Source organism: Rattus norvegicus, chromosome 3 (assembly GCF_036323735.1).
Source record: "Rattus norvegicus strain BN/NHsdMcwi chromosome 3, GRCr8, whole genome shotgun sequence".
Classification (NCBI taxonomy): domain Eukaryota; kingdom Metazoa; phylum Chordata; class Mammalia; order Rodentia; family Muridae; genus Rattus; species Rattus norvegicus.
In genome coordinates, this window is record NC_086021.1 from 130,293,040 (window position 1) to 130,364,576 (window position 71,537).

Genomic DNA, 71,537 nt, shown 5'->3' on the forward strand with positions numbered 1-71,537 from the left:
CAAGCCTGCAGGACTCCTCTGCCCTTACTTCAGCATCTATGATTTTGACAGGCTCCTGCTTTCCTTTCCACTCTCATTGCTGCTCATTCCTGCTGGTGCCCTTCCTAACCTGGGTCGGCATGACTTCCCAGGGGGTCACAGTCTGTATTTCCTTATCTTCAGATCTTCTTGGATAGGGATTTGTTCCTCCCCACCATGCCCCCTCCCCCACTATGCCCCCTCCCCACCATGCCCCCTCCCCCACTATGCTCCCTCCCCCTGTGCCCCCTCCCCACTATGCCCCCTCCCCACCATGCCCTCTTGCCACCCTTTAATATTTCTCTTTGTTTCCCATCTCACTGTCTGCACACTCACTACTCTGGAAACCACCTATGAACGGGAATCAAGTGTAGGTTCAGACAGCAGCCACCACAGGGCTTACAAGATGGAAAATAACTGGCGGAGGGACGAGTGACTGGGCTGACGAGCTGGGCCAGCAGGTAAGGATGCCTACCTGGTTCTAAGCCTGATGGCCTGGGTCCCTCTGTTGGAGGACAGGATAGACTTTGGGAAGTGACCTCTAACTTCCACAGGTGCCTCGTGGCACACAGGCACACGTACACACAGAATAAGTCAATAAAAAATTATGACAATGGAGGACATCCTCAGCCTCCACGTCTGATGGGCAAGTCACCAGCTCTCACTGGTGGGAAGAAGGGACTTCAGTAGGAGAATAGAATGACACACAGAAGCCCCACAGTGAAGGAACTATTCAGGACAAGGCTATTAACACCATTCTCCAGCCACAGACCTCCAAACACCCTGCAAGGGAACCGCCCTTGATTCCTTCACAGGAACCAGGGCTTCTCGGAGAAGAAGAATAGTGTGAATTGGTTTGGAAATATGTGTGTGTGGAGTTTTATTTTTGTCAAAAATTTGGGCTACAATTGTTGGTCTTTAGAGGGTGGAAATCAAGGTTATGTTCAGTACCATAAACAGTTAACTGTCCTGAGGCCTGAACAATTCTCCCGGTGACCCGCCCCTTGTTTCAACTTTCAAGAATGTGAAACATTTTATTGATAAAATAAATTCAGTTTAGGAGAGAGCGTAGCAAACATTAAGGATTTTTTTTAAAACAGTAGTCTTAAAACGCTGTTTCCAGCGTTTCCATTTGGTTTTGTTTCCAAGGTTGTTTACTAGATTTACCTGTCGCTGCACAAAACCAGAAAGTCACAAGGAGGCAGGGCTGCAGGGCTGCCACCAGGGTTACCATCAAACACATAATTGTTCTAGCTATGTCACCAAGCGATTTTACCACAGATGCTTCAGAGTGAAGGCAGAAGGTTTGAAATTAGAGACTCAGAAACTATTAAAACGCACATATCAAACAAGTGCAAAAGAAACTGTTTTTACACTTAAAAAAAGCATTTGCGTGCCCTCTGAGTTTTTTTTTTTTAAAGATGAGACCTTAGCAACGTTTAGGGACCGTATTTGTTTTAACGAATGGTGCCCCGGTCCCTGTCTTGTGCCTTCAAACTGTCAGTCCACTTTAGAAGGGGCGGAAGGGTGACTTGACAGGTATCCAAAGAACAACCCCCAAGAGCCAGCAGGTTCCAGGGGAAGGTGGCCCTGTCTTCACCCTACGCATAAGAAAAGCGTCTAGGCTGCATCGGGACAGTCGCGGGTCACGGGGACTGCCCCTCGGTTTGTTCCCCGCCCGAGTTCGGTGTTGGGCAGCGCCCGGGGCGGCCTTTCCTGGGCGGGGAGTGGGGGGGGTGGTAGTGGTGGTGGCTGTCCCCGCCCCTGGCCTCCGCCCCTCCGCCCCGGCGGCCAGGCGGGGCTCTGCGAGGCCAGCGCTCCAGCGCCACTGTAGTTTCTGCTGCGCCAGCGCTGGGGCCCACGGTGTCGCTCAGCCGGGTAAGACGCATCCCACAACGTTGTCACCCTTCCACAGCCTCTCGCTGTCACCCGTCCTGTCCCCGCGCTCTCGGCCGCCCCTCTTCCTCTCCAACACATGCAGCTTCGACTGCTTTGGTCTGGGACTCGGTGGACTCTAGAGCTTTCTCTGGAGTGGCCGAGCCTCAGCGATGCCGAGAGGATGGCCCTGGCACCCTCCCCACCCACATAGCTTGGATCTGTGGTCTCGGTGCGTGGGAATTTCAGAAGCGTTAGTTCCACTTGTTGGCTGTCACTCAGCACCTTGCCCTGCCTGCCGGGTGGGTTGAGACTGGCATTGGTCCTAGAGTCTAAGAAGGTGCCCACGGTGCTGGGGGCAGGGAGGGGCGGTCAGTGGAGGAGCACTGGCCGGGTTGATAGGCAATTGGTGCAAGGGAGAAAAGGTTTTTTGGTGGAACTTTTTCAACCATTCTTTGGCTTATGTGAGAGCCACCCCAGCTTCTAGGGCTCACAGACTCGAGCTGAGCCATCCAGTTTGCGCGCGGGGTAAGCTGTAAAGACAGAGTTCTGACCCATTTTTACCTGCAGGTACCTCTGGCAGTTAGTTCTGAGTTTGGGAGAAAAGTAAGGACTCTTTCTCAGGAGATTTTCCTTTCTGCTTTAAACTTTATTATTTTATTTCATGCGTATGGTTATTTCGTTTGCGTGAGAGTTAAATGCTTTCATCTGGGTGCCGAGAACTGAACTCTGTTCCTCAGGAAGTCCTCTGTAAGAGCTCTTAACCACTGAGCCATCGTTCCAGCCCCTCTCAAAAGACTTTTAAAAGCATAAAATTAAAGGTAGACTATGCTGAAAGCAAACAGCTGCTAAAGTAGTAAGAGAATATGTAATTTTAAAAAGCAAATAACTATAATAATTTTTGAAATACCAGAGAACATAGAATTCAAGATATAGGCATTACCTGTAAACTCATTTCTATAGTCACAAATATTGCTAATACTGCTGTGGCCAGCTGCCTACACAGTACTTGAAGACAGCGTTAGGTTTCAAGTACACACCAGTAGAAGGTAAAGGTTTTCCTTTCATTCTGATAGACACCGTGTTAGCAGAACGGGTGTTGCCTTATTTGTTAGGCCACTTAGCTTCTGGGTTTAACACTTCCTTGGGCTACCACTGTGCCCTCTACTCCAACCTTCTTTGGGCATCTACTTCTCCTGAGGAGGAGAAAGAGAAAAGCCCAACATTCCTACCCCGAAACCTAGTACCTTTTTCCCACATGTGAAAAGCATCCGGATTATACTTGATGCAGAGGGATGCAGTAGGTACTCCCCCTCCCCTTTCAATACCTTGTCCAGGACTGGCCATCACATTTCTAAATCTGGTACATAAAAGGTTTGCTGGATGACCTGGAGGTGGTTGCTTGTGATGGCATCCAGGAGACAGCTGGAAGCTTGGGAAATGACTGTTTAAAACGAATTGCTTCTTTTGAATCTGTCAGAGCCAATCTATAACCATGCTGGGATGTGGGAACATGAATACTGGTGAGGGCCCTTGGGTCTGTTGTGAGTCTGGTGCCCCACCATAGCAAAGAATCTGTCTTGAAAGGAAAGTGGGATTCCAGAGATTTCTTTTGCCTGTGTGTATGTTTGTTAATGAGATGTGTTGTAATGCAGGAAATGTCTTGTACAGAATGGAGACAGAACTCAAGAAGAAGCATTTCTAGATAAACATTTCTCTCCCTTTCTCCCTCTCTTTCTCCCTCTTCCTCTCCCTGTCTCTCTCCCCTCCCTCCTTTCCTTCCCCTCCCTCTCCCTCCTCTTCCCCATCCTTCCTCCCTGCCCCTCTGCCATCACACTTTGACTCCAGAGAGTTGATCAATAGGAGAACAGTGGGTAATTTACTAAAACCTGCCCAGACTAGGCCTGCAGCCAACAAAGCCTCCTTTACAGTGAGAACTTCATGGAAGTGTTGGTCTGTATTCTGTGCATATCCATACGACCGGGGAGCTGGATGAAGCTCAGCCTATTCCTCCCCTGTCTAGTTTGGATGATTACCATGAGACTTTCACCAACTCCTCAGATCTAAGCTTATTCTAAATCATAGAGAGAGAAAGGCCTTTAAGTTCAAGAGAATACCACCCCCCCTTATATTCAAATCAAACTTCTACCTTCAAAGTGACCTCACCATGGTCCTATAGTCTTCATTTTCTTGCTTATGAGAGGGAACCAACAATTCCGTGATTGTCATGAGAAATCACATATAGCACACATTACAATAACTCCCACAAATGACCCCTCCCTGCCATGTTTTCTTCTACTTTGGATCATGCATTTAACCGGAGCTGCTTTCCAGAGAGTGCATAATGGTACGGAAATGGGATATCTGGTTTCTATTCTGATTATGTCGCAGGCCTAAGCATTTGATCTGGCTGTTCTTTGCCACAGATATTCTATCTGAGGAGTCAGTAGGCAAATATCGCTATTGGCTGTCTGCTTGAACACCCACCTTTCCTGACCCATCTACTGGAGTCCTTTTTCCTGCTGTGAAGAAAGAAAGAATGGCCCATACTGGTTAAAGATGAGCCCCATTTGGCACGGCCTGTATGAGGACCTGGGTGTGCCTCAGACAGGGCTTCAGTGCAAATGGGTAACTGTGCCATTAGGTTGGACACAGGAAAGATATGAGTTGTTAGGGGACCTGACATACCTGCTACCTGTGTATATCTCCTCGTGTCCTAACCATCAAAGAACTGAATTTGGCGTCTAGGTTCAAACAAGATATATAGTCTGTAATCGAAGAGTCATTTCTCATTGAGACCTTATGGGCTGCATTCCAGGTAATGGCAAGCCAAAGTAATTGACCAGTTTGTTTACCCTCCACCCTTCATAACTTTCTTACATGTACCTTTGAATCCCAGTGTACTTTGGTCTGATGAGTAATTTTATTGTGGTCATTTTAATGATTCAGGAAGCCAGGTGTGGTGGCTCAAACACCTATAATCCTAACATTTGGGAGATGGAAGTGGAAGGATTTGGAGTTCGATATTATCTTTTCTTATGTGTCAAGTTAGAGACTTTGCTGGACTCCATGACAGCCTGCCTCCTCAATCATCTGTCTGTCTGTTCACCCAAATCGTCCGTCCGTCCATCCATCCATCCATCCATCCATCCATCCATCCATCCATCCATCCAAAGAAACAGTTGATTACTCGAGACTTCCATTTCCAGGGAGTCTGTAGCTGGGCTGACACAGGTTTGTAGAGACCTTGACAGGAAAGCTGACTAGGAGCCTACTATGCAGGAGGTAGTAGATGGGAGTCTTTGTTGTTGTTGTTTATAGTGCAGTAGGCTGTCAGGTTCCCCTGGCAATTAGAAAATGTGAGTAAACTTAAAACAAGGCTTGTGTGTGTGTGTGTGTGTGTGTGTGTGAGAGAGAGAGAGAGAGAGAGAGGAGAGAGAGAGAGTGGAGAAAGAGAGAGAGAGAGCCAAAACCCTTACCTTTCAGTTAAAACAATTCAACTCACTCATGTGCAATATCCTTTATTAAAGGCAAAAATCTTTCCTTATGTAAATATAACTTTTGTTTTCTGCTTGGTGAAATAATCAGTTTTATCATTCTAATGCTTGTTTTGATTATAAAAGATTACTAAGTACTTAAGCTTGGAGGGACTGTCTCAGCAGCAAAGGGAGTCACTACTTCTTCTCCACAAAGTCCTCATAGTAATTTTTTTCACTTTTTCTATTTATTTTCCAGATTTTAGTTGCATCACATTCCCATTTCCTTTCCTCCCTCAAGCCCTCCTATATACACCTCAGGACCTCTTTTTGTTACATGCATTGTGTGTGTGTGTGTGTGTGTGTGTGTGTGTGTGTGCGCGCGCTTGTGCATGTGTGTCTGTCTGTTTATGTATATATGTATATGTGTATATATATGAATTCCATATATATATACACACACACATATATATGAATTGTTCAGCTCATGTTTAGGCAGTCAGGTTGATGAGTCTTTATGGACATAGCTTCTGACATTAGTATAGTTTTTGACATTACTAGGGGACACTATCTTACAGCAAACTCCCTAATTCTCTAGTTCTTACAATCTATCCACCCCTCTTCGGAAATGTTCTCTGAACCTTTGTTTCTCTGAGTGTTTTGTAGCTTTGATTGGCTGTGATTTTTCTGTAGAGGTCTCCTTGTGTTGCAAAGAAAAGACTCCTTGATGAAGGGTGAAGACTACACTTATCTGTGGGTGTAAGGACAGTGTTTAGATTATTAGGGATTATGTCATTTTAGTCAAGTAGTGGTTGTACGTTCTCTTTCTAGATGATGTCACTACCCTAGAATAGTTGGTGAAGTTTCCACTCCCAGGCATGGTATCCATCTTTTGAGTAGGTCTTAAATCCAATTACAGGGCTGACGATGGTCACCAACATGTGTGTGCCACTACTGAAGCCTTAGGGTCCTTATGCCATGTTGGATGCTGTTCTGGTTCATAGGTATCATAACTGGGTAGGACTCTTTGCACCTACTAAAAGATAGTTCTTATAGGGCTCCCCGAATAAATTAGGGACCCAGTGGGACTGCAGGCCTTAATAAAAAGCTATATAAATTCATTTCTGCTTCTTGGACAGCTTAGTTTTGGTCTACAACTGGAGTTCTTGCTTCACAGATTAATATTCAAGAAATATTTGTGTCGGTTGGATTTCGAATAGAGAGACCTATCATGACTTGCAGTCCTGAGTGAAGATTGCTTCATTTCCTTTATTTGTTAACAATATAGTAATCCAGTTCCTGAATATGTGGGCAGGCAGGGCCGGGTGCACATTACTCAAGAGGAGCTGAGCCAAAAGCCAGGGTGAGGCCTGTGAGATTCCTTCTGTTTTCAAGGGGCACAGTTTTCTCCTCACACCATACTTTGGGCCATTGTTTCTCTCTGAGTAATCTCATAGGGCTGCTTTTGTCTTCATTACAGCAACTGAAGATGTGGATATAATGTCAAGGTTTGATTCGTCCTTCTTAATCCTCCACATCTGTTTTATTCTCACGTGTCTCACATTCACGTTAGTTCCTTCCTGCCTGTGTTATAAGAGCCACTCAATGGTTCATCATATTCCTGTGTCCGCTGTGAAGGTAGACACATTCTTCTTTTTCATCATTTCTCTGTGCCTAGCACAATGCCTGGCAGAGAGAACACACTGGAAAATGCCCAAGTTAGGCATTCCATTCCATTCTCCCAGATTCTCTGTCTAAATTCCATTCCATTAAGACCTTCCAAGGCTCTAACTTCCATTGGCAGGGCACAGAAGCTGAAATCCAAGCCATGGCACAACAGGTAACTTACATGACTCACCCAGGCTGGGTAGGGCAGTCAATTAGAACCGTTTATAGGGTGGAGATGGCCCTGGCTACACAGCTCTACATAGTGTTTCTATGTGTGACTGTGGGCTTCCTGTGGTAAGACCATAGGATCATTTTTCTAAGGAGATACCTTCAAAATTTTCCACATTGGCAAGTAATCAAAATTTAAGAAGATGCTGTAAGCTAAACAAAACAATCTAGTCTATAAGAGTGGGCTTTGGTTACTGCTTTATGAAATGGGGTGGTTGCTAGTGGTTCTGGATTGAGTTTCTATTAGCCAGGGTTCTCTAGAGTAACAGAACTTACAGAATGGATCTATCTATCTATCTATCTATCTATCTATCTATCTATCTATCTATCTATCTATCTGTATGTATGGTCTTTCACAGAATCACTTACAGGCTAATGTCCAACTAATCCTGCAATGGCTGGCTATGGATGGAAAGTGTAAGAGTCCAGGAGCTGCCGGTCTGTAAGGGTTGCTCTCCCAGCTGGCCTTTAGTAGATTCTGGAATCCCAAAGAAGTAGGCTCTAACGGAAGTGAAGGAATGGGCTTGTTAGTAAGGTGAGAGCAAGCAGGCAAAGAGGAAAAGCTTTCTTTTTCTGTCTAGCAGAAGGTGTGGCTTAGATTAAAGGTGTGTCTTCTTACCTCAAGATCCGGGCCAAAGGTGTGTGACTTGCTGCCTCAGAGGTCCAGACTAGAAGTGAATTCACTCCAAACCAAACAAACAAACAAAAACCTCTCACAGGTGTTCCCCCTATTTCTGGATTATAGTTCATTCCAGATGTAGTCAGGTTGACAACCAAGAATAGCCACCACAGCTTTTGATCCTCTGTGTCAGAAACATAGGTCTACACTCTCTCTCTGTCTGTCTCTGTCTCTGTCTCTGTCTCTGTCTGTCTCTCTCTCTCTCTCTCTCTCTCTCCCTCTCCCCACTGCACCCCTCCAGGGGTGCCCTCCTTTTCACCTACAGCTAGGTGATTTTCATTCCAAGAGAGTCTTCTTTGTGACCCTCAACCTCGCTGGTTCAAAACTAGTTTAGGAGGCCTTGATATACTTGATATAACCTCTCTACTCTAGCTATACAATCATTTCCTCGGCTTCCTTATTTACCTCCAGAGACCATTTCCACTTCTCACCTGCTTACTCCCTCTTTATCTGAGTGTTTATTAGCATTTCAGGTCCTTATCACACACACTCATTAAGTGCAGTAGACTCTGACAGGTTTACAGTACTGTAGCTGGGTTTATTGTTCCCCCTGATTAATTTGCCTCTTCTTGTCTGATATAGAGATATAGTTAGCAAAACTACTCACCAATGAACTCATTGATTTTAACAAATACTTCTGAGCTCCTTCATTGTAACAGAGATTGCCAGTTTCTGGAACGAAAACCATGGGTGTACCACATCAGGCCTAATGGAGTTTATGGGAAGTGGAACATAGTATGTGTCAGCTCTCCCCTCTCTCCCTCAAGACTGTCCCACCTTCCTCAACTGCAGTCTTATTACCTCCCCCAGCCTCTTTGGGACTTGTATTTTTTTTGTTGTTGTTGACATTTTGATGCATCTCTTTTCTCCAGAGGGAGTGAATTTTCTTTGTGGGTTCAGATTCCAGCTTTATGTTCCAGTATGTCAGCACTGATATTATGGAGTATCTGGGCTCTTCTTGCCAATCCCTGAGGCACTCTGGATGGTTAGGTAGACAGGCACAGAATCTGTGTTTTCTACTGAGAGAGTAACATCAAGCTTTTCAGTTATGATTTTAGGAATAGTTGCTAGGAGATGCTGTATCTTTACTTTCAATTTCAAGTGCACTTCCTCTAGACTGGCGGAAAGAGTATTGAGATTAGATTTCTAAAGAATCTAGGTTCGTATCCTATTGTAGATTAACTAGGGAGTCATTTGGCTTCTTTTGAAGCCTAGCATCAATATCTGTAAATGGAAACAACAGCACTTACATCGTGTTGATTTACTATGGAGACAAGATGATGTATGTATTAGTTTTCTGCAGTTGCTGTAACAAACTGCAGACTTTGTGGTTTAATGGTACTGTGATGGCTATTCCTGGTAGTCAACTGGACTACATCTGGAATAAACTACACTCCAGAAATGGCAGGCACACCTGTGGCCTAGATCTTGGGGCTGGAAGACACAAGTTTCTGACCTGGTTCTTGACATGAAGATCTTGAGGCTTAGTGGCCTTGAAAAGCTTTGACCCATGTAAGGTAGTGCATGCCTTTAATCCCAGGAGACTGAGACAAGCAGATCTCTGAGTTCCAGGCCATCCTGGGACAAAGCAAGTTTTAAATCCAGGCACTGTGGTACACATCTTTAATCTGGGCCTACTTCTGGAGGCCTACTTAAGGACATTGGAAGAAGGAAGGCTCACTCTTCTTCACCTGCTTGCACTTGCCAGCACATCTCTTGGACCCTCCTTCTTCAGGATTTCAGCTTATACAGAAGACCAGCTGAAATACCCAACCTTGTGGGACTGAGCAACTACTAGATTCTTGGACTTTCCATTCTCAGCTGCCCATAGTTGGGTTGGACTACCGACTAAGTCATTCCAATAAATTTCCTTAATATGTAGAGATATTCCATACATCCTGTGACTCTAGAGAAACCTGACTAACACAGGCACATAACCTCCTCCCTGTTTTGTGGCACTCTGAATGATAGGTAATTGCTGTGCCAATCAGTTATGGCCTCAACTCCAGCAACAGAATTTATTATCTTACAATGATTGCCTTCAAAGGTCCAGTGCAGATCTTGATAGGCTAAAATCAAGGTTCTGTTTCCTTGTCTTTCCAGCTGCTTTAAATTGTCTCCATCCTTGGTTCATGATCCCTGCCCTACATCTTCAAAGCCAGGGACCTTTCAATTTTATGACCCGTCTCCCATAATCTTAGCTCCCTTACTACTGGGAAAGCCTTCCCATTTTTAAAGGATTTAGGGGGTTAAGTCGTGCAAGTGGGTAATTCAGGGTAGTCTCTTGGTGATGATTTAGATATTTTCTAAGGCAAACTGTGTTCTCTGTCGTTTTCTGAGTCTTCACTAACTGAATTTTCCATTACATTTCTATCATGCTTTGAAGAGTCTTCTAGCCTCTGTCCATTGTCCAGTTTAAAATATGGCCCAGAGAAAGAACAAATCAGGGAAGGAAATCCTATCTCAATTTTGTTTTATTTCCTTTGAGATCCTGTTAACATTCCCCATTAGCCTGATCCAGACAGAAATCAGAGAAGAGTGACCAAGGATGGGGCTTGGAATAGGAGGATAAGAGCTGAATGTTAGAGAGATGGTGTGTGTGTGTGTGTGTGTGTGTGTGTGTGTGTGTGTGTGTGTGTGTGTGTGTATGTGTGTATGTGTGTGTGTAATAACTAGCAAAAGGATAAAAAAGTAGTAAAATCATTGATATCTTATCTGACTTGTGTCTTTTGATGTTTGTTAAGTTATTTCCATCTTGCTAAGAATGACATAAACATTTGCTTCAATTTTCTTCTAGTATGTTTGTAGGTTTACTTTCAACACTTAAAAATTAAACTATCCAACATTAACAAAAGAATGCCTTTCCCCAGGGTTGGGTCCACCTTCTTTTTGGTCTGTATTATCAGCAGCTGCCTACCTCTAACCTTCTTTTAACACCTGAAGCTGATAAATTTGGTGTGGGGCCAGGACTAGAACAAGCAACCGTTCTGCTGCTCAGTCCAGATCCTCACTAACTCTAACGGGTACTCCAGCAACATTCTTGAGTAGTGGAGTAAGCATGACTGCATATTACACATACATCTCCATTTCATCAGGATAACCTTATGCATTTAGCCAAGTAAAATTCACTTAGCGCATATGCTTTTATGCAGGGAATGGATTCTGTAAGTTAGAAAACTGATTATATCATTTCCAGTCTTTCCTACTTGAAAATTCAGCTACTGCGTGATTGAGATGAGTCTAGGATAGGCAAGAGCCGACTTCACCCATCATCTTCCACCTTGCAGAGAGCTCGGTCTTAAACCCCTGTAATGAGCACACCTGGCTGGCGCCACTTAGTTGTCAAGGTTAAATGGATCAAAGAGATGGGAAGAATTTCCTTGGTGGAGGAGACGCCGCTAAGTTACATTCAATAGAGCGGATGCTGGAGTGTGGTGAGGGAAGGCAATACCAGGTGCACAGTATATTCTTTCAGACTAATTATTGCATTAAAAAGTCAAACTGTATCTTATGTTATGGAGCTGCAAAAATTGGCCCAATCACCCAGGTCATTACAACATTCTTCAGTAGTACGCAATTAAATTGCCTTTTAAATGCCACCTGACAGTTTCACACATATATGAGGAGAAGAAACCTAACAAAACTTTGTTCAAAGAATACGCTTTTCATCTGGTGGAGTGATTGGCACATGCATGTTAATATAGGTATATTGAAACATACCCAGAATTTGTTTTTTATCAAGTGCAGAAAGCACCATGGATCACAAAGGGACTGTCGAGAAGGAAGACATTTTTATTCACAGTTCTCAAGAGACCAGCAGCAGGGCATCCGTGTCGGATCTCGTGAGAAGCACCTAGGGCCTGTCGGAAGACAGAAATGGGAAGAAAAAGCCTAAGCAAGAGCCTGTGTTGTGAGGCAGGCAGAAACGCTGCCCCGGGGCAGGACTGAGCAGTGGGGATTCTGTGCACCCTGAGTGTAGAGACTGCTTCTGGTTGTCTGGTGGCTAGTGCCAATGCGATTATACAAATATTATAGAATGATTATTATGTGAATTTCTATAATGATTATATGATTGATTATGTGAATGTAAAAGCCAGGCAGATAAGGTGGCTTATAGGCTTACAAGTGAAAGGTATGAGGGCAGGCCAGACCTTCACTGTCTGATGTTAGCTGGGCCTGAGACAGACAGTCTGTGTAGTAATTAACCAGGCCTCAAATGTCAGTTTCTCATAAGCACAGGAAATAAATATGGTAGCTAATACAGTAGGACTCAGAATATCTCCAGGAAGGGGAAGCAGTCTGTCTGCTGTCTTGTCGGAACCACGTCTATTGCCACGAATACCTACAGTACCTCAGGAGAAATGGGGCCGTGTGAGGGAAGCAGTGCTGGGCAGCTCCTTAGTGCTCCTGCCTGCAGCGCTGTCCTCGGGACAGTGGCATTTCCTTCTTAAGGGTGTTGAATTGGGCCTTCTCTGCCATCACATTTGGTGGCAGTCATTTATATTTGTCAGCTTTACTGAGCCATGCCGTGGGTGCCTAGATGTTTGGTCAAACTGTATTCCGCTGTGATTGTGAAGGTATTTATGGATTAAACGAAGGTTAACGTGGTAACTAGACAACTCAGATTGCCTGCCCTTCCTGTGTGACAGGGGCTCATCCAAACAAAAGGCTGACCCACCTTTGAGCAGGACAGAATTGCTGTCTGAGTGCTATTCTGTGGGACATTGTTCTGCCTGTGAGGCCCATTTAAAACACGGCCTTTTCTTCCTTCCTGGATGGGTCTTTGAATCAGAACTTTGTCATAGGCCAGAGGTGACTCGGTCTTTGGCTGACTAAAGAGCCTGGGGCCTGTAGTGGGTTGAAGGAAAACGTCTCCCACACTCAGGAGTGTGAACCCTCAGTTCACAGGGGGGTGCCACTCTGAGGTATAGGAAGTGTGGTCTTTTTTTTTTTAATTTTTTTTAATCTTTTTTTTTAATTTAGAGAATACTTTATTAGTTTTTGTAATCAAACCCACGTATATAAGACCTTACATATTTAATACAGTGTGTTACCCCTGTACAAATGGAAAAAACTTAAGTTCAACATTTCTAGACCAATATGGCTGTTAATTTCTGTACAGTGCCAACTCAACACAGTAAACGGGGATACTTTTTTCGAAAGTTGACAGCACAGGTAAAGTTTCAAAAAATTCAAATTATATATCTATATATATATTTATATTTATATAAAAAGACCAATAATAGCAGTGTGTTATGCATCAACAGCAGCAACAGCTTTTCCAGGTTCTGCAGTCATCTGAACAAAACTGTAGAGACATCCAGCACACTCCATTAAAAAAAAAAAAAGTAAAAAAACAAAACCCGAGAAAACAGCACAGTTCTGTTACTCTTGTGGTACCTGGCACCATTTTTTTTTTTAAATTAGCTTCTCAATCATCATCTGGAAAGAAAACATTCTGAGCAACATCATTAAAAACAGCTCTGATAAAGCACGGTCACTACTACGTATCATAAAGCAGGTACAAGCTATTTTACATCCACAGAGGTATGATACAGTACTGTCCTACATCTATAATACTAGAGGATACAATTTAAAAGGCATTATTTGAGACTTGATTCTACTTTTCCAGCAGAGGGCCCAAAGGATGGTGTGACACTGCTTTGTAAAGAAACATACTCTAGACAGGATTTCCTTTCACTAGTGGCACACTTCTAAGGATTCATTCTCTCCATGAATGTCAGCTAAAACCGTTATTAAAAAAATGAAATATCCCTAGAACAAAACCGTATAACCACCGGATTCACATGAAGATGACCTAGTGGAGACAAGCTGGACCTCACCTTACCAACAAGCTATCAAATCTGTTATGTTAAAACAGTGAGACCTCCAAGGAAGGAGATGCCAAGTAGTGCTTCAAAGCTTCGGACCACAATCAAACACAGCATCCTTTTCAACAGAAGCAGAAGCTCATCTGAATATGCTCATGGATGCTGACATCAACATTTAATCATCTCCTCACTCATCCAGGAAGAGGGGGAGATCAGTTACTACTGTACTTTATTGTGTTCAACCAAATCACCATGTTACAAAAATAGCAAGCTGCCATAATAAAAAATAAGGCTCCTCTATCCAGCACCAGATAGCATCATTTTACTTTCAAGCCTAGAAATTGCACACTTGTATATAAACCAATCAAAGATGAGGATTGAGAGTTCATCTTGGTGGATTTTTCCTTTGATGAATATGAAGTGTCCTTCCTTATCTTTTTTGATGACTTTTAATTGAAAATTGATTTTATTTGATATTAGAATGGCTACTCCAGCTTGCTTCTTCTGACCATTTGCTTGGAAAGTTGTTTTCCAGCCTTTCACTCTGAGGTAGTGTCTGTCTTTGTCTCTGAGGTGTGTTTCCTGTAGGCAGCAGAATGCAGGGTCCTCATTGCGTATCCAGTTTGTTAATCTATGTCTTTTTATTGGGGAGTTGAGGCCATTGATGTTGAGAGATATTAAGGAATAGTGATTATTGCTTCCTGTTATATTCATATTTGGATGTGAGGTTATGTTTGTGTGCTTTCATTCTCTTTGTTTTGTTGCCAAGACGATTAGTTTCTTGCTTCTTCTAGGGTATAGCTTGCCTCCTTATGTTGGGCTTTACCCTTTATTATCCTTTGTAGTGCTGGATTTGTAGAAAGATATTGTGTAAATTTGGTTTTGTCATGGAATATCTTGGTTTCTCCATCTATGTTAATTGAGAGTTTTGCAGGATACAGTAACCTGGGCTGGCATTTGTGTTCTCTTAGGGTCTGTATGACATCTGTCCAGGATCTTCTGGCCTTCATAGTTTCTGGCGAAAAGTCTGGTGTGATTCTGATAGGTCTGCCTTTATATGTTACTTGACCTTTTTCCCTTACTGCTTTTAATATTCTTTCTTTATTTTGTGCGTTTGGTGTTTTGACAATTATGTGACGGGAGGTGTTTCTTTTCTGGTCCAATCTATTTGGAGTTCTGTAGGCTTCTTGTATGCCTATGGGTATCTCTTTTTTTAGGTTAGGGAAGTTTTCTTCTATGATTTTGTTGAAGATATTTACTGGTCCTTTGAGCTGGGAGTCTTCAGTCTCTTCTATACCTATTATCCTTAGGTTTGATCTTCTCATTGAGTCCTGGATTTCCTGTATGTTTTGGACCAGTAGCTTTTTCTGCTTTACATTATCTTTGACAGTTGAGTCAATGATTTCTATGGAATCTTCTGCTCCCGAGATTCTCTCTTCCATCTCTTGTATTCTGTTGGTGAAGCTTGTATCTACAGCTCCTTGTCTTTTCTTTTGATTTTCTATGTCCAGGGTTGTTTCCATGTGTTCTTTCTTGATTGCTTCTATTTCCATTTTTAATTCCTTCAACTGTTTGATTGTGTTTTCCTGGAATTCTTTCAGGGATTTTTGCGATTTCTCTCTGTAGGCTTCTACTTGTTCTCTAAGGGAGTTCTTTATGTCTTTCTTGAAGTCCTCCAGCATCATGATCAAATATGATTTTGAAACTAGATCTTGCTTTTCTGGTGTGTTTGGATATTCCGTGTTTGCTTTGGTGGGAGAATTGGGCTCCGATGATGCCATGTAGTCTTGGTTTCTGTTGCTTGGGTTCCTGCGCTTGCCTCTCGCCATCAGATTATCTCTAGTGTTACTTTGTTCTGCTATTTCTGACCGTGGCTAGACTGTCCTATAAGCCTGTGTGTCAGGAGTCCTGTAGACCTGTTTTCCTGTTTTCTTTCAGCCAGTTATGGGGACAGAGTGTTCTGCTTTCGGGCGTGTAGTTTTTCCTCTCTACAGGTCTTCAGCTGTTCCTGTGGGCCTGTGTCTTGAGTTCACCAGGCAGGTTTCTTGCAGGGGAAAAGTTGGTCCTACCTGCAGTTCCAAGGCTCAAGTTTGCTCGCGGGGTACTGCCTAAGTCCTCTCCGCGGCGGCAGCAACCGGGAAGATCTGCGCCGCTCTTTCCGGGAGCCTCCGTGCACCAGGGTTCCAGATGGCGTTTGGTGTTTTCCTCTGGCGTCTGGATGTGCACAGAGTGCAGTCTCTTCTGGTTTCCCAGGCGTGTCCGCCTCTCTGAAGGTTTAGCTCTCCCTCCCACGGGATTTGGGTGCAGAGAACTGTTTATCCGGTCTGTTTTCTTCAGGTTCCGGCGGTGTCTCAGGCGCAGGGATCCTGCCGCCCCTGGGCCCTCCCCTACGGGAACCCAGAGGTCTTATACAGTTGCCTCTTGGGCCAGGGATGTGGGCAGGGGTGGGCAGTGTTGGTGGTCTCCTCCGCTCTGCAGCCTCAGGAGTGCCCACCTGATCAGGCGGTGAGGTCTCTCTCCCCGGAAGTGTGGTCTTGATGGAGGACGTGTATCACTGGGGTGGGCTTTGAGAGTGTATAGCCCTCCCTACTTCCAGTTTACTCTCTCTGCTTCATGCTTGTGGTTGAAGACCTGAGTTCTTAGCTTCCTGCTTTGACTTCCATACCTGCCTGCTGCTGTGCCTTCTGCCATGTTGGGCTCTTATCCCCCTGGAATTATAATTCCAGATAAACTCCTTTCCATAAACTTCCTTGGTCATAGCACTTTACAGAGCAACACAAAAGCAATTAACACAGTCATATGAGCTATTTCCCAGAAGCACATGGTAGGGCATGTGGGACAGTTTTGTGCTGGATTCCTCCCTAGCTTTAAAAATCTCCTCCCTATGAATGTTGGTCTGGCTCTGAATTGGCTGTGTGACCTTGAGGATATAACTACTTTCCTTCAGCCTCAATTCTGCCAGCTAGAAAATGGTCCTAGCACCCACCTGAGCATCCAGCAGTGTATCTGGCATGTAGAAGTTGTGTCTATGTCAGTAATGAGATAGTTTTATGTTAAGGATTGTGACCTAGTTTCAGATTGTTCAGGAAAACATTCTATGTATCTGCATGCTGATGGAGGGAGTAGGAAGGGCAAAGGTCAGGACTGGTGTAAAGAGGGGCAGCTTCAGGGAACCTCTGAGCAGCAGTCGAGTAGGGTGTAGTAGAGGAGACTGTGGTCCCTAGAGACAGCTTTGCTGAGAAGTGAGTGAAATCTCTGCTTCAGAGTCTCCACCCTACAGGGCAAGCCAGGGTGCCAGAGAGGGAAAGATGGCCTCCAGCCAGGGAGATCTCTACATATGTATTTCTGAAAAATCACCTAAAAGAGATCTCCAAAGAAAAAGTGCTGGATTTCCAAGGATCTATCTGTGCATTTGTTAGAATTTATTCCCCCATTCAATGTAAATATCAAACATTGAGTCTAAATTTATATTCTAAGTTTTAGATTCCTAAATTATTTCAGTTTCAAGCTTGTCTTAGGGTTTTACTGCTGTGAATAGATACCGTTGCCAAGGCATCTCTTATAAGGACAACATTTAATTGGAGCTGGCTTACAGGTTCAGAGGTTCAGTCCATTATTATCAACGTAGGAACATGGCAGCATCCAGGCAGGGATGATACAGGCAGAGCTGAGAGTTCTACATCTTCATCTGAAGGCTGTTAGCAGAACACTGGCTTCCAGACAGCTAGGATGAAGGTCTTATAGCCCACACCCAAAGTGACACACTTCCTCCAACGAGGCCACACCTACTTCAACAAGGCCACACCCTCTTACAGTGCCACTCCCCGGCCAAGCATATACAAACCATAACAAAGCCCATAAATAGATAATCTGCCCTGCATAAAAGCCTGCCTCTGGCCTGGTGTGGTGGTGCATGCCTTTAGGCTTAGGACTCTAGAGGCAGAGGTGGGTGAATTCTATGAGTTCAAGGCCAGCCTGATCTATTTTGTGAGTTCTAGGCCAGCTAGGGCTACATAAAAGAAACCTTGTCTCAAGAAAACAAGACAAAAATTAAAGGTTTTCTACTTTGTGAGGATATGTGTATGCATATGTGTATCTGGGTATATGTGAGTTTATGAATGTTGTGTTTATGTGTAATGTGTACACATATATGTGTATGAGTATGTGTGCCTATATGTTTGTTTGGTCTGTATGTATGTGTGTATGAGTGTATGTATGCATATATGTGTGTGTGTGTTTTGTGTATGTATGTATATAATTGTGTGTGTATGTGTGGTGTGATTGTATGTGTGTATAATTGCATGTGTGAATATGCCTGTGTATGAATTTAGAATGTGTTACTCTTCTCTGCCAGGGCCTACAGGGTGTGAGTTCTGAGTCCTGAACCTGGAGAAGTTCCAGTCTGGGATGTTTCTCTTTCTGGGTTGGACTGTTGACTTCTGCAGATACCTGCACTGTTGCTGCAGAGGACATTCAGAAAGAATCACTCTTCATAAAGGAATCCATTCTAGATCTGGCCCTACTGCTTACACCACGGGACTAGGAAAAAATACTGCCCTCTCTGAGCCTCCACTTCTACATTAGTTCAATGTTTTTGCAACCCCAGCATCGACTCCGTTGTGGACATTGTGATGAACAGTTTTAAGTTGTGTTGCCAGGACTCATATCAGTATTCTCTTGCAATAACTTCAAATATGCCCAGAGTTTAACTTTTAGTGATAAAAGCCTGCCACCTCCTTGCACAGTTTTGGACTTGACCTGACTAGTTGCCATGAGGGAATGAAGATGTGGCAGACACAGAGAAGCTGGGATTCGATGGGCTTTGCTCATCCTGGTGGAGAAGCCACAACACTCTGAAGCTTTGTGTGCTCATACCCACAACTGAATGTGAAGGTGGGGTATCACACAGATACACAGGCAGGGTTATTATGTATAGTGGAACTAGGAGGCAGGAGTATTATCTGTAGGGGAGCAGTCTTCAGGCTGTAAACATCCGAGGAATAAAGCATTGGTGAACATTTTTTGCACCATCAACATTCACACTCAGATCTGAGGAGGGCTTCGCCATCACTCTGACTGAGCCTCACTTGGGGAGTCCTGTGGGGCCGAGGCATTGGTCTTTGATGCATCCATACTCATGTCAAATCGCTCAGGATGTTACTACTTGATCCCTACAAAAGGCTGATGTCCGCTCTAGCACACCATTTCCTGTTTCTTCATTTACTTATCCATCCGGCTTTTCATTGTTTGCTTCCAAACACATACAAAACCAGACTTATGGTCATAAGGAGCACCCATGCAGATCCCCCAATTAACTTCACATTCTTACCTCATGGGCCTTGCTTTCTCTCCCCTCTCCCATCAAGTCCTATCTACTGCAGTATCTTCAAGGGAATTTCAGGCCATTTCAATCGTAATAAATTCAGTACTATTTCTAAGAGTCAGGGATGCTTAAAAGTTATATTAATATTGTTACTACACTTGATCTTAGCCAAAAGGTCAAGAAGCAATTATATTAATACTGTTATTTCACCTTGTTACAACATCTAAAGCTTAGATTCTTTTTTTTTCAATGCACTTAGTAAGTTAAAATTTCATGTCACAGATCTTTCTTCAGTATTTGGAATACAATCCTGCTGCTTTCTATGAAAATAAAATTCTGCCAGTGGGCATTTTTTAAATCTGAGTTATCGAAGAGTCAGTTTGGATGGCTCCAAGCTAGAAGAGCTGGTGGACCTTACATCAAGAATGCTGTAGATAATACTTGCTGGGGCACCAGCTCTGTGTGAGCTCAGCTAGGCATTCTGGCTGCTCTCATCCCCGTGAGAGGTGTGTCAAGTGACAACTCTGAGGACCTTTGGCCACAGGCAGTCTGTACTGTTTGTTCAGGAAGGGCCAGCTGTAAAAAGGTTGCCAGTAAGAGATGGAAGGAAGGACGTCCAGGCAGCTGTTGGCCAACAACGCCTTGGCCAGCAGGGGCTGTTCTGCGTCCATGTGTCTAGGTCCATCTTTAGAAGGAGGAACTCAGTTGATTTAGGACCAACCGAGGAGGGATGTTTATCTAGCTTAAAAGCATAGTATCATTTAATTGAAAACGATATTGAATGTGCCACTTGCAAATGGAAGTTAAGTGAGTCTTATTTATTGATTTGTTAAAGTGTGTCTCTCACTTTATAAGAATGTAGTGACTCAGTGGCTGCTTCATTCTGTAACATTGATAGCTAAGACATTTAATAACAAGTGCACAGGGTCCAGGCTGTTTTGGGGGGAGATTGAGAAGCTTGTTAGATTTATGTTGTTCTAACTTGTTGACAGGACTGTCCATTTTTTCTCTGCTGGCTTCAGGGCTAAGTTTGGCCTTCCTTTTTTTTTTTTTTTTTTTTTCTTTTCGATCTTCTAGTCAAGATTGTGTTGTCGTCACTTCCTGATGTCCTGATTGTTGCATTTTATTTGGTTTAGGTCAATGTCAGAACTCCATGTGGGCTCCTCAGTGGTGTTTTCTGACATGGCTTCTAATGACAAATGTCTGTTTTTGCTTAGCAACACCAATCCATTCTTTGATAACAATAGAATATTTCAACAATTCAATAAAACATTTATGTCAACATTAAAAGTTCTAGTCTCGCCCCCCCCCCCCATGCCATCTTCACTTTAGATTCCCCTCAACAGACGATGCCCCACCCACTGTTTGGTGGATACAAAAATTGGAACTTCCTGTGATGAACCTGCAGGTTTAATAACTATCTAGAACTTCTCAGAGAGCTCAGGAACCCGCGTGGCTGGCATTTACTGGTTTATTATAAAGGACACAGAGTGCCTGGGTGGAAGGTATTGGGAGCACAGTGCTTCTGTGCCGTCTTTGGACATGCCAGGGTCCCAGAGCTGCTGTGTCTGTAGCCATAGGGAAGTTCTTGGAAGCTTATTCAGGATTTTCACTAGAACCCACTCTCTAGCCTCACTGCTCCTTCCTTCTTGTGGGTCAAAGGGTGGGGCTTGAAATCTCAACCCTGTAATAGCAATCATGTTTGGCTTTTCTGGTCTCGAGTTGAGTCTAGGGGGTCCTACTGTGAATCACCCCGATGTTGCAAAGTCAGAAAATGTTAAGGTTGGAAGGAGCTTTGAATGTGGAATTAAAGTCACACATGCATGCATGTGCACACACCCATGCATTCACACACAGGTGTTCACACATGCTAGTGTACTACAGTTCTAAGATGGGATATTAAATATCATGCTTATGGAAGCCACTGGCTTCTTCCTAGCCTTTGACAATGTTCCAGGCTTCTTCATTTACAATGCTGGATGAAGGTTCTGTTTTTTTTTTTTTAAATTTGATGTTATATAACTAGAGTAAAAAGGGTGTGGAGACTTCAAGTATTTTAGGGCATGAGACATTTACCCTAGTGTATTTGTGGTTTTGGAGTTGTGTATTTTAAGGTAGAATGTGACTCTAACAGCTGGAGCACTCTGCTGTTCATTAATGACGTTGGAAAGAAAAACTAGCTTGGAAGGCATTGTGCTTAGAAACACTGAACCCAGAAATGGGCTATTGGTAAACATTGAAATAAAACAAATGTAGCTTTCTTGGCTGAGCAAGGGATACATGTGCAAGTTTCAAAGAACTGAGGTCAAATAACTCATGCTGGAGTGGCTGAAAACCAGAAATGTAGTTCTGCCTTCTTTTGGGTTGCCTTTAAAAAAAAAAAAAGCAAATGGAATGAAACAAAACTCTTCCAGTGGATCTGAGCTGCACTGTGGGAGCAATAGAAAATGGTTTCCCCTTCTGGGAAATTGTGGGAAATAATTTTTCTCCATTTAACATTATCAATCAGTTCCATCCCTGTGATGAAAACCTCAGACGATCTAACAGCTCACGCTTCCAGGGGTCTCTATCAGTCGTCACTTGGCCTCACTGTGTTAGGTCTGTGCTAAGGCAGAACATCTGCTTGATGGAGGACTGTTCACCTCACGGTAGCAGAGAGACAGGGGTATGTGTGGAGGGTATAGGGATCAGGATCCCAAGGTCCTCTTCAGGTGCACACTTTCTTTTACCTAACTTCCTCCAACAAGGTCTCACCTCCTAAACTACCACCACGTGCCAATAGTGACAACAGATTAAGACCAAGCTTTAGTACTGGGGATTTGGGGACCTTCAGGATCGAACAGGTATGTGCAACGTGCACCCCAGAGACATGCATCCCAGGATAGCTATGAATATGGCCTGACCCATTTGTAGGTGACAAACCACATATCACAATGTGAAAAGCTTGGCTGCTCCTGATAAGCCACGACAGTGCTGATACGTACTTGTCCTGAGGACCACAGATACAGGATAATACAGTGGCTTGAAGAAGAAGTCCAGGAGCTAAGCCACTCTGCCACTTTTGGGAGAGTTACAGAAATATTATTATTATTATTATTATTATTATTATTATTATTATTATTTTATCACCTGTCCATTAGGATAGTATAGACCATTCAGAAGTTAAATGCTGACAGAAAAGACGTCACCAATGTCATTGAAATGAATATGTTATTCTCAAATAGGTAGTTAGTATAACATCTATAAAATACAGAAAACCAGAAAAAAAATCACAATCATTTATTATTCTAAAACTCAGAGAAGTGTTACTTACTTAATGTAACATTTTGACTGTTTTTCTTTTCTTTTTTTTTTTTTTTTGGTTCTTTTTTTCGGAGCTGGGGACCGAACCCAGGGCCTGCCTTGCGCTTCCTAGGTAAGCGCTCTACCACTGAGCTAAATCCCCAGCCCCTGTTTTTCTTTTTATAATACATTTTCCCTTACTTTGTTGGGATAACATATATATTTAATATGCCATGATGTAATATGTTCGCTTGGATCCAAACCATAAACATTTGATAGATTCTTTGAATACATTAGAGGATTTCATCAGTCATTGTTATAAACAGATTTTACCCAAGCTTTCCTTAATATTCAATAATCAGAGCACTGTTTGTCCCCATATAAAACTAAAGTGATCATCAATTAACGTCTGTGGAAACAGTGAAGGGCTAGGACTGCCTCAGCCTGCGCGGAGTCTGATGTTTGTCCTACGATTATCAGTACTGACCCACAAACTGTTAGCAGAGGGCTGGGCATTTTGTGAACAAGCATGCTGCAGACATTTGCAATACTGTCCTCTTCTTCCACAGTAGAGGTTTCTTCCTCAGAAGTGCAGCGGGAGGGGAGGGCAGGGTTGATCCTGGAGAGCAGTCCCATTGCTTTTAGACTGGAGACAGTGATGTGCAGGCCCGCTCTGCTTTCCCTGGCCTTGGATTGGAAAGTGTGAGGTGTGCTCATCTTCACCGAAGCTCTGCAGCTGAGCTAACACTGATTAGACTGGCATCTGCTCCCCTGGCCCACACCGTTTCCTCCTACAAGATCTCCCCTGCTCCTTCTCTGTCCTTTTGTCTCTGTCTGTCTGTCTGTCTGTTGGACTTTTAATATATAAGCTGTCCTTCCAGGCACTCCTGGACCTGGAGGCGTTCTCTCTCTCTCTCTCTCTCTCTCTCTCTCTCTCTCTGTCTCTGTCTCTCTGTCTCTCTGTCTCTGTCTCTTTCTGTCTCTCTCTCTGTCTCTCTGTCTCTCTGTCTCTCTCTCTCTCTCTCTCTCCCTCTCTCTCTGGTATAATTAAGTCAGTGATGTTACTCAGAAGTTAATGATGTTAGTGGCTAGGAATCTTACTCCTCAGGGAGAGTTTGTATTTTAATAGAGGGTTCTTAGACCCCGGTTAAAGTCACAGGGCTGAAACTGATAGGAATATCTGGGGTACCGTGGTACCCAAAGTCTGGACCTCTATGTCATACAAGTCAGTGATGGCCTTCATGCAAGGCCAGTGCTATGCATGGGGGCACAGGGCAGCTCTTTTTTTTTTTTATAAGTAGAAAGGTTTATTTGGGCTCATACTTCGGCAATTTCAGTCTGTGATAATGTCATTCCATACTTCTGACCCAATCGTAAGGCTGCTCACCACGGTAAGAGTGCGTGACGGAGCAACAGGGCTTACTCCATCAGGTAGAAAGTAAAAGCAAAGAGCTAGCCAAGACTGGTGTTTGTCAGCATGTCCCAGTGCCTTAAAGCACTTTCACTAGATTCCAACTCTAAGTGCTTCTTCCACCAGTCTAAAGTCAGTATATAGCTGTTACTGTGGTAATACTTCAAGGAATATTCAAAATCCTAGCCTAGCAATAGTTCATTCTGGAGCATAGTCCCTCCCCACTCCCATTTTTATCAAATTGGGTATTTTTATTTACATTTTAAATGTTATTCCCTTTTCCAGTTTCCTGTCCATCAGCCCCCTAACCCCTCTCTCTCCCCTTCTATATGGGTGTTCCCCTCCCCATCCACTGCCCATTACTGCCCCCTCAACAATCCCCTACATTGGGGGTCCAACCTTGGCAGGACCAAGGGTTTCCACAGGGAAGCTCTCGAGGAGCCTCACTGGTCTCTCCTGAGGAGCTGACTGTTCAGAGTGGCTGTTCCCCCTTCTAAGGGAAAAAGGACCTCTGGGAGAATCCTAAGGAGGAGTTGTTTGTGACATTGATGCAATAAAATACTAGTTGGCAGCATGACCAGATTCTTTACATAGAGTACAACTCTAGGATGCCAGGCAGGGATCCCTTCATGGCTCACATTAATTATCTGCTTGAAATTGCTCTATGCACCGAAGGCCTTTGCTTGTATAGCTAATGAGTTTGATTTAACTGTGCTTCCTTGGGTAAACAGAGCAAGGGCTTTACCTGGGAGCTGAGCCACTGATGGCCATCGTCAGAGGGAACTCAGTGGCAGGAAGCAGGGCTTTTATTCAACTGTTGCTCTTTTAGCGAGGTCACAGGTATTCCTTGTGGCAAGAAGCGTTACTGGTCTCTAGGTGCAGACCTGTCTATCCACTGTAATCAGATTAAAAGCCAAAGAAGCATTTGGATGTGCCCAAGAGAATGGATGACAGTCGGAGAGAAACAATCTGTATCCGAGATGAACAAGGATGGGTAGAGATAAATGATTAGTGAGATTCTAAACAGGGAGGAGGGCTGGAGAGATGGCTAAGCACTCTTTCTGCTTTTCTAGAGGACAGAGTTCAGTTCCAAGTGTCCATATAAAAGCTCATAACCACCCATAAAAGACTGTCAAGATGGCTCAATCGATAAAGGCACTTGCTACCAAGCCTGAGGACCGGAGTTGATCCCCAGCACCCACATAGTGGAAGGAGAGAACGGAGTTGTTCTCCACAAGTTGTTCTCTACCCCTACATGGGCACACGTGGTGCACTAATGAATATAAATACTTCTTTAAACAGTCCTAGATGGCCTGACAGCAGGTGGAAAGGAAAGGAAAGGAAGGGGAAGATCAGCCATTAGGCAGCTATCAACCTATAACTCTCAGGAAGCTGGCTTCCTGGAAGGAAGTCAGACTTTAGCAAAAGACAGTAGGTACCAAATTGAGCTGATCTGATGCCAGCCTCTCTTTCCTAGGGTCACGGAATGATCTTTCCTTGGCACTTATAGTCTCATCTGCTTCCTTTTAGCCTGATCTACCCTGGTGATGGCCCCACTGGTTGCTGTTGTATCCAGTCCACGTGCCCGGCTCTTTGCTTGTTTCCTTAGGCTGGGCACTCAGCAGGCTGGACCCCTCCAATTGCATACGGGAGCCTGCTGCACAGCCAAGAACCACTATGAGGTGCTGGTACTTGGTGGGGGAAGTGGTGGGATCACCATGGCCACTCGCATGAAGAGGAGAGTTGGAGCGGAGAATGTGGCCATTGTTGAACCCAGTGAGGTAAGTGTCCCTTGGTGTATGTGAGAGCATGTGTGTGCATGTGTTAGGCTATGTGGGCACATGGATTTTATGTCTCGTGTTTAATGCTTCCCATGGGCATTAAAAAAGAGGAGGTGGCAAGGTTCTGGGAGGAGTTTGGGGAGGGGAAAGAATATGATGAAAATATATTGCATGAAAAATTCCTTAAAAATAATAATTAAAAAGAGTACTGGAGGAGAATGGAGCATCTCAAGAGCTCTAAGCTTTTGTGTCTTGTATTTCTAGCTCATTAGGGACACCACACAAGTCACTACACCATAGGTGGCTTAAAACAACGAACACATATTCCCTCAGTTTTTTGAGGCTACTGGTTCCAAACTATTGAAGGAATCAAGCTCCTACTCAAGGTCGGGTGCAAAAAATCATAGGGTTTGCTCTGCCTCCCTCCTAGGCTCCAGCAAAGATTGCTCATGGAAGAATCCTTGTTAACCCAGGTTTGCAACATCATCCACATCCATGGTCCTTGTCTTTGAGTGGTACCCTCTAGGTGTTTCTGTGTTGTGGGAATTTTCACCTTGGGGTGGACTACAGTTAGGGAAAGTTTGCTCCACCCCCATAAAGTCCCGACAATAAACCGAAGTTTGACTGCAGAAACCAATGAGTTTAGTAGGGTTACTCACAGAGTGTTGGGGAGGGACTTTGAGCAGGAGCATTGGTAATTCTAAAGCAGCTTCACTGAAAGGTCTGCATTCATCATGGATGAGGATTCCCTGTGTATTACAGAGCCCTCTCTCTAGTCCTTTACACCTGTGTACTCTAACCCCTCCCTGAGATCCCCATGGCCACGTGAAATTAGGGCAGAATTGTGTACAACTAGTTGGGTGGAGTGGCAGATGTTGTATAGTGGCTGACCCACAGTGGGTCTCCCACTGGTGCTTTTCTTTCTCATGTGCATCACTCTTCTGGGAACAGAACAACCATTTCTTTCCTTCAGATACTCATCAGGACGACCAACCCTGCTTAGTTTCCAAGATTAGACAAGATCAGGTGCTTTTTGGATGGTGTGGCTGTAGGCTGGGAAATCTTCTCTGTCCTGCCCTATAAGGAACACTCATGGGACCTTTCTTGAAAGAACTGATCATGTTAAGGCTTTGGATGACTGTTGGGGTTGCCTGATTGCTGGAGCTGATGTTTGTAGACTGAAGAAACTTTTGAGCTGGTGTTTTTGTTCCATTTTCTGTTCAAGATGGACTCAAACTTGATGAGCTCTCAAAGCTGAAGAAGACCTCTGTCCTCCTCTTAAGGGTCATAGTCATTATTGACCCTAGGGAGATCACAGACTATTCTTGTTTCTCCTTTACCATCTTCTGAGTTCTAGGCTGCTCTGGCTAGCCAATCTAACCAAATGCCAGAAACATTTTGGCAATATGGGGAGTTTCGGTTTCTTGGTCCACCCAATGAGTGAATTCTCACAGGCCATTAAATTTAACTACCCTTTGCTCTGAGCCCAGAACAATTAATTACAGTTAATATAGATTTGGGCAGCAATCCAGATGTAAAGTGAATAAATAAATAAATTAATGAAAAAATAGACTATCTGAAGCAAGATCATTGCAGAAAACTTTGAATCTGTGTTTTGTCCTATTGGCTTTGGGGGAAGAACTTCTGAGAAAGAAAGGGCAGATAAACCAGAAGCATCTGCAGTCCTTTGTGGGATCATAGTTTGAAGATAATGAGGTTTTGATAGCCCCTAGAGATACTAGTGAGCTCCCAGACTTTGTATAATCTTCACATTCTTTCAAGGAACCGTGCATTACTTTTAGGCTTAATTTTTCTTACTATCTATATACACAAATTATACACACAAGTCGATATATAAGATCTATCTATTTACATACATGTAACAATGCATAATAAACATTAAGTCAGCTTTCAGCAATAAACAATTGTGGCTAACCCAGTAGTCACTAAAGACAACTTATTATTTTGTTTTGTTGGTCTTGGAATTATTCTTTGTTGGTGACAGTCTTCCAGAGTTAATGTATTAGAAGACCCAAGAGTGAGGATTAACCATCTGCCGACTTTTCTATGTAGTGCTCTAAGGGTCAGGAGGGAATGAGTGAGAGTCTAGTTGAAATAACGTCAACTAAGATGCTTTGGATAAGGCTCAAGTGGAAACAAGCTCCCTTACTATTTTGTTTCTCAGAGGCATTTCTACCAGCCAATCTGGACACTAGTGGGTGCTGGTGCCAAAGAGCTGTCCTCATCGGACCGTTCTACACTGAGTGTGATTCCATCCGGTGTGCAGTGGATTCAAGATAGAGTGGCGGAACTGAACCCAGATCAGAACTGTATCCGCACAGACAATGGCAAGGAGGTAACCATCGGGGCTGCTGGGCTTTCTTCTTATCTGGGGGTAGCATAGCCATTTCCAAGCTCACTCCCTTGGGCTGGAAGATGGTACAGAGGCCCGTGTTTGCGATTACAGCTCTGTATTAAAAGCTGCCTGATATGGAAGCACACAGTATATGGAATAGGCAGGAGGATTGAGAGGTTCTAAATTAATAAACTAAAACAAGTATTTGTTGAGCATTCACTGCGTGAATCAGTGGACCTCGTTGGTTAGTACAGCATCTTGAGACTGAATTTTTCTTGAACAAATGTTATTTCTATGTCTTGAAATAGCAGCTGCGTTTTCCCTTTCCTTTGAAGTAAGCTAGTATTTCTAACTGACATCTGGCTTTCCATAGGAGATGAGTATTAGGAAATATCTACCCTACTCACGGTCCAGGCATTCTTATAGACGGGGGAGTCATGTGACTAAGGCTTGTCCCAGCACTTAGGGAAAGTGATGGTGCCAGAAGTGAGGTTCAGAAATGCTTAACTCTAGTTAGAGATTATCTTCTGCACTAGACCCACAGGGTTTCAATAACGGTGTCCTCCATATTTGATGGATTGGTTGAGAGTGCGATGGTGAGACCACAGGCCCAGTATCAAGCTGCACTTCCATGTTCTCTACCTGCTGCTCAGCCCAGAACTGTGGCTGCCAGTCAGTTCTTCAGGGAACTCACCCTTGCCACAGGCCCCTCCTAGAGCTCCCTTAGCACGGAGCCCATGATGCTTTATGGCAGGGAGCAGGTTGTACAGAAGCCGTACCTTTCCTCATGCCACAGGTCACCCCTGGAGGATGAAGGTTCCATTTTCTCCTTGCAGTCAGTCCTAGAACTAGCCAGGACCCCGGCAAAGCTTGCTCAATGAATGAATCTACAAACACTTTCAGTTGTTTGTGAAAAATAGAGTTATATCCAAGTAGACAGATAATAAAATCCATCCTGACCTGTACTCTGTGCCATCCAGAGTCCATACCTTGACTGTCTTGGTTCTGTAGGGAAGTCAACCATTGAAGATAGAAGGCCTGGGATCTGTGGTGATGTCCTAAAGAGAAAACGCAGGCACACTGTAATGGAAAGATGCTTTGCTCTACACATACCTTGGTGGTTTTATCAAAGTGTAATATTGATTATTTGTAAGGACTGGCCACTAACAAGGGAGGTCACTAAGAAAGAATAAAGCCCAGCTAGAAAGAAAACAACAACAACAACAACAACAACAACAACAACAACAACAAAATCCAACACCCCCCCGCAAAACAACCAAGCAAAAAACAAACAAACAAACAAACAAAAAAACCCAAACAACCCAAAGGCTCAAGCCTTTTTCCAAGCTTGCTAAGCCAAACCCCAAGGAGCCAAACCCCAAGGAACAGCAAAGCTTGTACACTTTTGAGCAGTTCCAGAGAACAACAGAAACCTTGCCAGAAGACCTAATATGGACAAGTATTCTCATTGCATACATGAGGTGGGGGTGGAGACAGGGATCCTGACACTGAGAACCTAGTAAATCAGCAGCCAAACCCTTGCAAAACTCCAGGCTCTCCAACCAAATAACTGTCACATAGTATTTAGAAATAGAAGGGTGACAACAGAAGGTTCAGTGACGACATACCTGCCCTCAGCCAGACCAAGCCGTGCTGGCTCATACTGAACACGCAGTCCATATTTCCCTTTTCAAATGTTCTTTAGAAAACAGTAACAACACTTCCTGAGCTTGTACCTGTGCGAAACAGCACTCTAAGTGCCTTACAGGTTTCCTCTCATTGAGTGCTCAAAGCAGCTCATCAAGGTAGGTACCGTTCCCATTTCACAAATGAAGAAACAGAGACATGGCTTCCTTACAAGTCTTCACTACACACCTTCTCTCTTCTAGATGCTGGTCTGAAGACTGAACTTACAATGAGAGAGTTTATCTCCTCCAGGAACTCAGTCTGATGGGAAAGATAAGGGTTTCAGAGAGTAGCACGAGAGATTACTAAGCCACAGCATGACAAGAACCAATTGGGTTTGTTAGGCTGGGGAAGGCTTGTCTAAAGGAATCCTTTTCTTAGTTAAAGGATGAGTGGGCATTAGTCAGGGTTAGAGGTTAGAGTTACATGCCGATGCCTTGGGGGCACTGGGGAGGAAGCAGAGGCACTGGAGAAAACAAGCCAGTGTGGCTAGAATAGGAGGGATAAGAAGGAAAACATTTAAGTCAGAGAAGAAATAAGGCTTGTGGTCTAGAACACAGACTCCCGAGACAGGGGCATCAGAGACACATTCTATGTCATAGCAGTACCCACAAGTCCACTTTTTTCTTTTGTTTTTTTGTTTTTTGTTTTTTTTTTTTTCCGGAGCTGGGGACCGAACCCAGGGCCTTGCGCTTGCTAAGCAAGCGCTCTACCACTGAGCTAAATCCTCAACCCCACAAGTCCACTTTTTATCTGGTGTCTGTGGCAGGGGACAGGAAACTAAGAATAGAAGGGTTTGGGAAATTGAATCATGTTTGCTAAAGAACACTGATTAATTTATGCAGTCTGAAGAAGGCTCTCTAGGGACATGCTACAAAATTAAAACTTGAACTTAAAGGCTCCCATCTGTGGTGAAAATTGCTAAGTGGGTGACAAGAATCATAAATCCAAAAGACTCAGACAGAGTGGGAGGATGAATTAAAGCCAACAAGATACCTCCTCAGAGATGTGTACTGGTTTCTGATGCCATCAGCGTGTGTAGTGCTATGCTCAGTGAGGTCCTAGAAGAACCCTACCGAACTCACCAACTTCTCTTCCAACCTCAGAACAACACTCTACCATTTCCCCAAGTTTCTGAACCTTAGAAGTCACAAATGATATGTGGTCAGAACACCTACTGGGGCTCTTATTCTTCAGAGATGTAAAAAAAAAGTATAATCCTCAAGATAATGAACCCCATTACAGACAGAGACACTGAGGAATTCCTGGACCTCCAAAAGGTCCACTCAATGAGGCAGGCCTGGTTGCTGTATTATCAGGGAGAGGCCTGCTGACCTATGAGCAATGACTGCTGGGTAAACAAGCCATGATGCTCTGTCTTATGAACAGAGAGTAACGATAAGCAATTTAATCTGGTCTCCTGGAGATATTGAGGAAATGAAGGAGTTCCGAGCTGTCAGTAGAGGAACAACAATATACACCCCTTTAATTTCTCAGGAAAACATATGCACATATATTTACTTACATGTGCTTGGACATATGCCGTTCAGACAAGATTGCGGGCAGCTTCATACTCTTCCAGGGAAGCCTGGCTTAGCAGGGGCCATGGAGGAGGGAGGGAGAGTTGTGAACTGACCTTGAACTCTACGTGAATTGGCACTGTGCTGACATCACTGAAAAAGGCAAACACAGCACCTGACTGTGGGAGAAAACAGTCCTGCTGCTTCTAGGCCATTCTGTTGTGTTCCCATGCCGCCTTCTTGGGTATTTTGTTCATAATAGCATTAACAATCCAAATGGCATTCCAGGTAGAGCTAACACCCAGACTCCTGTTCCCCACGCCCTTCAATGGCTGGTTTTCCTATAGAACCAAGAATGTCAAGGTGTTGACTGTGGACAGACCATAAAGATTTGGGTGGTTCCCCCCCCCACCCCCGTCCCCCAACCCCATTAACCTTGATAAACTTTTTTAAAAATACAACTAAAATTGTACCTTTATATATTTATCCATACAACCAGCATTGTAGGTTCTAGGGCTGCAAGAAGACACAACCTTTATCCTCTGGGAGTGTTCTGTGAGGGAGGGCATGGCCTCTGTATAACATGCTCACTGTCAAAGCATCATGGTCACTCTGCTAAGGGAGCTCTGGCAAAAGTAAGAGGCACAGGGAAGCCTGAACATGCTGGAGTCCAGTCTCCTTTATGGCAAAGTGGGTCCTCTTCAACAACTTCTCCTGCATAGAGTGGAGCATTTTTAGGTCCTGAGCCTACTCTGTTCAGCTGGGGTTTGCTCAGCTTGCTGCCGGTTCTTTTTAGTTTAATCCGAGATCAAGGGGATCCCCATCCATATCTCCTTGTGGGTCTCCTGGGCCTTACCTAATTGCTTTCCGTGTTTAGCTTTTTAAAGGGATGTCCTTACACTCCGCTCTTTGTTTCTCCCCCTCTATCTTCCCCTTGATCCTAACTGCTCATCACCGTATTTGCGGATACCATTGTCTCGGCATGAACAGTCACAATCCCTATTGAATCATCAAACATAAACAATTGTATAACAGACTTTTCAGTGACCTTCGAAGGAAGTTTCCCGATTGTGATATTGGTTCAGTTCATATCATAGATCAGGTTCATAGAAAATGACATATCAGGGAAACAAACATTCTAAAGATGATTGGCTGCCTTTTGACTAGGAAGTTGTTCGCAGTAGGCTCCAAGACCTAATGAGTTTTGAAACAGTGAAATGTGAGGCAACAGAAGGGAAAAAGGGTTGTCAACTGTCTGGAGTATCCACTCCTGCTCACCCTGCCCACCCTGTCCACCCTGTCCACCCTGCCCACCCTGCCTACCACCATCCACCCGAAGACGCGTTGACAGATGGAGGCATGGTGCTGATTTTTTTGAGCATTGGTCTAACACTACATATTTTTGGTGTGTTTTGTAGATCTCCTACAGATATCTTATCATCGCTCTTGGAATCCAGCTGGACTATGAGAAGGTACAGTGTTCAGTTGTTGCTGTGCTATACACTCCAATTTAAGCTAAGACAAAACTAAGATACAGTATTCTCTCCTTGCATTCATTTGCAATTTGGAAATGATAGGGAAATGGTTCTAAGAAACCTACCCATCCCCAAAATCTAACTTATTTCTCAGATCCTTTTCTTTATGATGCACACACACACACACACACACACACACACACACACACACACACACATACACACACACACACACAACCTTCTTTAAGATTCTGTCAATGATAACAATGTGTTTTAGCGTTTAAGTTTCAGTACAGTTCTGTATGTCCATACCCTAATCTTATTTCTGGCAGGAACAAACTCTTTCTGTACTCACAGGAAGCCGGCCTCGTTATGTAGGGCTCAGCTGGCCACATAAAAGAATTTGCTTTCCTTTGCAAACCAGATCTAGCTTGTGAATTCTTAAGCTGACTGTAACAGCAGAAAGTAGACACTAGTTCAGCAGACTCGGAAGCGTGCTTAGGTTTTACTGATACTTGAGTGTCTTGAAGTGACCGATGCAGTGTAAATGATACCTAGAAGTTTCTTAGATATGTTTTCAGCAGGCAGAGGGGCTATAAGTTCCCTGAGAACTGTGAGACTCAAGTTGATTTTCCCCAAATGCTCTAGGGTAATTCATTTGCTTTTGTGATTCCCAGGAGCATGTTGGGGTCTGTAGGCAAATCGTTACAGCACATGGAGCCTAGTGCTGACACAGGCTGCAGACATGTGATCCTACCTCAGCAGAGGTGGCTCAGGGAAGGTCTTTGGGGTGTGTTTATATGTGAAGAATTATGACATGCCTGGGGGAAGGGGAGAAGGTAGTGGAGATGTGTTGCGATATGTTATATGAAGGTTCTCTGAGGCTTTTTTGACTTTATAAATATATTTATTATTATTATTTGGAATAGCAGCAATGATTACATTTGGGATACTTGATGCATATAGGAAACTGACTCTGTTATACGGTGTATGTAAGTATACAATGATCCCAGTGTAGAGCCACTTTATCTTCACGCTCAGTTTTTTTTTTTTATCTTTATTAACTTGAGTATTTCTTATTTACATTTCGATTGCTATTCTCCTTCCCGGTTTCTGGGCCAACATCCCCCTAACCCCTCCCCCTCCTCTTTTATATGGGCTTCCCCTCCCCATTCTCCCCCCATTACCACCCTCCCCCCAACAATCACGTTCACTGGGGGTTCAGTCTTGGCAGGACCAAGGGCTTCCCTTGCCACTGGTGCTCTTACTAGGCTATTCATTGCTACCTATGGGGTCAGAGTCCAGGGTCAGTCCATGTATAGTCTTTGGGTAGTGGCTTAGTCCCTGGAAGCTCTGGTTGCTTGGCATTGTTGTTCATATGGGGTCTCGAGCCCCTTCAAGCTCTTCCAGTTCTTTCTCTGATTCCTTCAACGGGGGTCCTATTCTCAGTTCAGTGGTTTGCTGCTGGCATTCGCCTCTGTATTTGCTGTATTCTGGCTGTGTCTCTCAGGAGCGATCTACATCCGGCTCCTGTCGGTCTGCACTTCTTTGCTTCATCCATCTTGTCTAATTGGATGGCTGTATATGTATGGACCACATTGGGGCAGGCTCTGAATGGGTGTTCCTTCTGTGTCTGTTTTAATCTTTGCCTCTCTCTTCCCTGCCAAGGGTATTTTTATTCCCCTTTTAAAGAAGGAGTGAAGCATTCACATTTTGATCATCCGTCTTGAGTTTCATTTGTTCTAGGCATCTAGGGTAATTCAAGCATTTGGGCTAATAGCCACTTATCAATGAGTGCATACCATGTGTGTTTTTCTGTGATTGGGTTACCTCACTCAGGATGATATTTTCCAGTTCCAACCATTTGCCTATGAATTTCATAAAGTCATTGTTTTTGATAGCTGAGTAATATTCCATTGTGTAGATGTACCACATTTTCTGTATCCATTCCTCTGTTGAAGGGCATCTGGGTTCTTTCCAGCTTCTGGCTATTATAAATAAGGCTGCGGTGAACATAGTGGAGCACGTGTCTTTTTTATATGTTGGGGCATCTTTTGGGTATATGCCCAAGAGAGGTATAGCTGGATCCTCAGGCAGTTCAATGTCCAATTTTCTGAGGAACCTCCAGACTGATTTCCAGAATGGTTGTACCAGTCTGCAATCCCACCAACAATGGAGGAGTTGAACCCCATTTTTTAATAGGGTATTTGTCTCCCTGTGGTCCAACTTCTTGAGTTGTTTGTATATTTTGGATATAAGCCCTCTATCTGTTGTAGGATCAGTAAAGATCTTTTCCAAATCTGTTGGTTGTCGTTTTGTCCTAACAACAATGTCCTTTGCCTTACCGAAGCTTTGCAGTTTTATGAGATCTCATTTGTCGATTCTTGATCTTAGAGCATAAGCCATTGGTGTCTTGTTCAGGAAATTTTTTCCAGTGCCCATGTGTTCGAGATGCTTCCCCACTTTTTCTTCTATTACTCTGAGTGTACCTGGTTTGATGTGGAGATCCTTGATCCACTTGGACTTAAGCTTTGTACAGGGTGATAAGCATGGATCGATCTGCATTCTTCTACATGCTGACCTCCAGTCGAACCAGCACCATTTGCTGAAAGTGTTATATTTTTTCCATTTGATGGTTTTGGTTCCTTTGTCAAAAATCAAGTGCCCATAGGTATGTGGGTTCATTTCTGGGTCTTCAATTCTATTCCACTGGTCTATCTGTCTGTCTCTGTACGCTCAGTTTTTAAAGGCAGCCATTACTACGGAATCATCGCTAGATATCAACAGTGATATCTGTGCTAATACTCACATGCTTTCTTGTTATGGACTGCTCCCAATTTACCCTTAACCGTTCATCTATATACTCCCTACTCAGCTTTTATAAACCATGTTTATGAAATCATTGAAGGGAACCTCTACGTTTCTTGGATTTCTCTGGCTGTATTTAAGTCTGAAAAATAAAGGGTATGAAAGTATGTGTAAATACATGGATGAGAAAAAGAAAGACTGAGAGGATTGATCCTTTAGAGCGTCTGGTGAGGTATTTTTCCTCCGTCTCAGAGATGTAGAAGCAGAGGCTGAGAGAGTCTAACTTAACTGTGGCCCGTACCCTGCTGGTACCCTTCGGTTGAAAAATTCTAGAAAACTCCCCGAGTGAGGGAAAAACAGAAGAGAAGGCAACCATCTGCAGATACGGGATCCCTGTGGAGCCCTAGGCAGGAATGTGATGGTTTTGGTCAGTCTGGATCTCCACTCTGTCTGTTGGATGTATGGGGCTCTCATGCCTGACCCAGACCAGCTGGCCCTGCTCTTTTTCATGCCAGCTCCACTGAGGCTCTTCAGCGTGGTGTCCTGCTCACTGCCCCGTCTCGAGCGACAGACAGCACACAGCCTCTCTCTGGGCTATCCAAAGACAGTTCCATTTCTTCTCTTCCCCATGCTCACACGTCTCCTTTCTGCTCCCATTCTCTCTGCCCCATAGTTTCCTGAAAGCCACACTGATGGATGAGGGAGCATAAAACACACCTCACCACCACACAGAGCTTCTGGGGAGGAATTTGGCTGCCAGGTTACAACACCCTTTCTCTTAGCAGTGGCTTTTAAGTACCAGGTAACTTACTCAGTTACAACACTGTTGAGTAGGTGGGACAGAACCTTAAATACCTTAAATATTCCAAAGTCCATGCCTTCGTTGACGACTTTATTATCTCACCAAGGGTTTGATCTGCACAACCCAAGAGGGTAATTTCTGCCTTTTGTTCTTGGCATCATGGATGAACAGCTCTTGGTCCTCCCTGCCTCTCCTCAGAAAGGCAACTGGTTCTCCCGAAGGCAGTTCTGGCTGGCATCCTGTCCTCACTGTGGAGGTGGGAAGAGTTGTATCCCAACTGCAGCCTCCTGTCCATGGAGGTTGGGGTTGGGGGCGGGTTCTTCCATTCTCCAGCTTGACAGATGACTTCAGGGGCCTCTGCTGTGGTCTGAGCCTCTCATTCACCTGCCTGTTTGGTGTGTGAGTAATGGGGAGCTGGTGTTACTGTCATGTCTGAAGGGCTGTAGAAATGGAAAAGACCAAGGACTCCAAAAAACATTGATATAGTTTTGTTTTTTTAAATATGTAAATTTGCTTTAATCTCTAATAAATGGTAAATTTATATGTATATCAAAAGTGTGCTTATTTCTTTTTAATTTTGTGAGTTAGCATGCATCAAAATGGTTTTCACAAGGAGATCTTCATGTGTTTTTGATATTCTGACCTACATTAGTAGGCCCTTCCTTTAAATATTACTTCCTTAGGTTTTCATGTCCAGTAGACTCCATTACTTTCCTTTCCTTCCTTTCTCTCTCTTACAACCTCTTCCTTTCCTCTTATGGCTTGTTTTCTACTTACACACACACACACACACACACACACACACACACACACACACACACACACACACAAGTTTAAATCGATAATATGCATATGAGAAAAATACGTTATTTGATTATCTGACTTTGGCGTGTTTCACTTAATACAATGATCTATATTATATTAATTTTCCACAAATGTCATGATTTAATTCTTCATGGCTGAGTAAAATTTTTTATCTATCTGTCTCATACTTTTTAATCTATCTTTTTAAAAATCAAATTTCCTTGTGTTTGATTGCAGATTAAAGGACTACCTGAAGGCTTTGCTTATCCAAAAATAGGGTCCAATTACTCAGTTAAGACAGTGGAGAAGACATGGAAGGCCCTGCAGGACTTCAAGGAAGGCAATGCCCTTTTCACCTTCCCAAACACTCCAGTGAAGTGTGCTGGTGCCCCCCAGAAGATCATGTACCTATCGGAAGCCTACTTCAGAAAGGTGTGGCTCCTCTTCAGGACAGAGTGAACGAGGGCAGGTGCCACTAATCGAGCACCTGCCACAAGTCCACTTTTATCTCTGCCGCGTGACCTTTCTATTTCTCAAAGTTTTGTTCCATTGAAACAGTTACATAGTTGGATGTGGAGACCACTCACCATGCACATTCTTTCACAAAGCCATTCTCACAAATTAGAAGAGGTTTTTCTATAGACTTAAAATATATGGTGACAATCATACTGTATATATGAAGTATTCCATTCTATTAAATAGTCCTGTGAAATACTTTAAAACTGTGTACAAGCCCATTGGCAAACTATGTTAGTGATTGTTAAAATCTTTAATATTTGTAGTTAGGCAATTAATTATAAATTACACATATATACATATATATAAATTACATATATATATCACACACATACATATGCATATCAGGTAGTGGGGGCTGTTTCTGCCCTCCCTATGCTTTACTGAGACATAATATTCTGTTCACTGAAGAATGGTTTGACTGGAGCCATTACAGGACCCAAAGTGCTTGTGCTTCTATAAAAGGACAGGAAGGGAGAAAGGGAGGGAGGATGGCCTGAGGATTGTGGGCTATGTTCTTGGCACTAAGCATTCACTCCCCTGAGCTCTGTAAACTGCAGTGGGTCCTGCAAGGTGTTTTAGTTCTGGTCTGGATGAAAAAAAGACATGAGAAACAAAATGGCGGCTAGAGTAATTGTCAGGCTTTTTCCTCTCTCCTTTTTTGTAGACTGGAAAGCGATCCAAGGCTAATATCATCTTCAACACAGCCCTTGGAACAATTTTTGGAGTTAAGAAGTACGCAGATGCTTTGCAGGAGATCATTCGGGAGAGGAACGTTTCTGTCAACTATAAGCACAATCTTATTGAGGTCCGAGCTGACAAACAGGAGGCTGTTTTTGAGAACCTGGACAAGCCTGGGGAGACACATGTGATTCATGTGAGTAGTAGATGCAGGAGACATGGGGCACCTCTCCCTGAACCACCATTTGCTGGGGAAGGCTGCTGTTGATAAAGTAGGAAAGGGAACTGGAGAGGGCAAGATGGGAAAGACTGTGTCAGTAGGGAACGAGGAGGGCTGATCTGCAGTGCCACATGATATATTGATATATCAATATTTATGTATCAATATATCATCAATATATTAATATATCTACACACACACACACACATACACACACACACACACACACACACACATATATAAACACACACACAAATAGTCTTATTCTCTCCTCTTTCCCTGATACTCATTGTCTGGAGAGCTTAGGGAGAGCTTCTTCAAAGGCCCTGTGACTGTCTAAACCATTGGTGTGTGAGACATGCCCTAGCTTGTGAACTGGAAGGAAGCTGTAGATTGCTCACAACAGACAGGAGTGTTTGTTTTTCGTCTGTGGAAGAAGCAGTCTTTACACATTTTTCACCTGTGCAAACACCCAACCCTTAAATTCCTTCTCAAGGGACTTGGCAGAACCACCACCTTCCTTGGAAAGATTTCAGCCTGTGTTGTGGGCTCTGGGTCTTGGGCATCCACGTCTTTCCTCACAGAGTGAGAATACTATGTTCATGGAACAATTATGAAGAGTAAGCACAAGATGCAATGGTATTGGAGAATATTTTGGTAGGCGCATTCAGCACCGGGAAAGCATGATCTGTTCACGTTGTTCTCTGTATTTAACAGCTATGGGTTCCATAAAAAGGAATTTTGAATGAACAGAAGATTAGTCTTCTAAATATAAAATATTTAAGTAAGAACCTTTCCAGCTCAAGCTCTTTTTAAAACTCACTGCACCCCTTTTTTTTGTTGTTGTTCTTAAACAGAATGTATTAAATATCATTAAAATGTTACTGAAGGCTCAGGGGCATACTTTTTTATTTGAAAATATCCTCAAACTTAGAGAAGTTATAAAAATGAAAATAGCAGAAATAAGATCGCACATGCCTTTAGCTAGATTCATGTACAGAATCTTACACCAGTTGCTTTAGCTTTATTATTTGAATTCCCCTCAATCTCAGTTTCTGTTAATTTCCCTAGATACAGGAGATACTCATCAAGCATTGTTCTCCTTATCTCTGGATAACTTTTCTAGATAAACATCCTAAGGATACTTTCTTATGTAAGCACAATAGTCAAATTGCTAGTTACTATGTGCCTCATAAATTTGGTACATGTATAATATTTTGATCTACTACACGTATGAAATTTTGTTGACTGATTCAACAGCTCTGCAACATTCTTTCATGTCTAGTGCAGTTAGTCTGATGTCTTTTCCGCCTCCTTCAGTCAGGTGCATTTCCACAGCTGTCCTTTATCTTCCATGACTCTGACATTTTGGAACAACATAGCCTTCCTCTCTGCACTTTCTCAGGTGATGACTTTGCTTTATGAGCATTGCATAAGGAACCTGTAGTCTGAGGAGTTCGTTGCAAGCATGCAGGAGGTCTGTTCTGGTCTCTAGTCCAGATAAGGCTTAGTTTCTCCACTGAATTACCAACCTTTCTTCTTTAGAGAGGCATTTTCAGATCAAGCATACACTCTATTCTTTAAAGTATCACCCAGACTTAGTTCCCACTAAGATACTCATCCTCTTTGCTTTCAGTGTGATTACAAAATGACTTTTTTTGGTGACTCCAGAGTTTCATCCACACTTAGCAGGAATCACTTGACATTTTATCAGCAAGTTCCTTTTCTTTGTTTTTATCAATTAATTACTGGTATAAACTCGTGGCTGCTACTAATATCTTGTCATTCATTAATGCTCTTATTATTTTTGTTGTCAAATTGTCCCAGGTTTGGTCAGAAGCTTCAAACTCGATTTGGTGTCCTTGTGACACAATTTTTTCTTCTTTCCCTAGCACTGCCATGATGTTTGCTTATCTGATTCTGTCTCCCCCCGGATCAGAGTCCTTACTGTGAGCAGCTCTCATACGGCTGTGCCCAAAGGACCCATTGAAGTTCTTGTATAGACACCAGTTAACATTTTACACAACTTGTTGTTAATGTTGGTTTTTGTTTTCCAGCTTTTTAGCCTGTCACAGTTGTGAGGTTTGGAAGGTCCTTCTTTTTCTAGATTTCTAAACCTGCTGTTCCTGAATTTTTTTTTCTTGGAAGACAAGTGAACCAAAATTGTGAATTTTATGCAAAGTAGAAGTGAATGGGCTGTGAGTGGCTGACTGTCCAAAACAAAGTTCTCTGAGAAAAGGAACTTAATTTTGTGATGTTTAAAAAATGTGGTTTCCGGCTGAGCTCTGGGGAGTCGAGGCTGCATGAGGATAGAGAACTGGATGAATGAGAGGATATTTTTCTTTACCAAGTTTGTAAAGGAGGAAGGCATTTTGTGTCACCTTTGAGTGATAAGATTTCAGCTCAGATATTTCAGTTGAGCTCTTAAACTATGGATTCCAAAAAGTCCACTGAAGACTTTCAAGTAACTGCTACCAGTGCTAGAATCACCTAGGGAACTTTTAAAATGTGCTGATTCCTGGGTATACATAACACACATTTTGATTAATTGGCCTGGAGTGTGGACTGAGAAAGACTGAATTTCGAAAATTACCCTAATAACTCTCATGTCCAGTTGAGAGTGGGAATGGCCATGTAAGGATTATATAGACCCCAAAGCCTAGTGGTCTTGGATACTTTACTACAGGGAGTATGTAAACTGGTCCAGGCTTCTCCATGCTCATGAAAAAGCAGACCTGCTGTCAGGGACTCATGCCCTCAAAAGACCACTCAAAGGATATAATGTTCAAGAGCACTGAGCATTTGCAACCCCTTCCTGAGGTCAAATACGTCTATGACTGAGAGTCTGAATCAATGCGATTCAGCATTTGATTTCTGGCTCCTCGGTGGTTGTTGAGTCCTACGGGACACTAGAGGCTGTTGACATCCTTCACACAAGGTTGAGATGGCCTTGACAGATTGACCCTAATGAAACACGAATAATTGAGTAAATGGGCCCTGAAGTAGACCTGATAAGACATTGAAGTTGCTACATGGGATTGTAAAATAAAACGAATAAAAGGCATGACCTATAAAATGTAGAAGAAAATCACACAGATAAAACCTTGAACAAATGGATGAGGCCTCAGCACGGGATCATCTGGGGTAGCCTTTATTCATGTGTTTGGGAAAAGGAAACCCATCTCTGCATTCAACACTACACAGTACATTGAATGCTAGACAAGATTCCTCTTTACTTCTCCAGGATATTAGGGAATTTTATCCCTCAGTTCATCCTCTCATACCAGTGACTTGGAACTGTTTTTAGTGCATTTTTAGAGTTGAGCCCTTTTGAGGAGTTCACATCAGCATTTAACATGACCTTTACAAGTTTCAGAGACTAAGCGTCTCCTTTCAGAACACAACTGAAGCAACCAACCCAGAGAGCACTAAGTTGACAGTTGAGGGTCAGAGAAAGTTATAAACAATATATGCCGCTTCTTCATTTTTAGCAAGAATGGGAACATTGATGGAGTATTTCAGAACATTAGTGAATTCTACTTCAAAATACTGGGTTCCCCACCTTCCCTATTGAAGGTTTTTGGGCTCAGTATAAGATCATAGCAACCAGAGAGGGCAGCTGTTTAGTTTCTCATTATCCTCCACTGTAGTCCTTAAAGTCTTGGAGAGCATATGGATGGATGCATTCGCTAATGCGTAATGGTCCCCGTGGCCATTATGATGTACAGAACGAGCAAACAGAGAGAGGCTTGAGGGCCATAGACACTGAAAAGATACACATGTGGATGCCCTTGTTTTGTGTAGTATGAAATGCTTCACGTCACGCCACCCATGAGCTCGCCAGATGTCCTCAAGAGGAGTCCTGTGGCCGATTCTGCTGGCTGGGTGGACGTGGATAAGGAGACTCTGCAGCATAAGAAATACCCGAATGTGTTTGGCATCGGGGACTGCACCAACCTCCCAACTTCAAAGACGGCTGCTGCAGTAGGTGAGGTACCACTCTTGCTCTCCTCAGAGTACTGGAAAAACCAGAAAAACACAAGTTTACCACAGGCTTTCAGAACTCAATGATTAGATTTAATAATCTGTTTATAATGGGTAAAAACTTTTGTGATCTAAAATTGGCTTTGGCTTCCCCCAAGGCAGAATCAAGCCCTCAATGAACCTGGCATTGTATGGAGAAGAAAGTAGCTTTTAAGGGCTTTGCCAAAATACCAAAAGAGTGTGTCCTTACCTGTCACAGAGATTGTTTTCAGGGCAATAAAGAGGTGGCCTCTCCCAGCTCTCTAAGGAGTAAGTAGTTTTGTGATTGCCATGCTTACCACTCTGGTACTCTTGGTCCTTGATACCAGGCAGCTTGGCTATTTTTCTTCTGCCTAAAGCACTGTAGAGCTAGGGAGGCATTTGTTTCTCTAGGAAACACATGCAAGTCAATGAAAGCTTGCAGACCAGAAAATTGTTCTGTATAGACAAGCACAGTGGAGCGTGCCCTGATTGGTACACGATTAAGGCCTCGGCCTGGAAAACTAAATTCTTTACCTAGATGTTCTGCACTAGCAGTGATGGGGAGAATTGCCTTTTAGATTCTGTCATCTACAGACAGGAGCTGTCTTCTGTGGATGCCATAAAACACAGACCTCTCTGCTGATGGCCAGAAAATGGTTTATGTGAATTGGATACCTTTCTATGAGACCTATCACGTGTCTTTTCCATTATCGATGACATTTATCTCCCATCTCTTTCATTTCAAAAATCTCAACCAATGAAAAATTTGAAAAAAATTTATATTTGATTTATTACTCTTTATATTTTTTAGATGTTTTTAATGAGTTATTTGGAAGTAGTTGAGGCAAAACAGGAGATTGTAATAGTAGGAGTGAACACAGCTAGGGTCCGGCCACACCCACACACTCTTTCCACCTTGCTGTTGGGTATGGCTACAGAGAGGCCTGGTCTCTCTGCAGTGGCACCTAGAGCCAGCTTTTCTCCTCTGACATTGACCCCCTGTGCCAGGGGCTTCCTCATGTATTCTCAGTGCAGTTTCCAAACTCTCTGTGCTCCCAGTGATATCTAATTCCCCAAAGCAGGGCAGGATCTTTGCAGATAATACTTTGTCACCAGTGAGGACAGCCACCTGATAGTTTCATTCAATTGTCCCATTCGCTTTTACAGCCAACAAAATTATCTTTTTTATTTGAGTGCCAGTAACCTATAGTTTATTATTTTTGAAGAAAATAGTTAAGAATGGCTTCTGAATGGGAAATATTTGTTCAGTTTAATGGTAGTTCCACTCAATCCCCAAAGTATTCCATTGTTATGCTAATGAGAATGAGTAGACCCACATCCTTAAATTTCAAAGGATTTTTTTGTAGAATGTCTTTTCCTCTATTCTTGCCATATATTCATGCATAGATACATCGATAAAGACTATCTATCTATCTATCTATCTATCTATCTATCTATCTATCTATCTATCTATCTAGTCTGGCCTCAACCAGACAATACTGTAGAGAGGAAAGCCCAGTAATTTGCCTTAGTAGGTGTGATTGGCTGTCTAGGCAGTCTCTGAGTGGGGATACAAGATGCAATGCAACATGGCACTCAGACCAAACCTGGAGTGGGAGGAATGGGATTTGGGTAAGGCTACCCTTATCATCCTGTGGGAGAGAGCTGGGTCCTTAATTTCAAATTGTAAGTGGCAGCTGTGTGGTATTTGGTGAACTGAGGTCCCCTTCTGAGAGTCAGAACATCAAGTGAAAGGAGGAGTCATGATCTACTCACAGTCTAGAGGGGTGGATGGGACTCACCATTATCTTGTTTATATTAATGTTATATGCAAATTAGTTTTCGTAGAAAATCTGATGCTCAAACTTTCTGTTCTCTTTTAGCTGCCCAATCTGGAATCCTTGATAGAACAATTTCTCTGATTATGAAGAATCAAACACCCACAAAAAAGGTTTGTATACCTATAGGAGTTACTGCCCCATTACCTACCCTTCATAGTCCTGGCACTTTTTTTATTAGTTTATACCAGATGAAGAATTTAATTTGTCTATAGTGTCATTACATAATTTTTAATTTTCACAGTCCAGAAAGCTAGAAACTAAGACACACAATGCCCCAATTTCAGTCACTCAGCAAATAATAAATTATGAAGTTCCATGACAGAAAGTACGTTCTTGCTCATTCTTACAATTTCAGTATGATGGCTATACCTCGTGCCCACTGGTGACTGGTTACAACCGTGTGATTCTTGCTGAGTTTGACTACACAGCTCAGCCTCTGGAAACCTTCCCCTTTGATCAGAGTAAAGAACGAATTTCCATGTACCTCATGAAGGCTGACATGATGCCGTTCCTGTATTGGAATATGATGCTAAGGTGGGTATCTCATCTGATGCCTGTGCAGAGGGCACCAATTTGTTTGTGGGTGGGCTGTTTCAGAGGGTCCTTATGGCTTCCACTCAAAGCAGGACTTGCTAATGAGACCTACTCTACTGTGCCATTTCTCAAGAGTTAATGGTAGCCTTTAAAGAACTCCTGAGTCTCAGCCATTCTTGGGAAAGAGGGCTGCCCTAGGTAAGGGGAAGGTTTGCAAAATCTTGTAGTGGGGTGCCCATTGTTCTTTCTATTCTTGGGAGGAACCGAGTCTTCTGTTTTCTATTCTCTATTTCTTTTTTGTTCCCAGATGAGTTGGATAAATAATAATGCTAACAATAATACTATAATTTCTTTTTATATACCAAGAGCTTTCTCATCTGCTGCTTTCTTTTGGTTTTACTATGTTTGAGAAACATTAAAAGTAATTAAGAGAACAGAGATAGACTCTAGTTCTGACCTAATTTTGAATACTGTTTTTACCAATGACTAGCTGAGCTACTTGCTTAGACTACGTTTAGTTTATTATCCAAAAATTGAAAATAACATTAAGGAGATAATACAGAGTCAAACAATGGTAGGTATTCAATAAACAGAGTACCACAAATTAATAACTCTATGCTTTAAAAAAAAGTACTATTTGACTTTTCCAGACACATATGAGATTGATAAGTTAGGCTATCCACACCAGTGATCCTCAGTCCAGGATGATTTGGGAGACATTTGGTGATATTTGGAGACATTTTTGGCTGTCATCACTGGAAGGTTGCTGTTGACATCTAGTGAGCAGAGCTGTGGGATATAGCAATGCACAGGGCATCCTTATGATAAGGAACTGCTGGATCCTAACTGTCAGTAAGGTTGAGAGAGTCTGCTCTCCACTGAAGCCCTGAGGTGAAGGTAGCAGGCAGCACTATGCACGTAACAGTAGCTTTGTGGGTGTGTGCTGAGTTCGGTCAGTGTGCTGGGCTCACCCAGCAAGTTCATTGTCAAAGCTAAGACTCATTGCAGGCTGTTCCAGTCAAAAGATCCTTTCCACGTCAGTAGACAAGCCTTGCCTTATGTGCTGATAGGCATCCCTAGGGACGTCTTATAGCACGTCACCTCATTTCCTCTGACTCCATAGCCTCTCTGTGTTATTTCTTACAGAGGCTACTGGGGAGGTCCAGCCTTCTTGCGAAAGCTGTTTCATCTGGGCCTGAGTTAAAGATGGCTCAGCACTTGCTCTTTTTGGATGATGTCTGGACCAAAATCACAGTTACTGATTGACATGACAGATCCAAAGGACTCAGAATCTTACCCTTTAAGGAGTTTCTTACTGGACATGATGACCTTTCTAGACCTCTGAATAGCTATCATGTGAACAACCCAGAATGAGTCTTTGGAAACATCCAAAATAAAATTCTATTTTATAAATATATGTTTGTCATTGATTAACTTATTTGTGAAAATATCTTGACTAGCGGGGATGGGAAGTTGTAGCACTTGGGAGAAGAAGCTGTTGTTAGGCAATGGCTTTTTTGTTGTTCACCTGGTATGTTCAACTTAGAGCTGGCACTGCTTTCTAGAGACTGAATCACTGAATGGAACAGTCCAATGACATTGCATCAAGGCTGTGTCACAGCCCTATACATGGCTGCTTAGAACTCCTGCTGCAGGAGACAGCATGGAGCTTCTAGAGCCCAGATGCCTTGACACTGAGCTGAGCCTGTGCTTTTCCTGACAGTGACAGGCACTATGGCTTCCTAATCTCTTCCAGTTCCAGGTCTTCTGCTGAGCCCTACAAACTTGGCTGAACCTAAGGTTTTCCTTTGCTCTGTATTCCATCAGGGATACCACTGGTGTCACAGTGTGAAGTCCAGCCCTCCCCCTTTCACCTTTAGTCTCCTCTATCCTGCAGGGTATTTCTTCCACTAAATTTCTTGTTAACCTAATTCTATCATGCCACTCGAGTTTCCCAGAAAACTTACACAAACACAGTGATGTTGGAGCTGAAGAATTTCAGTAGCTAAGGTAAGTATTGCCTTAAGTCATCCCCAGTTTGGCCAATAAAGAGTGAGTTTGGACTGGAAACAGCTCCAGTTTGTTTGAAGTTCAGTAGCAGTAATCCCAGTCAGTTGATTACAGAAGTTTGGTTTCAGTCTAGAAGTTTAAAGGCATGTATATTTCATATTCATAAATGACTTTGATTTTATAACATTTTAGAATTCAAACCCTTTAATGTGTTACTAAGTCTCTCTGGGTTCCTGGAATTCTCCTTATAACTCTAGAAACCCTATTCAGACATAAATTCATTCAACAACTATTTGCCAGACACCTACTAACTGCTATTTTCAGCCTGGGAGATACGGTGAGGAGCCAGAATAAGGACTCTGTTCTTGTGGGTTTTTTTTTTTTTGAGCCCAGTCATATTTATTCTACAGATTCAATGCATAAGATGCTGGCTTCATTGCAGAAGAAGGAATGGAAGGATTGTAATGGATCAAGGAAGAGAGAGTTAGAAGGAAGAGTAGAAGAAAGAAGCCACAGCCAAAAATAATACTCTGACAAAATATGAGTTCAATTGGGAGAACTATAAAACTGATAACTTGTAGATTAGAAGACCATGAAGCAACAAATCTATATTAAGAACTACAGTTAATGAAGGAAGTTGAGAGTAGGAAGAGGGGAACAAATGGTTATTCTACATCACATGGTCAGCCCTGCAAACATATGTACAAGCTAAACTATTTATTGGAGCACTACATACTTGTGTGTGTGTGTGTGTGTGTGTGTGTGTGTGTGTGTGTGTGTGTGATTGTATCAAGAATATGTGAAGAAAGCAGTCACAGAATTTAACTGGATCATGTGGGTACATATGGGAGCATTATGAGGGAGGAAAGGGATGTTGAAAATTATGTTATATTAATTCAAGAACAAAATAAATGGAGATAAAATGGAATGTAATTTAAAGAAAGTGTCACAAAGAACACACCTTTCATGTTTTACAATGATGTAGCTATGTACCAACAAAACATTCAAACAAAATAGCACAGTGCTAAGTATATCTTATTCCATGTGTTAGAGAGTATAGTCCCAGAAGATAAACAATACTCTACAATTTTGATAGTATTTTTTGTTGTTCCTATATATGGCAGATGTTTCCTGTTTCTAATGACAATAGAGATCTTAGATTTGATTCGTAAAGAAGTCAAAATATTACTGAGAAGAGGGACAATTCCTTAAGAAATATATAGCATAAATTTTAGCTTTAATATAGTCCATTTACACATATGCATAGTCTTTCAGAATGTTCTTACTTTTTACAGACTTTTATACTTGCTTTGGTTTCTCCATATCAATAATATTTGTATTTATAAACAGTGAACATCTGACCTAATTTTCTTCTGTATTTATCCAGTTATTATTTCAATGATCTCTCCTGTAGCTCGGTACATGTTATAGTGGATAGTTTAGTGGAAGAATGGAGAAGTCAATATATGGAAAGGCTTAAAAGTAGGAGAAGACTTATGACTCTATCCTTCTAGAAAACTCTCCTTACTCTTTAACATCTTGTCTTGCAAGTAAGTGGTTATTCTCGATCACATTGCCCAGGCCACCTTTTTAATTTCCTTTAACTGAATAGTATTAGGCTAAGATTCAGAATGTGTCTTAAAATGCATGTCACATTATTTAAATGAATCATATAAGATATATTGATAAGCATTGTGATATTTACCCACCACTATTGTTCTGGAGCCAAAACCATTACTTATAAATGCTATCCTAAAGATAGTTCTTTCATTCTAACAGGAAGGCTCAATTAATCACCACAACATATTCTGACCTGAAGGATAATCTTATTAGTTTAAGGACATGAAATCACACATCATCCATCTGGGCCCAGCAGGAAATGCTGGACAGAACTAGGTTGTTGTGATGGGAAATCATTGGTTGATTCCATGTCCCTCCCTCTCACTCACTGTATAAAAACCTTTGTCAGTCCACATCCTCACAACTACTTATCTACTTTGAGCTTCTGTAGAAGAGCAAAGTCTGGTGCCATCATGGTAAAATTTCTGTTGCTGGCTTTGACATTTGGACTGGCTCAGGCTCAGGTAAATCCATGAGGTCTGTGTTTATGTGTGAGCTTCCTCAATAGCACTATTCTGTGGATGTGATGTGTCATTTGGTTAATCCATGCAAGGCCATGAAATAACCTTTATTTTATTTTATTTTATTAACTTGAGTATTTCTTTTTTTTTTTATTAACTTGAGTATTTCTTATATACATTTCAAGTGTTATTCCCTTTCCCGGTTTCCGGGCAAACATCCCCCTCCCCCCTCCCCTTCCTTATGGGTGTCCCCCTCCCAACCCTCCCCCCATTGCCGCCCTCCCCCCATAGTCTAGTTCACTGAGGGTTCAGTCTTAGCAGGACCCAGGGCTTCCCCTTCCACTGGTGCTCTTACTAGGATATTCATTGCTACCTATGGGGTCAGAGTCCAGGGTCAGTCCATGGATAGTATTTAGGTAGTGGCTTAGTCCCTGGAAGCTCTGGTTGCTTGACATTGTTGTACTTTTGGGGTCACGAGCCCCTTCAAGCTCTTCCAGTTCTTTCTCTGATTCCTTCAACGGGGGACCTATTCGCAGTTCAGTGGTTTGCTGCTGGCATTCGCCTCTGTATTTGCTGTATTCTGGCTGTGTCTCTCAGGAGCGATCTACATCCGGCTCCTGTCGGTCTGCACTTCTTTGCTTCATCCATCTTGTCTAATTGGGTGGCTGTATATGTATGGGCCACATGTGGGGCAGGCTCCGAATGGGTGTTCCTTCAGTCTCTGTTTTAATCTTTGCCTCTCCCTTCCCTGCCAAGGGTATTCTTTTTCCTCATTTAAAGAAGGAGTGAAGCATTCACATTTTGATCATCCGTCTTGAGTTTCGTTTGTTCTAGGCATCTAGGGTAATTCAAGCATTTGGGCTAATAGCCACTTATCAATGAGTGCATACCATGTATGTCTTTCTGTGATTGGGTTAGCTCACTCAGGATGATATTTTCCAGTTCCAACCATTTGCCTACGAATTTCATAAACTCGTTGTTTTTGATAGCTGAGTAATATTCCATTGTGTAGATGTACCACATTTTCTGTATCCATTCCTCTGTTGAAGGGCATCTGGGTTCTTTCCATTTTCTGGCTATTATAAATAAGGCTGCGATGAACATAGTGGAGCACGTGTCTCTTTTATATGTTGAGGCATCTTTTGGGTATATGCCCAAGAGAGGTATAGCTGGATCCTCAGGTAGTTCAATGTCCAATTTTCTGAGGAACCTCCAGACTGATTTCCAGAATAGTTGTACCAGTCTGCAATCCCACCAACAATGGAGGAGTGTTCCTCTTTCTCCACATCCTCGCCAGCATCTGCTGTCACCTGAGTTTTTGATCTTAGCCATTCTCACTAGTGTGAGGTGAAATCTCAGGGTTGTTTTGATTTGCATTTCCCTTATGACTAAAGATGTTGAACATTTCTTTAGGTGTTTCTCAGCCATTCGGCATTCCTCAGCTGTGAATTCTTTGTTTAGCTCTGAAACCCATTTTTTAATAGGGTTATTTGTTTCCCTGCGGTCTAACTTCTTAAGTTCTTTGTATATTTTGGATATAAGGCCTCTATCTGTTGTAGGATTGGTAAAGATCTTTTCCCAATCTGTTGGTTGCCGTTTTGTCCTAACCACAGTGTCCTTTGCCTTACAGAAGCTTTGCAGTTTTATGAGATCCCATTTGTCAATTCTTGATCTTAGAGCATAAGCCATTGGTGTTTTGTTCAGGAAACTTTTTCCAGTGCCCATGTGTTCCAGATGCTTCCCTAGTTTTTCTTCTATTAGTTTGAGTGTGTCTGGTTTGATGTGGAGGTCCTTGATCCACTTGGACTTAAGCTTTGTACAGGGTGATAAGGATGGATCGATTTGCATTCTTCTACATGTTGACCTCTAGTTGAACCAGCACCATTTGCTGAAAATGCTATCTTTTTTCCATTGGATGGTTTTGGCTCCTTTGTCAAAAATCAAGTGACCATAGGTGTGTGGGTTCATTTCTGGATCTTCAATTCTATTCCATTGGTCTATCTGTCTGTCTCTGTACCAATACCATGCAGTTTTTATCACTATTGCTCTGTAATACTGCTTGAGTTCAGGGATAGTGATTCCCCCTGAAGTCCTTTTATTGTTGAGGATAGCTTTAGCTATCCTGGGTTTTTTGTTATTCCAGATGAACTTGCAAATTGTTCTGTCTAAGTCTTTGAAGAATTGGATTGGTATTTTGATGGGGATTGCATTGAATCTGTAGATTGCTTTTGGTAAAATGGCCATTTTTACTATATTAATCCTGCCAATCCATGAGCATGGGAGATCTTTCCATCTTCTGAGGTCTTCTTCAATTTCTTTCCTCAGTGTCTTGAAGTTCTTATTGTACAGATCTTTTACTTGCTTGGTTAAAGTCACACCGAGGTACTTTATATTATTTGGGTCTATTATGAAGGGTGTCGTTTCTCTAATTTCTTTCTCGGCTTGTTTCTCTTTTGTATAGAGGAAGGCAACTGATTTATTTGAGTTAATTTTATACCCAGCCACTTTGCTGAAGTTGTTTATCAGCTTTAGTAGTTCTCTGGTGGAACTTTTGGGATCACTTAAATATACTATCATGTCATCTGCAAATAGTGATATTTTGACTTCTTCTTTTCCGATCTGTATGCCCTTGATCTCCTTTTGTTGTCTGATTGCTCTGGCTAGAACTTCAAGAACTATATTGAATAAGTAGGGAGAGAGTGGGCAGCCTTGTCTAGTCCCTGACTTTAGTGGGATTGCTTCAAGTTTCTCTCCATTTAGTTTAATGTTAGCAACTGGTTTGCTGTATATGGCTTTTACTATGTTTAGGTATGGGCCTTGAATTCCTATTCTTTCCAGGAATTTTATCATGAAGGGGTGTTGAATTTTGTCAAATGCTTTCTCAGCATCTAATGAAATGATCATGTGGTTCTGTTCTTTCAGTTTGTTTATATAATGGATCACGTTGATGGTTTTCCTTATATTAAACCATCCCTGCATGCCTGGGATGAAGCCCACTTGATCATGGTGGATGACTGTTTTGATGTGCTCTTGGATTCGGTTTGCCAGAATTTTATTGAGTATTTTTGCGTCGATATTCATAAGGGAAATTGGTCTGAAGTTCTCTTTCTTTGTTGTGTCTTTGTGTGGTTTAGGTATAAGAGTAATTGTGGCTTCATAGAAGGAATTCGGTAGTGCTCCATCTGTTTCAATTTTGTGGAATAGTTTGGATAATATTGGTATGAGGTCTTCTACGAAGGTTTGATAGAATTCTTCACTAAACCCGTCTGGACCTGGGCTCTTTTTGGTTGGGAGACCTTTAATGACTGCTTCTATTTCCTTAGGAGTTATGGGGTTGTTTAACTGGTTTATCTGTTCCTGATTTAACTTCGGTACCTGGTATCTGTCTAGGAAATTGTCCATTTCCTGAAGATTTTCAAGTTTTGTTGAATATAGGCTTTTATAGTAGGATCTGATGATTTTTTGAATTTCCTCTGAATCTGTTGTTATGTCTCCCTTTTCATTTCTGATTTTGTTAATTTGGACGCACTCTCTATGTCCTCTCGTTAGTCTGGCTAAGGGTTTATCTATCTTGTTGATTTTCTCAAAGAACCAACTTTTGGTTCTGTTGATTCTTTCTATGGTCCTTTTTGTTTCTACTTGGTTGATTTCAGCTCTGAGTTTGATTATTTCCTGCCTTCTACTCCTCCTGGGTGTATTTGCTTCTTTTTGTTCTAGAGCTTTTAGGTGTGCTGTCAAGGTGCTGACATATGCTCTTTCCTGTTTGTTTCTGCAGGCACTCAGCGCTATGAGTTTTCCTCTTAGCACAGCTTTCATTGTGTCCCATAAGTTTGGGTATGTTGTATCTTCATTTTCATTAAATTCTAAAAAGTTTTTAATTTCTTTCTTTATTTTTCCTTGACCAGGTTATCATTGAGTAGAGCATTGTTCAATTTCCACGTATATGTGGGCATTCTTCCCTTATTGTTATTGAAGACCAGTTTTAGGCCGTGGTGGTCCGATAGCACGCATGGGATTATTTCTATCTTTCTGTACCTGTTGAGGCCCGTTTTTTGACCAATTATATGGTCAATTTTGGAGAAAGTACCATGAGGAGCTGAGAAGAAGGTATATCCTTTTGCTTTAGGATAGAATGTTCTATAAATATCCGTTAAGTCCATTTGGCTCATGACTTCTCTTAGTCTGTCGACATCACTGTTTAATTTCTGTTTCCATGATCTGTCCATTGATGAGAGTGGGGTGTTGAAATCTCCCACTATTATTGTGTGAGGTGCAATGTGTGTTTTCAGCTTTAGTAAGGTTTCTTTTACGTATGTAGGTGCCCTTGTATTTGGGGCATAGATATTTAGTATTGAGAGTTCATCTTGGTGGATTTTTCCTTTGATGAATATGAAGTGTCCTTCCTTATCTTTTTTGATGACTTTTAGTTGGAAATTGATTTTATTTGATATTAGAATGGCTACTCCAGCTTGCTTCTTCCGACCATTTGCTTGGAAAGTTGTTTTCCAGCCTTTCACTCTGAGGTAGTGTCTGTCTATGTCTCTGAAGTGTGTTTCCTGTAGGCAGCAGAATGCAGGGTCCTCGTTGCGTATCCAGTTTGTTAATCTATGTCTTTTTATTGGGGAGTTGAGGCCATTGATATTGAGAGATATTAAGGAATAGTGATTATTGCTTCCCGTTATATTCATATTTGGATGTGAGGTTATGTTTGTGTGCTTTCATTCTCTTTGTTTTGTTGCCAAGACGATTAGTTTCTTGCTTCTTCTAGGGTATAGTTTGCCTCCTTATGTTGGGCTTTACCATTTATTATCCTTTGTAGTGCTGGATTTGTAGAAAGATATTGTGTAAATTTGGTTTTGTCATGGAATATCTTGGTTTCTCCATCAATGTTAATTGAGAGTTTTGCTGGATACAGTAACCTGGCCTGGCATTTGTATTCTCTTAGGGTCTGTATGACATCTGTCCAGGATCTTCTGGCTTTCATAGTCTCTGGCGAAAAGTCTGGTGTGATTCTGATAGGTCTGCCTTTATATGTTACTTGACCTTTTTCCCTTACTGCTTTTAATATTCTTTCTTATTTTGTGCATTTGGTGTTTTGACTATTAAGTGACGGGAGGAGTTTCTTTTCTGGTCCAATCTATTTGGAGTTCTGTAGGCTTCTTGTATTTTTATGGGTATCTCTTTCTTTAGGTTAGGGAAGCTTTCTTCTATGATTTTGTTGAAGATATTTACTGGTCCTTTGAGCTGGGAGTCTTCACTCTCTTCTATACCTATTATCCTTAGGTTTGATCTTCTCATTGAGTCCTGGATTTCCTGTATGTTTTGGACCAGTACCTTTTTCTGCTTTACATTATCTTTGACAGTTGAGTCGATGATTTCTATGGAATCTTCTGCTCCTGAGATTCTCTCTTCCATCTCTTGTATTCTGTTGGTGAAGCTCGTATCTACAGCTCCTTGTCTCTTCTTTTGGATTTCTATATCCAGGGTTGTTTCCATGTGTTCTTTCTTGATTGCTTCTATTTCCATTTTTAATTCCTTCAACTGTTTGATTGTGTTTTCCTGGAATTCTTTCAGGGATTTTTCTGATTCCTCTCTGTAGGCTTCTACTTGTTCATTTATGTTTTCCTGGAATTCTTTCAGGGATTTTTGTGTCTCCGCTCTATGGGCTTCTAATTGTTTATTTATGTTTTCCTGGAATTCTTTCAGGGATTTTTGCGATTCTTTCAGGCATTTTTGCGATTCCTCTCTGTAGACTTGTTCTCTAAGGGAGTTCTTCACGTCTTTCTTGAAGTCTCCAGCATCATGATCAAAAATGATTTTGAAACTAGATCTTGCTTTTCTGGTGTGTTTGGATATTCCATGTTTGTTTTGATGGGAGAATTGGGCTCCGATGGTGCCATGTAGTCTTGGTTTCTGTTGCTTGGGTTCCTGAGCTTGCCTCTCGCCATCAGATTATCTCTAGTGTTACTTTGTTCTGCTATTTCTGACAGTGGCTAGACTGTCCTATAAGCCTGTGTGTCAGGAGTGCTGTAGACCTGTTTTCCTCTCTTTCAGTCAGTTATGGGGACAGAGTGTTCTGCTTTCCGGCGTGTAGTTTTTCCTCTCTACAGGTCTTCAGCTGTTCCTGTGGGCCTGTGTCTTGAGTTCACCAGGCAGCTTTCTTGCAGGAGAAAAGTTGGTCTTACCTGTGGTCCCGAGGCTCAAGTTCGCTCGTGGGGTGCTGCTCACGGGCTCTCTGCAGCGGCAGCAACCAGGAAGACTTGTGCCGCCATTTCCGGGAGCTTCAGTGCACCAGGGTTCCAGATGGTCTTTGGCTTTTTCCTCTGGCGTCCGAGATGTGTGTGCAGAGAGCAGTCTCTTCTGGTTTCCCAGGCTTGTCTGCCCCTCTGAAGGTTCAGCTCTCCCTCCCACGGGATTTGGGTGCAGAGAACTGTTTATCCGGTCTGTTTCCTTCAGGTTCTGGTGGTGTCTCAGGCAGGGGTCCTGCCGCTCCTGGGCCCTCCCCCACGGGAGCCCAGAGGCCTTATACAGTTTCCTCTTGGGCCAGGGATGTGGGCAGGGGTGAGCAGTGTTGGTGGTCTCTTCCGCTCTGCAGCCTCAGGAGTGCCCACCTGACCAGGCGGTTGGGTCTCTCTCTCACAGGGTCTGGGAGCAGAGAGCTGCTTCGGGCCGGGATCCGAGGGTGTGGGACTTCCGGTAAACACAGAACGTGCCCGGTCCTAGAGGAATTCTGCTTCCCTGTGTCCCAAGCTCACCAGGCAGCTTTCTTGCAGCAGAAAAGTTGGTCTTACCTGTGGTCCCGGGGCTCAAGTTCGTTCGTGGGGTGCTGCCCACGGGCTCTCTGCAGCGGCAGCGATGAAATAACCTTTTTGACTTCCACTCAGGTACACTTTTCCAATCAGATGTTCTAGTCTGTAGTCCAACTCCCCAACAATGATCAGCAGCAGGGGTCTAGCAGTGGCTCAGTCCTACAAGGCAGGCAGACATGCAGGCAGGCGAAAAAGAGCGGTTTTTTTTTTTTGTGGCCTTTGTGCTAGCTTCTTTCCTGGGGTGCTAGGGAGCTTGCTGACTAAGACACGACTTGATTTGGGAGGATGCTTTCTTTTCAGCTCTGGGAGAAAGTTGAGCACCATCCTAGCAGGAGGCCCCATGCTGAGGGACACAGAAGACTTCAGCTGATCATGCATCAGGGACTCACTTGCTTAACACCTGCTCTTGCCCAGGTATCAGTGATAGTCCTTTTGGTCTCCAGGATGCCCATTTGGACAATAGCCTCATCCTGCTCCCAGGATGGCAAAGCCATGGCCACGCATGGTGTTCAGATTGGGCTGGCCACTTGCTTTAGGTGGTATACACAAAACAATCAGCTGAAGTCAGAGAAATCCTATGTCTTCCTGGAATCCCTGCAGTCTGCCTCTGCACTCCTGCAGGATTGTGAGTTCACTCCATGTGACCCTTTTCTCCAGCTCCAGGAAGACCTGGGACTAATCCAGAAGGGATTGGCTCCCTGGCTGTGGAAAGGCATGCTAGTAAGAATGGGGTATGATTTCTGGTAACAACTGAGCCTCTTGGTGGAGGAAAATTGAAACCCTTTGCAGACTTAACACAGCCTCCTGGGTCTGCTTATGCTAATGCATTCTGAATGAAACCTCCAAGCAGGCAACTGCTTCAGAGATCATGTATAGGCTGGTAACTTATTGCCAAGGCTGTGGGAGCTGTGACCCTACTAGTCTGCGCATTGGTTTCCAGATTTCATTTTCTCTAGCTGGAGAAGATAACAAGTGTGTTCAATTCTAGAAATGCTTAGCCTTTGAAACCTTATCAGTTTCTTCATTAGTATGGGGCTGGTCAAAGGAGAGAGCAGTTTTGGAGTTGTCTTTGAATCAGGAGTGCGGTGCAGGAAGAGGAGCATGAGGCATGGTGTGGGTCAGGGGTACAGAAAGAAGACTGAAGATTGCCATGGGACTGGGTGCATGTTTCTCTCAGGGAATGTCTTTGGGCAGGACTGAGTCACAGGCTATGCTGGTAGACATATGTCTCAGACACACTCCCTCAGAATCCAGAGTGACAGGCTGGGCCTGCCCGACTGGAGAGTCCTTTGTGCCTGCAGCTGCCTTTACCTTCAGAGGTTCTTCCTTCCGACTTCCTACAACAGGAGTTTCAGATGGTTATGAGCCACAGCGTGAGTGGAAACGGGGAGAGAACCTGGATCCTACCCATTCTTCTATTTAAATTTTGTAGAAAATGTAGGGAGCAGAGACAAAAGTGATCATCTAATATCCAGATGTAATGACAGCGAACAGCAGGTAGGTGTCTCTCTTTCAGCTTAATATTACAAATAATGTTCATACTGAACAGGTTATATTTAGGTATATATATATATATATATATATATATATATATATATACATATATATAATCTGTGCATGCAATAGCAATTAGTGGAAAAAGAGGCCATGAATTTGAAGGAGAGCAAGCAGGAACTGGTATATGGGAGACTTTGGAGGGAGCAAAGGGAAGGGGGAAATGATGTAATTAAATAATAATCTCAAAATAAATTTCAAAACAAATTATTCCTCTTTTTGACGAAAGTGGCTTTTGTAATGCAATATGTAAAAGCAGTTCACGTTATTAAAAATGTATTGGAGAGCTCTGATCTGATTTAATTATTTTTTTTCCCTGTAGTTCTGGGAATTGAAACCAGGGCCTTGTGCATGTCAAGTAAACACTCCACCACAGTGAGCTACATCCCCAGCTCCCTGACCTGATTTTCTCCTTCATGCCTTAAGACCATAGGGCTTTCATCCAATATAGACTTACTTTGATTATCTCAGGGAAGGAAGAAACAAGAAAAATGTTTGGGTAAGATGAGGCATTCTGATTAGGTTAATAAAAATTAGCTCTGTCTTGTTTGCTTAACTCCCAAGTAGCTAAGGAAGGTGCTTGTCCCCATGCTGGGAGAATTTAAGGTCAGTATCATGTAGTAGAAATATTCCATGAGGTTGAGAAAAGAGGAGAGGATGGCAATTTTCTATCCCAATATTGATTTTTTTTACATGTATTAACATGTTCCTGTGTGTGTGGGTATGAATGCCATAAAACACACATGGAGCAGAGGACAACTTACAGGAACCAATTTCTCTTTATGCCATGTGGGGCCTGCAGAACACACTCAGGTGGGCAAGCTTGGCAGAAAGCACCTTTACCCACTGAACCATCCTACCAGTGTATTCACTAAACTGTTCTTTTGACCTGTACACGCATGCTATGGCACACATGAACACATGCGCACATGCGCACATGCACACATGCTTGCTCCCCAGTGTGCTCTTTCTTCCCACCCTCTGCCCCAGGAACCCATCAAGTGTGATCTGTATCAGTGGTCTCTTCTGGTGCCTATTTCCTGGTTGGGTTTGACCACCGGGTGATGGTGAGAGAAGACAGTGGGATGAGGGAAGACAGGGAGTCAGTTGGCTCTTTATTCCTCTGATTCTGCCCTTGTCTGGACCCCACAATGAGGTTATAAACAATAATTCGGACTATAAATTCATGAATTTTTATATCAATTTTATAAAGATTTTTACCTCTTGAATCCAATGGTTTAAAGAAATTGAGCTTGCAAATCTCAATTTTCTTTTTTTAAAAAAAATTTTTTTATTAACTTGAGTATTTCTTATTTACATTTCGAGTGTTATTCCCTTTCCCGGTTTCCAGGCAAACATCCCCCTAATCCCTTCCCCTCCCCTCCTTTATGGGTGTTCCCCTCCCCATCCTTCCCCCATTGCCACCCTCCCCCCAACAATCTAGTTCACTGGGGGTTCAGTCTTAGCAGGACCCAGGGCTTCCCCTTCCACTGGTGCTTTTACTAGGATATTCATTGCTACCTATGAGGTCAGAGTCCAGGGTTAGTCCATGTATAGTCTTTAGGTAGTGGCTTAGTCCCTGGAAGCTCTGGTTGGTTGGCATTGTTGTTCATATGGGGTCTCGAGCCCCTTCAAGCTCTTCCAGTTCTTTCTCTGATTCCTTCAACGGGGGTCCTATTCTCAGTTCAGTGGTTTGCTGCTGGCGTTCGCCTCTGTATTTGCTGTATTCTGGCTGTGTCTCTCAGGAGCGATCTACATCCGGATCCTGTCGGTCTGCACTTCTTTGCTTCATCCATCTTGTCTAATTGGATGGCTGTATATGCATGGGCCACATGTGGGGCAGGCTCTGAATGGGTGTTCCTTCTGTGTGGGTTTTAATCTTTGCCTCTCTATTCCCTGCCAAGGGTATTCTTGTTCTCCTTTTAAAGAAGGAGTGAAGCATTCACATTTTGATCATCCATCTTGAGTTTCATTTGTTCTAGGCATCTAGGGTAATTCAAGCATTTGGGCTAATAGCCACTTATCAATGAGTGCATACCATGTGTGTTTTTCTGTGATTGGGTTACCTCACTCAGGATGATATTTTCCAGTTCCAACCATTTGCTTATGAATTTCATAAAGTCATTGTTTTTGATAGCTGAGTAATATTCCATTGTGTAGATGTACCACATTTTCTGTATCCATTCCTCTGTTGAAGGGCATCTGGGTTCTTACCAGCGTCTGGCTATTATAAATAAGGCTGCGATGAACATAGTGGAGCACGTGTCTTTTTTATATGTTGGGGCATCTTTTGGGTATATGCCCAAGAGAGGTATAGTTGGATCCTCAGGTAGTTCAATGTCCAATTTTCTGAGGAACCTCCAGACTGATTTCCAGAATGGTTGTACCAGTCTGCAATTCCACCAACAATGGAGGAGTGTTCCTCTTTCTCCGCATCCTCGCCAGCATCTGCTGTCACCTGAGTTTTTTATCTTAGCCATTCTCACTGGTGTGAGGTGAAATCTCAGGGTTGTTTTGATTTGCATTTCCCTTATGACTAAAGATGTTGAACATTTCTTTAGGTGTTTCTCAGCCATTCGGCATTCCTCAGCTGTGAATTCTTTGTTTAGCTGTGAACCCCATTTTTTTTTTGGTTCTTTTTTTCGGAGCTGGGGACCGAACCCAGGGCCTTGCGCTTCCTTGTTAAGCGCTCTACCACTGAGCTAAATCCCCAGCCCCCTGAACCCCATTTTAAATAAGGTTATTTGTCTCCCTGCGGTCTAACTTCTTGAGTTCTTTGTATATTTTGGATATAATGCCTCTATCTGTTGTAGGATTGGTAAAGATCTTTTCCCAATCTGTTGGTTGCCATTTTGTCCTAACCACAGTGTCCTTTGCCTTACAGAAGCTTTGCAGTTTTATGAGATCCCATTTGTCGATTTTTGATCTTAGAGCATAAGCCATTGGTGTTTTGTTCAGGAAATTTTTTCCAGTGCCCATGTGTTCCAGATGCTTCCCTAGTTTTTCCTTCTATTAGTTTGAGTGTGTCTGCTTTGATGTAGAGGTCCTTGATCCGCTTGGACTTAAGCTTTGTACAGGGTGATAAGCATGGATCAATCTCCATTCTTCTACACGTTGACCTCTAGTTGAACCAGCACCATTTGCTGAAAATGCTATCTTTTTTCCATTTGATGGTTTTGGTTCCTTTGTCAAAAATCAAGTGACCATAGGTGTGTGGGTTCATTTCTGGGTCTTCAATTCTATTCCATTGGTCTATCTGTCTGTCTCTGTACCAATACCATGAAGTTTTTATCACTATTGCTCTGTAATATTGCTTGAGTTCAGGGATAGTGATTCCCTCGGAAGTCCTTTTATTGTTGAGGATAGTTTTAGATATCCTGGGATTTTTGTTATTTCAGATGAACTTGCAAATTGTTCTGTCTAAGTCTTTGAAGAATTGGATTGGTATTTTGATGGGGATTGCATTGAATCTGTAGATCACTTTTGGTAAAATGGCCATTTTTACTCTATTAATCCTGCCAATCCATGAGCATGGGAGACCTTTCCATCTTCTGAGGTCTTCTTCAATTTCTTTCTTCAGAGTCTCGAAGTTCTTATTGTACAGATCTTTTACTTGCTTGGTTAAGGTCACACCGAGGTACTTTATATTATTTGGGTCTATTATGAAGGGTGTCGTTTCCCTAATTTCTTTCTCGGCTTGTTTCTCTTTTGTGTAGAGGAAGGCTACTGATTTATTTGAGTTAATTTTATACCCAGCCACTTTGCTGAAGTTGTTTATCAGCTTTAGTAGTTCTCTGGTGGAACTTTTGGGATCACTTAAATAAACTATCATATCATCTGCAAATAGTGATATTTTGACTTCTTCTTTTCTGATCTGTATCCCCTTGACCTCCTTTTGTTGTCTGATTGCTCTGGCTAGAACTTCAAGAACTATATTGAATAAGTAGGGAGAGAGTGGGCAGCCTTGTCTAGTCCCTGATTTTAGTGGGATTGCTTCAAGTTTCTCTCCATTTAGTTTAATGTTAGCGACTGGTTTGCTGTATATGGCTTTTACTATGTTTAGGTATGGGCCTTGAATTCCTATTCTTTCCAGGACTTTTATCATGAAGGGGTGTTGAATTTTGTCAAATGCTTTCTCAGCATCTAATGAAATGATCATGTGGTTTTGTTCTTTCAGTTTGTTTATATAATGGGTCACGTTGATGGTTTTCCATATATTAAACCATCCCTGCATGCCTGGGATGAAGCCTACTTGATCATGGTGGATGATTGTTTTGATGTGCTCTTGGATTTGGTTTGCCAGAATTTTATTGAGTATTTTTGTGTCAATATTCATAAGGGAAATTGGTCTGAAGTTCTCTTTCTTTGTTGTGTCTTTGTGTGGTTTAGGTATAAGAGTAATTGTGGCTTCATAGAAGGAATTCGGTAGTGCTCCATCTGTTTCAATTTTGTGGAATAGTTTGGATAATATTGGTATGAGGTCTTCTATGAAGGTCTGATAGAATTCTGCACTAAACCCGTCTGGACCTGGGCTCTTTTTGGTTGGGAGACCTTTAATGACTGCTTCTATTTCCTTAGGAGTTATGGGGTTGTTTAACTGGTTTATCTGTTCCTGATTTAACTTCGGTACCTGGTATCTGTCTAGGAAATTGTCCATTTCCTGCAGATTTTCAAGTTTTGTTGAATATAGGCTTTTATAGTAGGATCTGATGATTTTTTTGAATTTCCTCTGAATCTGTAGTTGTGTCTCCCTTTTCATTTCTGATTTTGTTACTTTGGACACACTTTCTGTGTCCTCCTGTTAGTCTGGCTAAGGGTTTATCTATCTTGTTGATTTTCTCAAAGAACCAACTTTTGGTTCTGTTGATTCTTTCTATGGTCCTTTTTGTTTCTACTTGGTTGATTTCAGCTCTGAGTTTGATTATTTCCTGCCTTCTACTCCTCCTGGGTGTATTTGCTTCTTTTTGTTCTAGAGCTTTTAGGTGTGCTGTCAAGGTGCTGACATATGCTCTTTCCTGTTTGTTTCTGCAGGCACTCAGCGCTATGAGTTTTCATCTTAGCACAGCTTTCATTGTGTCCCATAAGTTTGGGTATGTTGTATCTTCATTTTCATTAAATTCTAAAAAGTTTTTAATTTCTTTCTTTATTTCTTCCTTGACCAGGTTATCATTGAGTAGAGCATTGTTCAATTTCCACGTATATGTGGGCATTCTTCCCTTATTTTTATTGAAGACCAGCTTTAGGCCGTGGTGGTCTGATAGCAGGCATGGGATTATTTCTATCTTTCTGTACCTGTTGAGGCCCATTTTTTGACCAATTATATGGTCAATTTTGGAGAAAGTACCATGAGGAGCTGAGAAGAAGGTATATCCTTTTGCTTTAGGATAGAATGTTCTATAATTATCTGTTAAGTCAATTTGGCTCATGACTTCTCTTAGCCTGTCTACCTCTCTGTTTAATTTCTGTTTCCATGATCTGTCCATTGATGAGAGTGGGGTGTTGAAATCTCCCACTATTATTGTGTGAGGTGCAATGTGTGTTTTCAGCTTTAGTAAGGTTTCTTTTACGTATGTAGGTGCCCTTGTATTTGGGGCATAGATATTTAGGATTGAGAGTTCATCTTGGTGGATTTTTCCTTTGATGAATATGAAGTGTCCTTCCTTATCTTTTTTGATGACTTTTAGTTGAAAATTGATTTTATTTGGTATTAGAATGGCTACTCCAGCTTGCTTCTTCCGACCATTTGCTTGGAAAGTTGTTTTCCAGCCTTTCACTCTGAGGTAGTGTCTGTCTATGTCTCTGAGGTGCGTTTCCTGTAGGCAGCAGAATGCAGGGTCCTGGTTGCATATCCAGTTTGTTAATCTATGTCTTTTTATTGGGGAGTTGAGGCCATTGATGTTTTGAGATATTAAGGAATAGTTATTGTTGCTTCCTGTTATATTCATATTTGGATATGAGGTTATGTTTGTGTGCTTTTCTTCTCTTTGTTTTGTTGCCAAGACGATTAGTTTCTTGCTTCTTCTAGGGTATAGTTTGCCTCCTTATGTTGGGCTTTACCATTTATTATCCTTTGTAGTGCTGGATTTGTAGAAAGATATTGTGTAAATTTGGTTTTGTCATGGAATATCTTGGTTTCTCCATCTATGTTAATTGAGAGTTTTGCTGGATACAGTAACCTGGCCTGGCATTTGTATTCTCTTAGGGTCTGTATGACATCTGTCCAGGATCTTCTGGCTTTCATAGTCTCTGGCGAAAAGTCTGGTGTGATTCTGATAGGTCTGCCTTTATATGTTACTTGACCTTTTTCCCTTACTGCTTTTAATATTCTTTCTTATTTTGTGCATTTGGTGTTTTGACTATTAAGTGACGGGAGGAGTTTCTTTTCTGGTCCAATCTATTTGGAGTTCTGTAGGCTTCTTGTATTTTTATGGGTATCTCTTTCTTTAGGTTAGGGAAGCTTTCTTCTATGATTTTGTTGAAGATATTTACTGGTCCTTTGAGCTGGGAGTCTTCACTCTCTTCTATACCTATTATCCTTAGGTTTGATCTTCTCATTGAGTCCTGGATTTCCTGTATGTTTTGGACCAGTACCTTTTTCTGCTTTACATTATCTTTGACAGTTGAGTCGATGATTTCTATGGAATCTTCTGCTCCTGAGATTCTCTCTTCCATCTCTTGTATTCTGTTGGTGAAGCTCGTATCTACAGCTCCTTGTCTCTTCTTTTGGATTTCTATATCCAGGGTTGTTTCCATGTGTTCTTTCTTGATTGCTTCTATTTCCATTTTTAATTCCTTCAACTGTTTGATTGTGTTTTCCTGGAATTCTTTCAGGGATTTTTCTGATTCCTCTCTGTAGGCTTCTACTTGTTTATTAATGTTTTCCTGTGTTTCTCTAAGGGATTTCTTCACGTCTTTCTTGAAGTCCTCCAGCATCATGATCAAATGTGATTTTTAATCTAGATCTTCTTTTCTGGTGTGTTTGGATATTCCGTGTTTGCTTTGGTGGGGGAATTGGGCTCCGATGATGCCATGTAGTCTTTGTTTCTGTTGCTTGGGTTCCTGCGCTTGCCTCTCGCCATCAGATTATCTCTAGTGTTACTTTGTTCTGCTATTTCTGACAGTGGCTAGACTGTCATATAAGCCTGTGTGTCAGGAGTGCTGTAGACCTGTTTTCCTGTTTTCTTTCAGTCAGTTATGGGGACAGAGTGTTCTGCTTTCGGGCGTGCAGTTTTTCCTATCTACAGGTCTTCAGCTGTTCCTGTGGGCCTGTTTCTTGAGTTCACCAGGCAGGTCACTTGCAGCAGAAAAGTTGGTCTTACCTGTGGTCCCGAGGCTCAAGTTTGCTCGTGGGGTGCTGCCTATGAGCTCTCTGTGGCGGCAGCAACCAGGAAGATCTGCACCGCCCTTTCTGGGAGCCTCTGTGCACCAGGGTTCCAGATGGCGTTTGGTGTTTTCCTCTGGCGTCTGAGATGTGGGCAGAGTGCAGTCTCTTCTGGTTTCCCAGGCGTGTCTACCTCTCTGAAGGTTTAGCTCTCCCTCCCACGGGATTTGGGTGCAGAGAACTGTTTATCTGGTCAGTCCCTTCAGGTTCCGGCGGTGTCTCAGATGCAGAGGACTTGCGGCTCCTGGGTCCTCCTCTAGGGAAACCCAGAGGCTGTATACAGTTTCCTCTTGGGCCAGGGATGTGAGCAGGGGAGGGCAGTGTTGGTGGTCTCTTCCGCTCTGCAGTGTCAGGAGTGCCCACTTGTCCAGGCGGTGAGGTCTCTCTCCCACAGGGTTTGGGAGCAGATAGCTGCTGCAGGCAGGGATCCGCAGGTTTGGGACTCCTGCTAAATACCGGAAGTGCCGCAAATCTCAATTTTCTAATTAACTTATTGTGTTTGATAAGAAGGTCTAATTTAAGAAGAAAGTGAACAACATCCAATGGAAAAAAGATAGCATTTTCAGCAAATGGTGCTGGTTCAACTAGAGGTCAACATGTAGAAGAATGCAAATCGATCCATGTTTATCACCCTGTACAAAGCTTAAGTCCAAGTGGATCAAGGACCTCCACATCAAACCAGATACACTCAAACTAATAGAAGAAAAACTAGGGCAGCATCTTGAACACATGGGCACTGGAAAAAATTTCCTGAACAAAACACCAATGGCTTATGCTCTAAGATCAAGAAATGACAAATGAGATCTCATAAAACTGCAAAGCTTCTGTAAGGCAAAGGACATTGTTGTTAGGACAAAACGACAACCAACAGATTGGGAAAAGATCTTTACCAATCCTACAACAGATAGAGGGCTTATATCCAAAATATACAAAGAACTCAAGAAGGTATACTGCAGGGAGACAAATAACCCTATTAAAAAATGGGGTTCAGAACTAAACAAAGAATTCACAGCTGAGGAATGCCAAATGGCTGAGGAACACCTAAAGGAAGGTTCAACATCTTTAGTCATAAGGGAAATGCAAATCAAAACAACCCTGAGATTTCACCTCACACCAGTGAGAATGGCTAAGATAAAAAACTCAGGTGACAACAAATACTGGCGAGGATGTGGAGAAAGAGGAACACTCCTCCATTGTTGGTGGAATTGCAGACTGGTACAACCATTCTGGAAATCAGTCTGGAGGTTCCTCAGAAAATTAGACATTGAACTACCTGAGGATCCAGCTATTCCTCTCTTGGGCATATACCCAAAAGATGCCCCAACATATAAAAAAGACATGTGCTCCACTATGTTCATAGCAGTGTTATTTATAATAGCCAGAAGCTGGAAAGAACCCAGATGCCCTTCAACAGAGTAATGGATACAGAAAATGTGGTACATCTACCCAATGGAATATTACTCAGCTATCAAAAACAATGCCTTTATGAAATTCATAGACAAATGGTTGGAACTGGAAAATATCATCCTGAGTGAGGTAATCCAATCACAGAAAAACACTCATGGTATGCCTTCATTGATAAGTGGCTATTAGCCCAAATGCTTGAATTACACTAGATGCCTAGAATACAGGAAACTCAAGACGGATGATCAAAATGTGAATGCTTCACTCCTTCTTTAAAAGGAGAACAAGAATACCCTTGGCAGGGAATAGAGAGGCAAAGATTAAAACAGACACAGAAGGAACACCCATTCAGAGCCTGCCCTACATGTGGCCCATACATATACAGCCACCCAATTAGACAAGATGGATGAAGCAAAGAAGTGCAGGCCGACAGGATCCGGATGTAGATCGCTCCTGAGAGACACAGCCAGAATACAGCAAATACAGAGGCGAATGCCAGCAGCAAACCACTGAACTGAGAATAGGACCCCTGTTGAAGGAATCAGAGAAAGAACCGGAAGAGCTTGCAGGGGGTTGAGACCCCTTATGAACAACAGTGCCAAGCAACCAGAGCTTCCAGGGACTAAGCCATTACCTAAAGACTATACATGGACTGGCCCTGGACTCTGACCCCATAGGTAGCAATGAATATCCTAGTAAGAGCACCAGTGGTAGGAGAAGCCCTTGGTCCTGCTAAGACTGAACCCCCAGTGAACGTGATTGTTGGGGAGAGGGCAGCAATGGGGGGAGAATGGGGAGGGGAACACTCATAAAGAAGGGGAGGGGGAGGGATTAGGGGGATGTTTGCCCGGAAACCGGGAAAGGGAATAACACTCAAAATGTAAATAAGAAATACTCAAGTTAATTTAAAAAAAAGAAGAAGAAGAAAATGAACAGAAAACCCACAAACCTGATCTTTCAGCATCCATTGTTGGCCAAGGCCTGCTGTGGGTCCTGGTTACCTGCTCTCCGTCTTCTGATGGCCTGGGTGCCAGAAACAATGCATAACTGCAAACCCTGAGTGACAGCATTGATCCCATGCCTAGGTCTCCTCTCCATCTGGCTTCTGCCATGGCGCATCGGCCAACTTGAATTGTTCCAGTTAGACTCCTTGTCTGTCCCTTATTGGGACACAACTGTTACTAGGAAAACCTAAAGCAAGGCAGTGATGCTGAGACAAAAGTGTGGAGAGGTGACCAGAGTTTGTTGAAACCACAATGAGTGTGCACTAGAGGGAAGTTGAGATGAAGACAGAGAGACAGAGAAAGACAGAGAAAGAGAGAGGATTAAGATGGAGAGAGAGAGAGAGAGAGAGAGAAAGACAGAGACACACACACACACACATATATATATATATATATATATATATATATATATATATATATATATATATAGAGAGAGAGAGAGAGAGAGAGAGAGAGAGAGAGAGGGAGGGAGAAAACAAAGGCCAACTAACTTCAAGATGCCTAGGACTTGAGCTAAGGTCGTGTCACCAGACAAGCAGGGCGGTTCACAGCTCACACATCCTTGGGCTAGGTGTCATATCAGGAGAACTGCAGCAAGCATAAACAGAAAACCGAAATACTGTGGCAGGTGTGGAATTACATAACTTGTGAGACACACACAGCCAATTCCCTACTTTTTAAAGTAAATAAAAGTTTCTTGCAGTGTGGTTTTATGTGATGATTACAGGTGTGCTTACACTGTAAAGGCATGGGTAGTGATGAGAGAGCCCACGTGTGCAAATCCTGCAAATCCTGAAATATTTATAGCCTAGCTCTGGAGAAGAAGTTTGAGGACTCCTGGCTCGTGGGCAGCAAGTGATCAAGAAGTCTGGAAACAAGAACCTGGAAAGACTGTTTTCAGAAGGCTGTGTGGCTACCGAAATCACCAGGATTCTGGCCCCTGTGGCCCTGGCTGTTGACCATATCAAAATAGGCAATGGCAAGGCCTGGGAGATGAGCTAACCCTTATAGTTTCTAGGCTGGTATGGATGCCCTCACAAACATTCTGAATGAATCTAGGTGTGTGTGTGTGTGTGTGCGTGTGTGTGTGTGTGTGCGTGCGTGTGACTTCAGGTGATGAAGAGATGACTGAGGAGATGGCTGGGGAAACCCCTTTTCTTTCTCTTCTGTTGGTCGCTTCCTCCTGCAGGTCCTCTTCCTGTGCTGATCATAATGGGCTGTAGCTTTCATGTTGTGCCCCGTTTATCCCTTTCCCAACTTGATTATGGATCCATTCTTGGGGAGGGTTCTGAGTTGGCCTTGAGTGGGGGTGTAAGACCTGAGGATGGGGCTCATCTTCAGTGAGAGACGGGTTACAGGATAGGAAGCTGCTGCTGACCTGTGTGCCCAGTGAGCGGTGGTTGCTTCTCCAATTGGTGTGGAGTTATGAACTGTATGGATCTTGGTTGGCTGCTGGAGGGTCTTAGGTGAATAAGATGAGAACCAGCCTTGGAGGAAGTGGGAGATGCCTGGGGTTTAGGAGGAATCCAGCTTCTCAGGGAAGGAGCCTGTGAGCCTCATCTGGCATCCTCCTGGGCAGGCAGGGAGGTTGGGAGTCTGCCTGGTGGCATCTTGCTTCCAGGTAGCACCTGTTTATAATGCATGAGCTCTTGGTGGGCTTTCTGCCCAAACCAGAGTGTAATGGTCTACAGAGGAGGAAAGGCCAATACCCTCTCGCTTATTTCTGTTACCTGGCTGTGGTACTTCCTGCTAGACACTGCAGGCAGGGCCTGTCAGAAATCTGCTTGGTCATTATTCTTCCTGCTCAACTTTGATGAGCTCTGCTTAGCAAGGCCTGACTGGATGGATATATGCCATGCCAAGCTGCTCATCTCACCCACTTTTCCTGGTTCTCTTGAAGTTCTATGAGTGCTGCAAAGTGCCTGGTCACCAGACACCCCAGCCCATCTCCCCAAGTTTCCCTCCCCACAATGCACGAGGACCTGTGTCTCCAGGTGTGCAGCATGCTTTTGTTTCTTCACCTTTCAGCTGTCAAGATGTCTGATCCCTTCTATGTGGCAAGATCTCACTTATTGTTTAAGACTCTTTCCAAGAGATAATTATAGGCAAGAAAGACGACCCTGTCTACATCCCCAGGGCATTGTCTTTAAAGCTCTTATCTTGATTCCAGTCATGAGAGCTCAGGCTTTGCTTCTCTATAGCCACTCCTTACACAAAAGGGTATGTAAGAAAGGGGTGTGTGAGTGAGAGGAAGTAAGGGGCAGCGAACACCAACACACAAAAGGTGGTGTTCAAGACTGCCTTTGTTCACCAAAGCTTCATAGTTACAGATAGGGCATTTGTAGTAACCTGACTAGCTCAGATGCCTTAAGTTTTCTTCTGTTATGAGACAATGGTGTTTGGGAGATGAAATGCTAAGTCTGTAAGCTAGAATTGTACATAGGACAGTAGTGGGAGCAAATCTAACTTGTTAAGTGGGACTGCTGTGATTAAGTCCTGTTGGTGCTGTAAGGAGAGCAATGTGGTTTCTTGCAAGGCTGAGCTTATTTAGTCCTGACCAGAGTGAGTCATCCAGACGGATGGGAGGTCAGGAGCTTTGCGTACAATGTCTTATCTCATCCCCAGGACCTCAGTCAGGGAAAGCCTGTGTATTAGAGAGGATCCCTGGCTGAAAGGAAGCAATTTGCCAGGATCACGTGACTACAAAGTGACAAGGGCAGTCAGAGCTGTGCAAACCTCCTCTCTATTGGGCTGAAGGCTTTGCCTTTTTCCACTAGGGTACCTTTGATGAGTAAGAATGACACACCTCTCTCCTTCTTTCCTCCTCAGCTTGTTTAAGTCAGAGGACTGGCAGCATTGAGAGCTGGATGGGGCACTTCTAGAACTGGAAATTATGCCACTTCCTGTCTAACAGGGAACAAAGCGTTTCCATTGAAGAGTCTTGAAAGCTGGGCTTGTCATACTAAACAGAATGAAGCTAATGCTTAGTAAGCTGTGGTTGGCAGGTCACATGGTGTGTGTGTGTGTGTGTGTGTGTGTGTGTGTGTGTGTGTGTGTATACGTATGTGTGTACAAGCCTACACAGATACCTAGAACACACTCCAGGCCTATTCTGGGTTCTCCCAGAATAGGAGATTGGGATTGATAACGTTTGGTCCCAAGCCTCATCCTTCTCCATTTGCGTGCTCCCTGTGTGAGTGTCCCCAGTACTGTGTACACCTTCATCCCTTCTCCGCAGGGTATTGGCTTTGGCTGTTTCTGTCTATGACTAGCCACTGTCCACTCTGATGAGCAGTTCATTAAAAGTGATGGCTTTCAAACTTGCTTTCTTTTTTTGTTTGTTTTTTTATTTAATTTATTCTTCTTTCCCATATAATAGATCTTGATATTCTTTCTCCTCCCCCAACTCCTCCCACCCAGCTTCATTATTTCTCTTTAAAACAAAACAAAAGCAAAGATGAAAAATCAAACAAAAGACCAATAAGACAAAAGGATGCCAAACTAAAATAAAATAAAACAAAACTCAGAATCCATTTTGTGTTTCATTAAGCCACTTTATTTTTTTCCCCATCTTTATTAACTTGGGTATTTCTTATTTACATTTCAAATGTTATTACCTTTCCCGGTTTCCAGGTCAACATCCCCCTAACCCCTCCACCTCCCCTTCTATATGGGTGTTCCCCTCCCCATCCTCCCCCCATAACTGCCCTCCCCCCAACAATCCCGTTCACTGGGGGTTCAGTCTTGGCAGGACCAAGGGCTTCCCCTTCCACTGGTGCTCTTACTAGGCTATTCATTGCTACCTATGCAGTTGAAGCCCAGGGTCAGTCCATGTAGTGTTACTACCCATGCAGGGTCAGTCTTTGGGTAGTGTTATTAAGCCACTTTAAATACATTGACTGTCCCATCATATTTTAGGCATTTGGAGGATAAAACCCCGGTCTCCCTCCAGAGCAGAAGCCTTTGCTGTGCCGTGATGGATGACTCCTTATCTAGCCTTCTAAATGTGTAGCACCTCCCAACAAGCTTGATGTGATCAGACTTGTGTAGTATGAGCCAGTGGCTGCCATCCACATGCGTCTAACCTGTGTAATGTGAGCTCGTCCACATGCGTCTAACCTTTCTCTGCACGGAAGCCTCACACCATGCTCATATTATGGCTTCCGGGGCAGGGGAGGGGCACCTTTGACACTTGGATGAAAGCTTGGGTCTGTCAGCAGGGCCAGCACCACCTTGCTTTAGAAGGATGACAATGAGGAAATTCACCCCTTTGGGGAGAGCTGTGGGAAGCTATGAGCCAGATCTTTCCATGTCCCTTCGGTATGCAGGAGGTGGGGCTGGAGGATCTGTGAGCTCTTCCAGTGAGGTGAGTTGGTGCTCTCCTAGGCTTGAAAGCCACCTGGGGTGGAAGGAGGTGCAACAGGAAGCAGAAGGAGACATGAGTGGGCCACAGCAAACCACCACAGGCAGGAGT

The 71,537-nt window shown here is 42.9% G+C and overlaps 1 protein-coding gene and 1 long non-coding RNA gene across 7 annotated transcripts in view; both read left to right on the forward strand.

The window, feature by feature from the left end:
- The first annotated feature begins 1,743 nt into the window (after positions 1-1,743).
- On the forward strand, positions 1,744-48,616 carry Sqor (sulfide quinone oxidoreductase). 6 transcript variants are annotated; one of them, XM_063284597.1, is made up of 11 exons: positions 7,170-7,209; positions 22,476-22,513; positions 25,322-25,572; positions 27,758-27,928; positions 32,553-32,606; positions 37,261-37,455; positions 38,207-38,416; positions 42,245-42,428; positions 44,329-44,396; positions 44,642-44,820; positions 45,967-46,235. In XM_063284597.1, exons 3-11 carry the CDS (start codon positions 25,339-25,341, stop codon positions 46,022-46,024), a joined length of 1,353 nt encoding a protein of 450 aa, XP_063140667.1. In that variant the 5' UTR covers positions 7,170-7,209; positions 22,476-22,513; positions 25,322-25,338; the 3' UTR covers positions 46,025-46,235. The 6 variants fall into 6 exon arrangements, with proteins under 6 accessions (XP_006234949.1, XP_038961820.1, XP_063140668.1 ...); XM_006234887.5 differs by lacking the exons at positions 7,170-7,209; positions 22,476-22,513 and adding an exon at positions 1,744-1,896; XM_039105892.2 differs by lacking the exons at positions 7,170-7,209; positions 22,476-22,513; positions 45,967-46,235 and adding exons at positions 1,817-1,896; positions 47,241-48,616.
- Positions 48,617-66,895: 18,279 nt separating this feature from the next.
- The window catches only part of LOC120101646 (uncharacterized), a 16,357-nt gene continuing 11,715 nt past the window's right edge, over positions 66,896-71,537 (forward strand). Inside the window, exon 1 of the long non-coding RNA XR_005502403.2 lies at positions 66,896-71,537. This exon is cut by the window's right edge and continues 8,215 nt beyond it. This is a non-coding gene — a long non-coding RNA (uncharacterized LOC120101646).

Bases quoted from the DNA above. Each gene is read 5' to 3' on its own strand.
- Sqor (XM_006234887.5), top strand. From the start codon at position 25,339: ATGGCCCCACTGGTTGCTGTTGTATCCAGTCCACGTGCCCGGCTCTTT. The intron at 38,417-42,244 runs GTGAGTAGTAGA...TGTTTTGTGTAG, and splicing joins GGGAGACACATGTGATTCAT to TATGAAATGCTTCACGTCAC. The intron at 42,429-44,328 runs GTGAGGTACCAC...GTTCTCTTTTAG, and splicing joins AAAGACGGCTGCTGCAGTAG to CTGCCCAATCTGGAATCCTT.